Raw genomic sequence first — 72,089 nt, 5'->3', positions numbered from 1 at the left:
AGGAGGAGACGGGGACGACAGAGAATGAGATGGCTGGATGGCATCACCGACTCGATGGACATGAGTTTGAGTGAACTCCGGGAGTTGGTGATGGACAGGGAGGCCTGGCGTGCTGTGGTTCATGGGGTCGCAAAGAGTCGGACACGACTGAGCGACTGAACTGAACTGACAGCACAAGACAGGAAAATAATAGAGAGGTATTCCAGTCCTTGATGCGAGCGGCATCACTAACATAATATTCTTGGATCATCAAAAAGACATAAATCTATCCTTCTGTGTAGGATGTGTACCTAAATGTAAATTGCTGTGTTTATCATGCTTTGGAAATGGCTTTGATTCGTGAGTCAGAGATGAAGGAACAGATACTTGTACTGAAGTCTTGGATAGTGCAATGATAGGTGCTGCAGCATTTTCCAAATACCAGAATATCCCTCCATTCACTTTTTCACTCATTTCTTCCTTTTCACAGACTTTGAGCTCACTTTCCTTTTTCTCACTTCACTATTGTTGAAACATATCTTTCTGTTCCTTTTGCTTGTTGAAGTATTCTCAGTCATCAGCCAACAAATAGTAGGTGTTCAATAAATATTTATTGAGTAAAGAAATATTCATGACTGATGTTACTAATAATTACTAGGGATGCAATTAAGGGCTAAGGGTCGGACACGACTGAGCGACTTCACTTTCACTTTTCACTTTCACACATTGGAGAAGGAAATGGCAACCCACTCCAGTGTTCTTGCCTGGAGAATCCCAGGGATCGGGGAGCCTGGTGGGCTTCCGTCTATGGGGTCACACAGAGTTGGACACGACTGAAGTGACTTAGCAGCAGCAATTAAGTATTGAAAGGGTGAGTTAGATCTTCTAGAAAAATAGAAGAGAGAGTCAACCTCACACAGATTTCATAATGAAGAAAGGGTTATATTTGAAAAATATTTATTCATAAACTCATTAATCCGTTCCTTTTATTTCCATTTCTTTTCCTTCTTCCCTTGCTCTCTCCTTTCTTTCTTTGCTCTCTTTACTCCTTTTTTGTATCATTATTAGTGAAATAGGTCATGTGAAACTTTAGTTTATTCCAATACAAAATTCTTTCTTCCATTAAAATTCCAAGTAAGTTGTTTCTCATAAAGTGGTTGACACCAGATATTTTGAAAGATTAAAATTGTGTTTAACTAGAGTCCCCTGCAAAGAGGCAGGGAATTATCCTGATTTTAGAAAAATTGATACAATAAATAGCTGTTTAGATATCAACTGTTATTCTCATTCAATTCATCTTCCATAACTGTAAGCCAACAAAGGTGTTAAAAGTCCATATGGTATTTCAGCAAACCCATGCCCTTAGGAAGCACAGTGCTTGCCAACCCCAAACTGGTGAACAGATTTTAAAAAGTCTTTTTTGATTTCTATTTTTTCATCTCTGTTCAGAAATAATCTTTACCAAAAAAAAAAAAACAAACCAAAAACAAACAAGTGCCATTCTTATACCAAACGTGTCCTGCTTTAAAGCATTCTACTAATTTATCTTTAGAAATTACAGAATTAATGAGTACTGTTTAATAGAACTGTCATTAGTTCTATCACTAATTCTACCAATAGAGATTCACCATGAGTATATGATCTCACAAGAAAAATAATAGGAGTTAGTAACTTGGAGCTCAATTGGTACACTGTGTCTTTTAACTGTTTTTCCCTATAACTAATGCATTAGTAAATTGAATCAGAAAGAGATTGTTGGCAGTGAACAATGAGGATTCTAATGTTTCATAAATTCTACCTGTTTGCACATCCGAGGGACTAAATCTAAAGTTAGAAGAATATCTAATTTTTTCATTATACCAGAATTGCATAAAACTGGCAACATACTATGTGATTTTTAAATTAACTAATAACACGTGTATAAATAATCCAGAACATAGAGAAGAAAGTATCCTGGGCACAAAGAGGATGAGAAAACTTCAGAAAATAATTCATTTTAGTAGTTAGAACAAAAACTCAGAAAACTACCTCACCAATGTAATAAATACATGATAACTATGAAAGGTAAAAAAAATTATAAAAATAGAAGAAAACCTGAAATAAAGAAGATGATATGACCAGATGGAGAGGGTGAGAAAGTAAAATTTTGTGATAAACTAATACTGGAAAGGTATTACACTAAAAATTGGAAAACATTTCCATCCATGTGCCAAGGAAAAAGGATTTGTAAATAGCAGTCACAATGCAGATCTGAATGTAAGAATAATGCATGAAGTTAATAGAAAAAATTCAGAACTTGTTCATTACTTTGTGTTAGGTACACATTTTTTAAACAGAACACAAATATTGCTAAGCATTAAAACTAATCTATATTCATATATACATTCATTTTTTGTCACTTTTCTGTACAGCAGAGATGGGCACAACATTGTAAATCAACTACCCTTCATTAAAAAACTGATCTAAATTAAAATTATTTCAAGCGTTAAAAGGATAACTAGAAAATCTGTTAAAGGATAACTGGTGAATATATTTATGGTATTATTATCTTATCAAATTTAATATTGATTATCAAAAATAATATATTATCAAATATTATCTATCACATATATCATCAAAGGGATCATTTTGATTTAAAAAGATTTCTTTCAAATCAACAAGAAAACAAGCAAATTGATAGAAAAGACAAAAGCCTGAAGTAAGTTTTTGACAACAGATGATATTCAGATAGTCAATAAACATGTCATTCCTATAGGATACATAAGCTGACATAGCTAATTCACACTGGCAGAAATCAGAATACTGTTATAAATGGGGCAATATCATAAGGGAGCTCTGAGGGGCTGGCAATGCTCTGTTTCTTGATCTGAGTGCTGGTTATAAGGGTGTTGGTTATGAAAAAATTTACCAGGCTGTACCCTTACATTACATTTTCTTATATGAATATAATACTCCAACAAAAACTAAAATGATACATGACGACTTCCTACTAATTATAAGATAACAATGAACTAAAACTGAAATTTCAGGTGCTTTCATTCTAATCTTCCTTTTCTGCTCCTGAAATATATAAGTAAGAACACATTTGTGAAACAAGCATGACATCCGACCATGGGTAAGCCTTCTATTATGAGACCATAGATGAGAAATGTGTTATTGGTTTTTTTCATCTCTTCAGGATACAAATGTGACTTTTGACCTTTGACGGGTAGTATCAGGACTCCTCTGGTGGCTCAGAGGTAAAGAATCTGCCTGCAATGCAGAAGACACAGGCGTCTCAGGTTCGATCCCTGGGTTGGGAAGATCCCCTGGAGAGGGCATAACAACCCACTCCAGTATTCTTGCCTGGAGAATCCCATGGACAGAGGAGCCTGGCAAGCTACAGTCTACTGGGACAGAAAGAGTCCATAGCGTCGCTTCATGACTGAAGTGAATTAATACCCATGCACTCATGTATTAGCAAGGTACTAACTCGAAGAATTGATGCTTTGAACTGTGGTGTTGGAGAAGACTCTTGAGAGTCCCTTGTACTGCAAGGAGATCCAACCAGTCCATTCTAAAGGAGATCAATCCTGGGTGTTCATTGGAAGGACTGATGCTAAAGCTGAAACTGCAATACTTTGGCCACCTCATGTGAAGAGTTGACTCACTGGAAAAGACTCTGATGCTGGGAAAGGTTGGGGGCAGGAGGAGAAGGGGACGATGGAGAATGAGATGGCTGGATGGCATCACCAACTCTGTGGGCATGAGTTTGAGTGTACTCCGGGAGTTGGTGATGGACAGGTAGGCCTGGCGTGCTGTGATTCATGGGGTCACGGAGAGTCGGACATGACTGAGAGACTGAACTGAACTGAACTGAACTCCTTGGAGTTTCACCTTTAGCATCAGTCCTTCCAATGAACACCCAGGATAGATCTCCTGTAGAATGGACTGGTTGGATCTCCTTGCAGTACAAGGGACTCTCAAGAGTCTTCTCCAGCACCACAGTTCAAAAGCAACAATTCTTTGGCACTCAGCTTTCTTCACAGTCCAACTCTCACATCCATACATGACCACGGGAAAAACCATAGCCTTTACTAGACGGACATTGGTTGACAAAGGAATGTCTCTGCTTTTTAATATTCTGGGAGGGAATGGGGGTGGGAGGAGACAGGGACGACAGAGAATGAGATGGCTGGATGGCATCACTGACTCGATGGACATGAGTTTGAGTGAACTCCGGGAGTTGGTGGTGGACAGGGAGGCCTGGTGTGCTGTGATTCATGGGGTTGCAAAGAGTCGGACATGACTGAGCGACTGAACTGAACTGAACTGAACCCATTGACATTTGGCATTATTAGGAAAAGTAGAAAAGTTTAGTGAATAGGAAACGGTGATAAATAGCTCAAGATGCTTACATCTTATTGATTAGAACAGAGTTCAAGCTGATCTCAAGCTATGAAAGTCTGGGGAAGGTATGCATTTTTGTCTAGAAACATTGCTGAAAAGCAGAACATAGAGATTCTAGTAAGGATGAAGTATATCTACTTGTAGGCAATGAACAGTACCTGCCATAGCCTTCCACTTAAACATTAAGGTGAAAGTGAAAGTCGCTCAGTCCTGTCCGACTCTTTGAGACCCTACTGGCTATACAGTCTATGGAATTCTCTGGGTCAGAATACTGAAGTGGGTAGCCTTTCCCTTCTCCAGGAGATCTTCCCAACCCAGGTTTCGAACTCAGGTCTCCCGCATTGCTGGAGGATTCTTTACCAGGTGAGCCACAAGGGAAGCCCAAAAACACTGGAGTCTATCCTTTCACCAGCAGATCTTCCTGACCCAGGAAATGAACTGGGGTCTCCTTCATTGCAGGTGGATTCTTTGCCAACTGAGCTATCAGGGAAGCATTAAAGGGCTCTTGAAACACTGTGGCATTCTACGCAGTCAATGAGATTTATTAGCCAACATCTTTATCGTTAACATTATCTAAGAATCTAGTGCATGGTTCTGGTTTGCTGTAAAAACAGATAAGGAATTCATCTTATCTTTGGATTTCAAAGGCTGGTGAAATGGAAGAGAGAGGGGAACATTTATAAAGGAGCTTTGGAATGATTATCTTTACACTCCATGTTAGTTAAGGAAGCAATAGCCTCTGTGAAAATTCCTTCCACGTGGGCTTAACTGAAAACTGACCATTTATAATACCTTTCTCTCTCTTGTAGTTGCTCCTTATTCTCTCTCATCTAAAACACTTCCAATTTAGTGACGGGAACAGCATTCTCTTCACAACCACACCTGTGCAAAACTAGACTCTTGTCTTTGCTCTCAATCTCAAACAGAGCCTTCAATCATGGACAGTCCAGGAAAAGGAGATTTCCATTCAGAACTGTAGTTATGAGAAGAGTGAATTTGACTACTTCCCATGGTATCAGCAATACCCTGGTAAAGGCCCTGCATTCTTGATAGCTATACATTTGGTTGTGAATAAAAAGGAAGATTAACAGTTTTCCTCAGTATGAGTGCCCAACAGGTCTCATTGTACATCACAGCTTCCCAGCCTGGAGACTCAGCCACCTACTTCTGTGCAGTAAGTGCATGGTGCTCCCCAGGCACCTGCAGCCTGTACTCAGATCTGTAGCAGAGGCTCCAGACACACCCCGTTGTGTAGATTAAATACACATGCACACACACAATTTGTTTGTGCATAAGAAGGCTTAATATACTTAAGAAAATTGAAATTATACAGAATTTATTCTTTGATCAGTAGTGGAATTGACTTAGAAAATCAATAGCAAAAATATATCTTTTCAGTTCAGTTCAGTTCAGTTCAGTCGCTCAGTCGTGTCCGACTCTTTGCGACCCCATGAATCACAGCACGCCAGGCCTCCCTGTCCATCACCAACTCCCGGAGTTCACAAAAACTCATGTCCACAGAGTCAGTGATGCCATCCAGCCATCTCATTCTCTGTCGTCCCCTTCTCCTCCCGCCCCCAGCATTTCCCACCATCAGAGTCTTTTCCAGTGAGTCAACTCGTCGCATGAGGTGGCCAAAGTATTGCAGTTTCAGCTTTAGCATCAGTCCTTCCAATGAACACCCAGGATTGATCTCCTTTAGAATGGACTGGTTGGATCTCCTTGCAGTCCAAGGGACTCTCAAGAGTCTTCTCCAACACCACAGTTCAAAAGCATCAATTCTCTGGCGATCAGCTTTCTTAATAGTCCAACTCTCACATCCATACATGACCATGGGAAAAACCATTGCCTTGACTAGACGGACCTTGGTTGGCAAAGTAATGTCTCTGCTTTTTAATATACTATCAAGGTTGGTCATAACTTTCCTTCCAAGGAGTAAGCGTCTTTTAATTTCATGGCTGCAATCAGCATCTGCAGTGATTTTGGAGCCCAAAAAAATAAAGTCTGACACTGTTTCCACTGTTTTCCCATCTATTTCCCATGAAGTGATGGGACCAGATACCATGATCTTTGTTTTCTGAATGTTGAGCTTCAAGCCAACGTTTTCACTCTCCTCTTTCACTTTCATCAAGAGGCTTTTTAGTTCCTCTTCACTTTCTGCCATAAGGGTAGTGTCATCTGCATATCTGAGTTTATTGATATTTCTCCCTGTTAGAAACTCCCAAATATTTGGAATTTAGGCATTAAGTTTTAAAGTAACCCATAGGTTAAAGAAATAATTACTTGGCTGTTAGAAAATATTTTGAAAGAAAATATAGTGAGAACATATAAATATTATGAGATATAGGTAATATCTCATAATAGATTCTGGTAAAGAATCCACCTACAATACGGGAGACCTGGGTTTAATCCCTGGGTTGGGAAGATCCCTTGGAGAAGGGAAAGACTACCGACTCCAGTACTCTGGTCTCAAGAATTCCATGAACTGTATAGGCCATGGGGTCTCAAAGAGTAGGACATGACTGAGCTACTTCCACTTTCACTTTCACAGGTAATATTTTACATAGGAGGAGTTCATCTTTTTAAATACTTATATTTCTAAAGAAAAAGGCTGCAAAACAATTATCTAAGCTTTCAACAAAAAAGACAGAAAAAGAAGAACAAATTACAACTGATATACACTGAATCAAGAAAATAATAAAAATGTCAAATTGGTAAAATAGAAGGAAAAGGATAGAAATACCCATGAGATACAAAGTTAAAGTTTGCTAAAACAATTAATAAACTATATATTCCTAGATAGAATTATCATGGTGAAAAAAGAGAAAACACAAATTAAAAATATAAAGAATGAAAAAGTAAAATATAGTACAGATGCTACAATTTTAAAAAGATAGAGTCCCTCCACTGTCTACCTGTGGGGAAGGCAATGGCCACCCACTCCAGTATTCCTGCCTGGAAAATCCAGTGGATGAAGGAGCCTGGTAGGCTGCAGTCCATGGGGTCGCTAAGAGTTGGACACGACTGAGCAACTTCACTTTCACTTTTTATCTTCATGCATTGGAGCAGGAAATGGCAACCCACTCCAGTGTTCGTGCCTGGAGAATCCCAGGCAGGGGGAGCCTGGTGGGCTGCCGTCTATGGGCTCGCACAGAGTCGGATACCACTGAAGTGACTTAGCAGCAGCAGCAGCTGTCTACCTGAAACTATCACAACATTGTGAATTAGCTATACTCCAATACAAGATAAAAAGTTCAATAAAAATGACTGAAAAGAGAAAATAAAAAATTATTAACAAGATAATGCTACTGACTCATCCAAAGTGGGGATGTGGAAAGTGGAGAAATTTGATTTTTTGGCAAGGATGCGATGACAATTCAATGGAGTAATGATAGTCTTATGAACAAATGATTTAGGGACAAATGGATATTCCTAGGCAAATAACTGAATCTTGGCCTAAATCTCACACCTTATACAAAAATTTGAGGAGAATCTCAAAATGGACTGTATATCCAAGTATAAAATCTAAAACTCTAAATCTTTTTTTAAAAAATTCTTTAGGACCAAGAGTTAGACAAAATGATTTTCGTTATGACGTTAAAGCACAATCAATAAAAAATAAAATATTTCATCAAAAGTAAAAAATGCTTACTCTATGAAAGATACTATTAAGAGAATGAAAAAGACAAACCACAGAATGGCAGGAAGTATTTTCACAATGTATTTTCATCAAAGGATGGTATTCAGAAAACAATGAACTGTCTAAACTCAGTAGGAAGAAAACAAGTAGTCCAATTGGAAAATGGTTCATCCAAACATATCATGGAAGAGCTATGTGTTAGGGAAATAAGCATATAAACAGAAGTTCAACATCATTAACCATCCAGGAAATGCAAATTAAAGCCACAGTGAGATACCATTCCACATCTTTCTTAATGGCTAAAATGAAAAATGCTGATGATAATCAAATTCTGGCAATGATGTAGAGAAGCTGGACCACTCATACACTGCTGGTGGATAAATGGTACAGTCATTCTGGAAGACAGTTCAGCAGTTCCACATAAACTTAAATATTCACTCACCTTACAGCTCAGCAATCACACTCTTATGGATATTTATACTCGAGAAATGGAAAACATGTTCACACAAATATAGGTACAGAGATATTCATGGCAGCTATATTTGTGATGGCCAAAAACTGGAAACCAGCCAAATGTTCTTCATTGTGTGAATAGATAAATATGCTGTGGGACACCCATACAGTAAACTATTACTTATAGATCTTTCTCAACTTGAAATAGTGTTAAGTCTCAATAAACCATTTTAGGTTGAAAATGTAAGTGGAAAAAGCATATAATATACTTAACCTACCGTGCATCAGAGTTTTGCCTGGTTTAACCTCAAAGGTGTACTGAAAGCGCAACACGGAATAGTGGTATGGGTGCAGAATGTTTCTAAGTGTATCAGTTGTTTACCCCCATGATCCCAGGGTTGACAGAGAGCTTAGCTCAGTGTTGTTGCCCAGCATGACTATAGAATGTCATACAGCATGTTGCTAACACGGGAAAAAGTAAAAATTCAAAATACAAAGTATGGTTTCTAGTGAATGAATATATGTTTCTCACTACCATAAGGTGAAAAATCCTAAGCTGATTCATCACAAGTTGGTGACTATCTGTAGTGATTAAAAGAAACTTACTATTGATTCATGCGATAGTCTAGATGGATCTCGATGTTGAGTGAAAAAAGTATCTCAGGAGACTACTTGGTACATGCTTACACACCATATTATAACAAATGAGTACATAATGTATGAATTTACTTATACAGCATTCTCAAAAGGACAAAATATACAGAGAAAAGATCAGTAGTTCCTAGAGGCTATCACGAGTTGCCGCAATGGAAACAGTGTGAAAGTGGTTTTCTCTAGGGAGATGGAACAATTCTGCATCATGATTTTAGTGGTGGTACAAAAACCTATACCTGTGATAAAATTTCATAGAGATATGCATAATGAAACTGATATATCAGATTATCATCTATATTTTAGTAATACTTTATCAATATCAATTTTCTGGTGTATATATAATATCTATAATTATTATATACAGATACATGTGCTACAATACAATACCACGCTGCTGCCCAGTTGCTGTGGACATTTGTGATCTCTTCTACTTAAACACAAGTAGGTTTGGTAATGTAAACCAGGGCATCAGCTGTCTGTCAGCACTCAGAGGTGAAATGAGACAGAGGAGAAGATGTCTCAACTAAACGTGCCCTCTCCTCCATGCATCAGTCATTAACAACACCACTCAAGCAACTTAAAAGCAAGGAGTTGGCACTGTTTTAGAGACATTGTCTGTACTTTCTTTTCTAGTATTCATTTATCTTTGGTTCTTTTATATTAATTTTTCCATTAAAATGATAAAACCAACTGGAAAATTCACAGCTACATTCAAATGAACAGGTAACAGTTTGTAAATCTCAGCCATCACCTTCTGTGCTGTAGACATATACTGTGTGCTTGCAGTGTGTAGATACCAAGTTTTATTGGAGTGCATTATAGTATTACGGCACAGAAAGATCTGGCATGCTTATCTTTGTTTAACAAAAAGAAAAATTAACAAGCAACTAACTAGTGATACTGAACACTTTGGGCCAGTGGTATGAAAAAAATGACATGAGGACAATTCTAAGAAACATGATCTAATAAGTACAATTCTACTTGTGGAAGGAATGGGACTGAATATCCTGATCCCCCTTAAAGTCTGATAAATAAGACAGTATCAAGTTTCAAAAGAATAATTATTTTATTCTTGTTATAAATTCATACAAACATAAAAAACAGAATAGACTCTGAATGTTAGAAGGACAGATATTTGATCATTTGTTGTCAAAGTAATTTTAAGTATTGGAAAAACTTAATAGAGCCCTAAAACTTAGAACAAAATATGTTAAAAATTTTGCATAAGATTGCCTTTCACCAAAAGGGCCAAAAGTCTGTGAGTTTTAAGAGTATTTAGATTTTGGATGGAGAAATCTAAGTATAGGCTAAATGAATGACTAGTAAGTAAGTAGATTACAAGAAGGGTTCATTGCTTATACTAAATGTTATTTTAGGTCTGTTCAAAGAGTCAGACACTACTGAGCAACTGAACTGAACTGAACTGAACTGATGTTGTTACAAACAGCATTGTTTTGTTCTTTTTCATGACTGAGTGATTTCATTGTGGGTTTTCCCTGGTGGCTCTGGGGTAAAGAATCCACCTGTCAGGCAGGACACAGGGGTTCAATTCCTGGCTCAGGAAGATCCCTGGAGAAGGAAATGGCACCCCACTCCAGTGTTCTTGCCTGGGAAATCCCATGGAAAGAGGAGCCTTGCAGGATACAGACCACGGATCCCAAAGAGTTGGACACAACTTAGTGACTAAAGAAAAAACACATCATTGTACATAAATAACACATTTTTTATCCATTCCTCTGTCAATGCACATTTCATTTTGCTGTAACACATCACTGTCAATCAACTAAACTCCAATAAAAATTTTTTAAAAAGCCCATTTAAAATGGGATGGCAAAATTATTATGCGGAATAATCAAAAGTGAGTATCACCTTGTTTGTTTTTCAGTTCCACTCAGTTCAAACCTTTAAAATAATTGCTTTTGCAAAGAAAACTGGAATCAAGATTGCCGGGAGAAATATCAATAACCTCAGGTATGCAGATGACACCAACCTTATGGCAGAAAGTGAAGAGGAACTAAAAAGCCTCTTGATGAAAGTGAAAGAGGAGAGTGAAAAAGTTGACTTGAAGCTCAACATTCAGAAAACAAAGATCATGGCATCTGGTCCCATCACTTCATGGGAAATAGATGGGAAAACAGTGGAAACAGTGTCAGACTTTATTTTTTTGGGCTCCAAAATCACTGCAGATGCTGATTGCAGCCATGACATTAAAAGACGCTTACTCCTTGGAAGGAAAGTTATGACCAACCTAGACAGCATATTACAAAGCAGAGACATTACTATGCCAACAAAGGTCCATCTAGTCAAGGCTATGGTGTTTCCAGTGGTCATGTATGGATGTGAAAGTTGGACTATAAAGAAAGCTGATCGCCGAAGAATTGATGCTTTTGAACTGTGTTGATGGAGAAGGCTCTTGAGAGTCCCTTGGACTGCAGGGAGATCCAACCAGTCCATCCTAAAGGAGATCAATCCTGGGTGTTCATTGGAAGGACTGATGCTAAAGCTGAAACTCCAATACTTTGGCCACCTCATGCGAAGAGTTGACTCACTGAAAAAGACTCTGATGCTGGGAGGGATTGGGGGCGGGAGGAGAAGGGGACGACAGAGAACGAGATGGCTGGATGGCATCACTGTGTTGATGAACATGAGTTTGAGTGAACTCCGGGAGTTGGTGATGGACAGGGAGGCCTGGCGTGCTGTGATTCATGGGGTCTCAAAGAGTCGGACACGACTGAGCGGCTGAACTGAGACTTTTTTTTCCCATCTGTGTGCAGACCATGACACCTATGAACATGACAAACCCCACTTTCTCTTTGAAGGAGTCACACAGGAACCGGATATTATGTATAAGTGCTGCCAGGCACTCAAAGACACTGAACCCTCAGCTTGAGGCAGAACTAGGCACGTTTATGTAGGGGAATCCATGCTTCATGCTGCTCTCCAGCCTGCCCTGTGTGTTCCTGGCCTTCATCTTCTCTGGTAGGTATTCTAAAAGAGAAGCAAGCATCTTACGATTTCAGTTTGTATTTTTTTTAGTATAATTCCTGTACTATTTTATTCACTGCTTCATCCCTGTTTTCTGATTTTCCCCAAAGGATCCAGTGTAGCCCAGAAAGTTATTAAGACCAGCCAGACATTTCCAGTCAAGCTGGGGAGATAGTCACCCTGAACTGTCACTATGAGACACGTCGGAGCAGTTACATTTTTTGGTATAAACAGCTTTGCAGTGAAGAGATAATTTACCTTATTCTTCAGGATTCTTCTACCCAGAATACAATGGATGTCCACTACTCTGTAAATTTTCAGAGATCACATAAATCCCTCAGCCTCACCATTTCAGACTTACAGTTGGAAGACTCTGCAAAGTACTTCTGCGCTCTCTGGGAACTCACAGTGCTTGAAGTAGTAAAAAAGCTGAACAAAATTCCCAGAGTGTAATAAGAGAGAGCCCTGCTGCTGTGCAACCCAGGCTGAAATACACACCTGCAGACCCCAGACAAGAAATGGTAGTCCTGAGGTTGCTTCATCTGTAGTCTGGATCAGAAAATTTAATTCTAAACAAAAGCTCCTTCTATGTCATTTGGAAGCAGGTGTCCAGAGTAACTTTCTACTGATACATTCTCTTCTTAAATTTTTGACTTTAAATCAGCCACACAGAACATGTCTTAGTAAAGTTGTCTAAATTTGAAAACTTGCCCCATAACAATGCAGAATGGCAGTTTCACCTAGAGAGGCTCACATCACAAATCTGGGTCTAGAAATTGTCACGAAGATCATCTGCTTAGTCCTTTCCCCTCAGACTTCGTGTCGGGGTCCAACTGGAGGAGAACCGCCAGTGATGCAGAGAGGTGAGTTACAAGGACTGGAACACGGGCCAGGGCTAGAGCTGCTGGGAGAGTCCATACTCGCTGTATATTCGTACGCGGTGTTGAGTTCAGTCCACCGTAAGTCAGCTAGAGTAACATTTGTGAAGGGAAGTTGGGTGTGGACGTAAGCATGGAGGAACTGTGACATGTATGGAAGTGTATGAGGACAACAGAACCCACAAGACACACTAAAACTTGTCTGTCTCTCAGCTCCTTCAGTGGGTGGCCTTCAGGAGAAGTGGATGTCATTTTCCATCATGCTACATGCATACCTGGCCTAATGCAAAGAGAACATGAGGAAGAGATCTGGTTGGAAGTAGAGGAGTTGTGAGTCAACAATAAGTTGAACTATCAGAGCAGCATTAACAGTATGTATTGCCACAGTCCCTGGAGCCCTGCATCATCCTGTGGAACATAGAAACATGGCTACCTCATCACAAGTACCTTCCAAATCTTGAACAAATCTCTGTCATGGCCAACCCTAACGCAGAACAATAGACGAAGCAAATCCTGGGAAATAAATTTTCAGATTGTTAAGTTGACACAGTACACACCTACCATAGCAGCTTAACTGGTTAACTTCCCTCCCTGTTAACTAGGCATTCACAATACCTCTTTGAATAACATAGCTTTCTAATAAAGACAAGAGGAAAACTATGCTTCCTCTTAATATGATGCAATTATTCTTCATTCAACCAAAACAAGCTGTCTCCTTCAAACAGAATACCAAGTTCATTTATCCATTTAAGGGTGATGTTCTTTCCTCTTCTATCTGAATCACACTCTCCCATTGAATCCTTAATCTTAACTACTGAGATACAATGAGATTAAGCTTAATTTGTTGTGGCACATTTTATGTTACTACAGGCAGGCAAACAGGAGAGGGAAGTTAAAAATGGTTAATGTATACATAAATTATTCATATAAAATGAAAATAATTTTATAACTATTATAGCTTTTGTTACTGCAAATGACCACACGATTGTAGCTGTTATTTATAACGACCTCATCCATTACCCATTCCATAACCTCTTTATCATACCAAGAATCTCCACTCACCGTTGTACTTGACTTCCTATAAAGCAAGCTCCTTTTTGAGGAGCAATGCTTTGTGGAAAGTCATAAAGATGAATAAGGTATTCTGCAAGTTCACCACTGTGGTTTTGGCAGAAGTTTGCAAGCACTGAAGACAAATCCAAGGGTCTATTTTAGTGGAAAAAAGTCTTGCTGATACTCAGGGGAAACTGATATGATGTATTCTGGAAAACATCGTTAAGAATGATGCCAGACTTTTCATCACAAGCAGTAGCCATCACAAAAGGAAAGCATTTCTAAACTTTCTAAAGAAAAAAAGCATATAAAACTTGCTAGGGAGATTCTTATGAGCATGAATGCATATTAAAAAAATTTTTTTTCATTGTTGTTTAAAATCACTGTTAAGAGAGTGGAAAGTCAATGCCAGAGTGGAAGGCAATATATGCAAAACACATTTCTGAAAAAGGAATCAAACACAGACTATATTACAACTCATCAATCAATAAGAAGACAAAATAGTTAATAAGAACAGCAGTATCTTAGAGATCTAAATCAGAAATATTGCATCCAATAGTAGCTAGTAAACATGCAAGATGTCCTTGATTTTATTATTTTTAGGGAAACCAAAATCAAACCTCACCTGTTCCATCTGTGTCCTTTCGGCACCCTGAGTGTGTCAATGTGTCAGTGTAGCTAGTTGTATATGATACAAAAGGATGGGAAAAATAATGACTGTTTCCAAAAAAATAAGAGATTAAGTAAACGTCCTAGCAGCTTCCATCCCTGAGTTGATGTGGCGGGGTTGGGGGAGGGTGGCAGGGAAGCAGGTCACAAATCTGGACACTGAAGGAAAGGCAGGTTTTAGCAGACTATAGAAAGTTGATATTTACTGAACTTACTATATGTCTTAACTGTAGAATGCATTTCCAATTCATTATCTAATCAAAATATCAAAACCCTATGAGATAGGTTTTATCGTTCCAATGCTTGTAATCTTTGGGAAATGAGACATCACTTTCCTAACTGTGAAAAATGTCTCAAACCTTTATTGTCAGAGTGTACCATTTAGAGGGCTCCTTGGAGATTTGGATATGAGGATGTACTTGACCCAGAACAGAATGAATGGATGTCTCAATGATGGTGACATTATGGGTTTAAACTGGAACCTAAAGAGATCTAAGAAGAATGGTTCTATCAAGATCTACAAGACCTTCTAGAATTAACACCAAAAAGAGATGTCCTTTTCATCATAGGGGACTAGAATGCAAACTCAGGAAGGAATGCAAACTTACTCCAAGCTAGTTTGAACTTGGAGTACAAAATGAAGAAGGGCAAAGGCTAAAACAGTTTTGCCAAGAAAACACACTGGTCATAGCAAATGCCCTTTTCCAGCAACACGAGAGACCACTCTACACTTGAATATCACCAGATGGTTAATACAGAAATAAGATCGGTTATATTCTTTGCAGCCAAAGATGGAGAAACTCTACAGAGTCAGCAGAAACAAGATCTGGAGCTGACTGTGGTCAGATCACGGGCTCCTTATTTTAAAATTCAGGTTTAAATGGAAGAAAGGCTGAAAAACCACTAGGCCATTCAGGTACAACCTAAGTCAAATCCCTTAATTTAAACAATTTAAATAGTTATTTAACATAACATTTTCATTAAATTCAATACATTCATTGGCTCATTCAGCAAACAGATAATTCTTGAGTGCCTGGTCTGTACCAACCTCTCTTATAAACATTTTTTTTTTATTTTTTAAAATTTATTTTAATTGGAGGCTAATTACTTTACATTATTGTATTGATTTTGCCATACATCGATATGAATCTGCCCCGGGTGTACACATGTTCCCCATCTTGAACCCCCCTCCCACCTCCCTCCCCATGCCATCCCTCTGGTTCATCCCAGTACACCAGCCCCGAGCATCCTGTACCATGCATCGAACCTGGACTGGAGATTCATTTCACATATTATAATATACATGTTTTAATGCCATTCTCCCAAATCATCCCACCCTCGCCCTCTCCCACAGAGTCCAAATGACTGTTCTATACATCTGTGTCTCTTTTGCTGTCTCGTATACAGGGTTATCGTTATCATCTTTCTAAATTCCATATATATGTGTTAGTATACTGTATTGGTGTTTTTCTTTCTGGCTTATTTCACTCTGTATAATAGGCTCTAGTTTCATCCACCTCACTAGAACTGATTCAAATGTATCCTTTTTAATGGCTGAGTAAAAAATTGCGTGCTGTGATTCATGGGGTCGCAAAGAGTCGGACATGACTGAGCGACTGAACTGAATTGAACTGAATTGAATGGAGTGTTTAGGACCAAGAAAATATAGATGAGCAAAGAGGTATTACAAGTAAGATGTGTGTGCGGTGTGGTAAGCTGCTTCAGTCATGTCTGTCCCTGTGAACACATGGATGTAGCCCAGCAGGCTCCCTTGTCCAAGGGATTATCCTGGCATGAAAATTGGAGTGGGTTGCCATGCCCTTCTCCAGGGGATCTTCCCAACCCAGGGACTGAAACTGTGTCTCTTAAGTCTCCTGCATTGCCAAGTGAGTTCTTTACCACTAGGATCACCTGAAGTGAAAGTGAAAGTTGCTCAGTCATGTCTGACTCTTTGTGACCCCATGGGCTGTAGTCCATGGAATTCTCCAAGGGAGAATACTGGAGTGGGTAGCCTTTCCCTTCTCCAGGGGATCTTCCCAACCTAGGGATCAAAACCACGTCTTCCTCATTGGAGGGGGATTCTTTACCAGCTGAGCCACCAGAGAAGCCCAAGAATACTGTAATGGGTAGCCTATCCTTTCTCCAGTGATCTTCCTGACCTAGGAATCAAACCGGGGTCTCCTGCATTGCAGGTGGATTCTTTACCAACTGAGCTATCTGGAAGTCACCTGGGAAGCATTTTTTTTTTGTCGCTCAGTCGTGTCTGACTCTTTGTGACCCCATGAACTGTAGCCCACCAGGCTTCTCCATCCATGGAATTTTCTAGGCAAGAGTACTGGAGTGGGTTGCGATTTCCTTCTCCAGGGGATCTTCCCGACCCAGGGATTGAACCCGGGGTCTCCCGCATTGGGGGCAGACGCTTTACCATCTGAGCCAACAGGGCTGGGAAGTCTATTCATCTTCAAATCTGGGGAGCTTTACAAATAGTAGCTTGCTGACTCTGGTCTGGATTTATCTCTGCAGTTCTTTTATTCAGTCACAAGAGGGGGCTGCTTCATGTGAAAACTGTTACTGGGAGAACGGAAGGGAAATTCGTTTCCCATTGTTGTGCAAGAAAAAAAAGGAAAAATGACACGCTTTCACCTTCTTTAGACAACTTGAGCTTTATTATCCCTTGTTGAATGTGTGTGGTCAAGGATTCAGGGGATCTTAACCCATAAACCTAAGCCCTTTCCATGTACCTCCCTAAAACTGCTTTCCCATTTCCCTGCTCTGATTATCCCTTCCATTTCCTATTTCTTACACTCTTTTCCCCCTCCTCAGACTTTTTCTACCCCTTATACCCACCTCCACTCCCCCCCACTTTGTTTGCTTTTTTTTCTATTCCTTTGCCTTAGCATTCTTGCTGCACAACACCCACAAGTATCGGCAGAGGGAATATGAGGATTGAAGAACACTGTTCAAGGAGGATGGGCTGAACACCATCTGTGTCTATCAGCTGGTATATTAAGACGGACGCATGGAAGATGTCTGCTTATGTGGGAATGCACGCATGATTTCAAGAACCCTCACAAAAGCTGCGAGGTCCAGGATGTGTAGCTTTTCGTCTCAATGTTATTAATTTTTCCTGTCTCCCAGAGTACCTCACTGCCTACTTTTGATTCTCCCATACATTTTCTGGAATGTGGATGGAAATTTTCATGATTTTCATCACAACACAGAGCTCAGTACATTTTTCTTGGATTAATCCATGCATTCCACAGGTTTCATGGAGCATCAGCCAGTTTCTTAAGAAACAAATGAAAGACCAATGTTTGTGCATAGACACATCATTGTGATCGGTGTTCCTTTTCTTGAGCCAGACATTAAACTTCATAGAGGATTTCACTGTGAGCTGGGGACGTTTCACCATTTTGGGGGGACATGACTAAAACCGGGGAGGAAGACATAGATAAGGAGCTGTTTGATCATTGGCTGAGAAGGTCCTGGCAACAACACAGCAGTCTCTGCATTGGTTGCAAGTTTTTACTGACAGCTGTTGCCTCTGTTCTCTGGAACCTCCTCAAGTCAAGGATCAGACACAAGTCTGAGTTCTGAGCCCATGGTCCTAGCTTGTCCCTGAAGTATGAGGCTGGTGACTGGAGTAACTGTGTTCCTGACCTTGGGTAAGTGTTGTGTGTCTGCAAGGGATGACTTTGAGGGCAAAGGGCCACAAAGAGTCACTTACTCTCTATTCCTCTCCCTGTGCTTTATTCAGCATTATAGTGATGGAACTGAGAAATGATCTGTGGGTTTGCTAAGAAGGCCAGTCTTCTACACTACAGTTTAAATCATAGCCACGATACCAGAAGAGTCCTTAGTAGTAAGCAGGTTGTAAGAATTCTCTGGGCTTATTAAGCCAAGGACCCATGGAACAAAGCCTATGGAATCTCTGATTCTTGCCACATATCTTTGGTCTCTATAATTTTGTTGTTGTCCAGTTGCTAAGTTGTATCCAACTTTTTACGACCAAATGGACGTCAGTATGCCAGGCTTCTCTGTCCTTTACTCTCTCCTGGAGTATGCTCAAATTCATGTCCATTGAGACGGTGATGCTGTTTAACCATCTCATCCTCTGATGCCCCCTTCTCCTTTTGCCTTCAATCTTTCCCAGAATCAGGGTATTTTCCAATGAATCAGCTCTTCTCAGCAAGTGGACAAAGTATTGGAGTTTCAATCTCAGCACCAATCCTTCCAATGATATTCACATTTTATTTCCTTTAGGATTGACTGGTTTGATCTCCTTGTAATCCAATAATGAACACCAATAATATTTTTGCAGGACATAAATAGAAACACTGGAATAGGCACCAGGGCCAGACAGTTGTAGGAGGGTTATGCCTTTGATCCGTAGAATTACACTGAAATGTGCTCTAGAGCTAATTTAATTTCTTAACCCATAGGGACTGTGATTGATGCTAAGACCACCCAGCGCAGCTCCATGGATTGTGCTGAAGGAGAAGATGTAAACCTGCCTTGTAACCACTCTAGCATCAGTGGAGATGAATATATACATTGGTATCGGCAAAATCCCAACCAGAGTCCAGAGTATGTCATCCATGGCTTTCGAGACACAGTGAGCAACAGCATGGCCTCTCTGACCATAGCTTCAGACAGAAAGTCCAGCACCTTGGTCCTGCCCCAGGTCACCCTGAGAGACACCGCTGTGTACTACTGCATCGTGAGAGGGGCACACTGGGACAGACGGGGCTGCACCTGTGCAGTATCTCTGGTGGGAAGAAGGGGGGACACAGTGGGGGAGAAGTCATGAGAGCAAATCTAGAGTCATCTGGAAGGAGAGTCAGAGAGCAGTAAGAGATGAGGAAAATGAGGGGAAGGCGAAGGGGAGAAGATGCATAAAGAAAAGAAGAGAAGGAGGACAAGGAAGAAGTGCTTCATTGACTGATGTAGCTGAGAAGAATTATGGGGCTACTAAGAATCCTAGAAATAAATTGAGAAGCATTAGCAATTTTTCATGGTTCTTTCTGTGTCAATAAAATGTTGATTCCAGTGTGTTAGTCTCAACCTAAAATTGAGAAAAATACAAATAGTTCTTGTTCCAAAGGTTTCTTTCATGTGAACTCAGGGCAAGTCTAGACTCTGAAATTTTATAGTTGTTCCACTTAGCATAAATAAGTTACTTTTTCTAAGAAAAATCCCAAATGTTTTTTGTTGCTAGTTTCAAACATGCATATTTGTCAGGAAGAAGCTGTTTTAGAAAGGAACAAAAATTAAGTGAATATTAATTTAGTTTTAATCTATCTGGAAGTTTTACCTCTATATGGTTTTTTCATGGTTTTTTATATTCTTTAAACAACACCTGGGCTGGAAGAAGCACAAGCTGGAATCAAGATTGCCGGGAGAAATATCAATAACCTCAGATATGCATATGGCACTACCCTATGGCAGAAAGTGAAGAGGAACTCAAAGGCCTCTTGATGAAAGTGAAAGAGGAGAGTGAAAAGGCCAGCTTGAAGCTCAACATTCAGAAAACGAAGATCATAGCATCTGGTCCCATCACTTCATGGGAAATAGATGGGGAAACAGTGGAAACAGTGTCAGACTTTATTTTTTTGGGCTCCAAAATCACTGCAGGTGCTGATTACAGCCAGGAAATTAAAAGACGCTTACTCCTTGGAAGGAAAGTTATGACCAATCTAGACAGCATATTGAAAAGCAGAGACATTACTTTGCCAACCAAGGTCCGTCTAGTCAAGGCTATGGTTTTTCCCGTGGTCATGTATGGATGTGAGAGTTGGACTGTGAAGAAAGCTGATCACCGAAGAATGGATGCTTTTGAACTGTGGTGCTGGAGAAGACTCTTGAGAGTCCCTTGGACTGCAGGGAGATCCAACCAGTCCATTCTAAAGGAGATCAATCCTGGGTGTTCATTGGAAGGACTGATGCTAAAGCTGAAACTCCAATACTTTGGCCACCTCATGCGATGAGTAAACTCACTGGAAAGACTCTGATGCTGGGAGGGATTGGGGGTGGGAGAAGACGGGGACGACAGAGAATGAGATGGCTGGATGGCATCACCGACTCTGTGGACATGAGTTTGAGTGAACTCCAGGAGTTGGTGATGGACAGGGAGGCCTGGCGTGCTGTGATTCATGGGGTCGCAAAGAGTCGGATACGACTGAGCGACTGAACTGAACTGAAACAACACCCAGAACCATCTCATCATAAAAGACTCAGGCAGAACAAAAGTAAAAGCCCCTAGCTGTATCATCTTCATTCCAGCCTAGTTTCCACCTTCCTCTGAGAAAACCAAATCTGATAACACTAGCATGCCAGTCTGTTTATTTCAATTATCTATATATTTGCATATAATTTTATGCAATTACATACACATTTACACATACATGCACATGCGTATGGACACAATTTGACAGGCAAGTTGGATTTATTTGAATTTTTTCCAACTTCCCTTTTAACTTTCAGTTAATAATTGTGCTGGAGATCATCCTACAGTAAAAAATCAGTTTGTGCATGCTCAGTGGTATCTGACTCTTTGCAGATTCCTCTGTCCAAGGGATTTTTCAGGCAAGAATACTGGAGTGGGTTGCCATTTTCTCCAATATGGATCTTCCTGACCCAGGGATCAAACCTGGTCTTTTCTGCATTGCAGGCAGATTCTTTACCACTGTGCCACCTGGGAAGCGGTCCAATTAGTTCTTTATAATCCCATGTAGTACTCTGAAACATTCTAATTGCCTTTCTATCAATAAATATTTGTTTCTATTATTGTGCTATCATAAAGAGTGTTGCCTTTATATATCTTTGTAATTCACTTTTGTGTCTACAGGGACATCTCTATTATAATGTAATTTCTGAAACTAGAATGGCTATTTACAAAACAAAGTGAGTTTAAAAATTTTTTAAACAGTGACAGCTTGCCATGTGGTATAAACAATGTGGTATAAACAATTATACTTCAGCTAACAGGAGGAAGGTGCAGTTTGCATCCTCTAAAAATGGAGAGATACCAGTATTTTTAATTTTAACAATCTGAATATACTTTATCGATAGTCATTTTATTGGTCCCTAGGACTTCTCTTGGAGAAGGCAATGGCAAGCCACTCCAGTACTCTTGCCTGGAAAATCCCATGGATGGAGGAGCCTGGTGGGCTGCAGTCCATGGGGTCTCTGGGGGTCGGACACGACTGAGCGACTTCACTTTCACTTTTCACTTTCACACATTGGAGAAGGAGATGGCGGCCCACTCCAGTGTTCTTGCCTGGAGAATCCCAGGGACGGGGGAGCCTGGTGGGCTTCCGTCTATGGGGTCACACAGAGTCGGACACGACTGAAGTGACTTAGCAGCAGCAGCAGGACTTCTCTGGTAGCTCAGCTGGCAAAGCTAAGCTTTAAAGAGATTTTAAAAGTTGCCTATATTCAATCTTAATATATGTTATCCCAACAGTTGAATTTATTTTTAAATCTGAGAATGTTAAGGTCCAAAATCTCAGCCTGTGTAGTTCAATCTGGCCTTACTGGAAATAATAGTAAGAAGAAAGCCCCCCAATAATGAATCAACTGGAAAGTCAATGGAATGAGTCACAATACCAATCACAGAAGGTGACTTATTTTAGGACAAATTTCAAGTATTAGAATAGAAAGTATATGTTATGACTCGAGAAAAACAATAATCCCTAATCCTGTAAAGAGATATCATAGCCCCCTAAATATTCAAATGGTAGTAGAAATATTTATTACCGATTGTAGCAAGATTTTGAAGCATCTTTTTTTTTTGTTTTTTTTTTTTGATCTTTATTTTTTTTTTTTTTATTTTACAGTATTATATTGGTTGGTTTTGCCATACATTGACATGAATTCGCCCCAGGTGCATCTTTAGCTCTTTATTAGCCTCACATTTTCCCCAAGAGAAAAGATAAGTAGAGGAAATTAGAGCACAAGACAGAGAAAGTAAGAGAGAGCCATTCCGGTCCTTGATGTGAGTGGCATCACTAACATAATATTCTTTGATAATCAAAAAGACTGAGAAATCTCTCCTGCTGCATAGGATGCGTACCTAAATGTTAATTGCTTTGTTTATCATGCTTTGGAAATTGCTTTGATTCGTGAGTTAGAGATGAAGGGGTAGATACTTGTACTCAATCTTGGAAAGTGCAACGAGAGGTACTGTACCACATTCCAAAGATCGGCATATCCCTCCAGTCACTTTTTCACCCATTGCCTTCTCTTCATGGCCTTTGAGCTCACTTTCTTCATCCTCACTTCACTTTTCCTGAAACATATCTTTTCGTTCCTTTTTTTTATTGAAATATTCACAGTAATCAGCCCAGTACCCAACAAATAGTAGGTGTTCATTAAATATTTATTGAGTAAAGAAATATTCATGACTGATATTACTAGTAATTGCTAGAGATGCAATAAAATATCAAAAGGGTGAGTTGGATCTTCTATGAAAATAATACAGAGAGTCAAAGAACGTCACATAAATATCATAATGAAGACAGGGATGTATTTGAAAATATTTATTCGTAAACTCATTAATCCTTTCCTTCTATTTCCCTTTCTTTTCCTTCTTCCCACACTCCTTTCCTTCCCTCCTCTCCTTACTCTTTTTTCCCTATCATTTTAGTGAAATATGTCCCCAAGTATTTTGCTAAGCTCTTCCTGTGAATCTTCAGTTTATTCTTATACAAAATCCTTTTCCCATTAAAATTCTTAATACTTTGTGTTTGTCATAAGGTAGTTGGCACCAGATATTTTGAAAAATTAGAATTGCATTTAACTATATTCCCCTACAAAGAGGTGGGAATTCTCTTAATTTTAGAAAAATGCGTACAGAAAAAGTCATTTAAATATCAACTTGTACTCTCAATCAATCCATTTTCCATAACTATAAGCCAACAAAGGTGTTAAAGGTCCATATGATATTTCAGCAATGCTATGTCCATAGGAGAGACAGTGCTTGCTAGAAAGCCTTTTCTTATTCCTGCTTTTTTATCCCCATTCAGAAATAATCCCTACCAATTAAAAAAATTCATGTGCTGTCTTTGTACCAAATATGTCTTGCTTTAAAACATTCTACTGAAATCATCTTTACAAATTACAGATTTAATGAGTACTTTTTAACAGAACTGTAGTTAGTTCTACCACTAGTTTGTGCTAAGTCACTTCAGTCATGTCCGACTCTTAGCAACCCTATGGACTGTAGCTCACCAGGCTCCTCTGTCCATGGGATTCTCTAGGCAAGAATACTGGAGTGGGTTGTTGTGCCCTCCTCCAGGGGATCTTCCTGACCCAGTGATTGAATCCACATCTCTTATGTATCCTGCATTGGCAGAAAGGTTCTTTACCATAGCGCCATCTGGGAACCCTCTATCAGTAGAGATTTACCATTAGATGATCTTACAAGAAAAATAGTAGGAGTTAATAACTTGGAGCTCCACTGGCACATTGTGTATTTTAACTTTATTTCCCTACAACTAATATATTAATAAGTTGAATCATGAAGAGATTGTTAGCAGAGCATACTGAGGATTCTAATGTTTCACAAATTCTACCTGTTTGCACATCTGAGGGACTGAATCTAAAGTTAGAAGAATATCTAACTCATTCGTTACACCAGAATTGCATAAAATGGGCAACATACTAAGTGATTTTCAAATTAACTAATAACAAGTATATACACAATACAGCACATAGAAAAGAAAACATCCTGGGCACACAGAGGAGGAGAAAACTTCTGAAAATAATTCATTTTAGTAATTAGAACAAAAGTTTAGAAAACTGCATCATCCATGTAATAAATACGTGATAACTGTAAAACAAGAAAAAATCTAAAAGTAGAGGAAAAACTTAAATAAAGGAGAATGATATGAACTGATAGAAAGGGTGGCAAAGTAAAATTCTGTGATAAAATTAACACTGGAAAGATATGGCACTAAGAGTTGAAAAACTTTTGCATATATGTGCTAATGAGATAGTAATGAGATCAAACCAGTCAAAACCAAAGGAAATCAACCCTGAGTATTTATTGCAAGGACTGATTCTGAAGCTGATGCTCTAATACATTGGCCATCTGATGTGAAGAGCCAACTCATTAGAAAAGACCCTGATGCTGGTAAGATTGAGGGTAGGAGGAGAATGGGTGACAGAGGATGAGATGGTTAGATGGCATCATTGACTCAATGGACATGAGTGAACGAACTCCGAAAGATAGTGAAAGACAGAGAGCCTTCAGTATCTCTGCGACCCCATGGACTAGCGTGGTGCAGTCCACGGGGCCGCAGAGTCAGACTGACTGAGTGACTGAACAGCAACAAATGTTCACACAAAAATTACATGAATATCCATGACAGCTATATTGGTGATGGCAGAAGCTGGAACTCTGCCAAATGTTCTTCATTGTATGAATAGCTAATTATGCCATGGTACACCCATACAATAAAATATAATTTATAGATATATTTCAACGTGCAACAAAGTCTCAATAAACCATTTTGAGTTGAAAATACCAATAAGTGGAAGATGCATTTAATATACTTAACCTACTGTGAGTCAGAGCTTCGCCTGGCCTACCTTAAAGGCATTATATTGAAAGGGAAAAACATAGTGGCTGTGTGGGCACAGAATGGTTGTAAATGTATCAATTGTTTACCCCCTGTTCCTGGGTCTGCCTGGGAGCTCAGCTCACTGTTGCTACCAAGAACCATCAGAGGATGTCATACAGCATGTTGCTAGCATGGGGAAAGATCAAAATTCAAAGTATCATTTCTAGTGAAGGCATACATAGCTTTCCTCACACCAGAAAGTAAAAAATCCTAAATTGATTCATCTTAAGTTAGAGACAGTCTGTTGTGATTAAAAGAAACAGATTATCAATGATTGTCAACTTGTTTGTTCTATGATACCCCTCAGCTCAAATTTTTACGAATAACTACTTTTGTGAAGCCCTCTTTAAGGCTCAGTCTAACTTAATCACCAGTGAAAGAAAAATAGACAAAGTAAAGGTTTGTGGTGAATTAGACTATTTTTCCCATCTGTGCACAGACCACATTACCTTGAACATGACAAACCCCACTTCCCACTGTGGGGAGTCACACAGGAACAAGGCACTGTGTAAATGTGCTGCCAGGCACAGAGACACTGAACTCTCAGCTGAGGCAGAACTCAGCACATTTGTGCAGGGAATCCACGCCTCATGCCGCTCTCCAGTCTGCTTTGGGTGTTCTTGGCCTTCACCTTCTCTGGTAGGGATGCTTCTAAACATGGGTTCGAGTGTTCAGGGTGAAAGGACTGCACACAGGCCTGTGGTGCTTCACAGGGACTTGGGGAGGAAAGGAGGATTGGGGAAAAGCAAGCATCTTATGATTTTAGTTTGGTTTTTATTTTGGAGTCCTAAATGAGTCTAATTCCTACACTATTTTATTCACTGCTTCATCTCTGTTTTCTGATTTTTTTTCCCACAGAATCTGGTGTGGCCCAGAAAGTTACTCAAGACCAGCTAGACACATCCAGCAAAGCTGGGGAGGCAGTCACCTTGAACTGTGGCTATAAACAAGCTGGAGTATTTATACATTTTTTGGTACAAGGTGCTTGCCAGTGGAGAGATGACTTTCTTTACTGGTCAGGGTTCTTACAGCCTGAATGCAAGGGATGGCTGCTACTACATAAATTTTCAGAAATCACGTAAAGCCATCAGCCTCACCATTTCAGACTTACAGCTGGAAGACTCTGCAAAGTACTTCTGCACTCTCTGGGAACTCAAAGTGATTGATGTAATAGGAAAAGCTGAACAAAAACCCCAGAGCTTAATAAGAGAGAACCCCCCTGCTATGGGACCCCAGCTGAAATATATACCAGCAGACCCCAGACAACAAATGGTAGTCCTGTGGTTGCTTCATCTGTGGTCTGGATCAGAAGATTTAATACTAAAAGAAAGCTCCTTGCATGTCATTTGGAAGCAGGTGCCTAGAGTAACTTTCTACTGATACATTCTCCTCCTAAATTTTTGACTTTAAATCAAACACACAAAACATGTATGCTGCTGCTGCTGCTGAGTCACTTCAGTCGTGTCCGACTCTGTGCGACCCCATAGACGGCAGCCCACCAGGCTCCCCCGTCCCTGGGATTCTCCAGGCAAGAACACTGGAGTGGGTTGCCATTTCCTTCTCCAATGTGTGAAAGTGAAAAGTGAAAGTGAAGTCGCTCAGTCGTGTCCGACCCTTAGCGACCCCACGGACTGCAGCCTACCAGGCTCCTCCATCCATGGGATTTTCTAGGCAAGAGTACTGGAGTGGCTTGCCATTGCCTTCTCCAAAACATGTATAAAGTTGTCTAAATTTGGAAACTTGCCCCATAATAATGCAGAATGGCAGTTTCACCCAAAGATCCTCACATCACAAATCTGGATCTAGAAATTGTCATGAAAATCATCTGCTTAGTCCTTTCCCCTCAGACTTCGTGTCGGGGCCCAATCGGAAGAGAACCGCCAGTGATGCAGAGAGAGAGATGAGTTATAAGGATTGGAACATGGGCAAGGGCTAGAACTGCTGGGAGAGTCCATACACACTGGTATATTTGTATTCGGTGTTGAGGTGAATCCACTGTAAGTCAGCTAGAGTAACATTTGTGAAGGAAAGTTGGGTGTGGACGTAAGCATGGAGGAACTGTGACATGTATGGAAGTGTATGAGGACAACAGAACCCACAAGACACACTAAAACTTGTCTGTCTCTCAGCTCCTTCAGTGGGTGGCCTTCAGGAGAAGTGGATGTCATTTTCCATCATGCTACATGTATACTTGGTCTAATACAAAGAGAACATGAGGAAGAGATCTGGCGGGAGTTCAAGGGGTTCTGAGTCTACAAGAAGTTGAAGTATCAGAGCAGCAGCAACATTATGAGTTGCCATAGTCCCAGGGACCCTGCATGAACCGGCAGGACATGAAAATATGGCTACTTCATCACAACTACCTTCCAAACCTTACACAAATTTGTTTCGTGGCCAACCCTAACCCAGAACAATAGAAGGAAGCGAATTCTGGGAAATAGATTTCCAAATAGTTAAGCTAAGACAGTACTAAGCTACCATAATAGTTTAATTAGTTAACTTCCCTCCTTCTTAACTAGGCATTCATCAGTACCTCTTTGAACAACACAACTTTTAATAAGGACTACAGGGAAACTGTGTTTCCTTTTAATATGATGCAATTATCCTTTATTCAATCAAAACAAGCTCTCTCATTCAAAGAGAATACCAAGTTCATTTACCCATTTATGGGTGATGGTCTTTCCTTTCTAGCTGAATCACACTCTCCAATTGAATCCTGTATCTTAACTACTGAGATAAAATGTAAGATAGATTATCTTGTAGTAGCACGTTTTCTATTACCACAGGCAGGCAAACAGGAGAGGGAAGGTAAAAAATAGCTAACGTGTACATAAATATATTCATGTAAAATGAAAATAACTTTATAACTATTATAGTTTCTGTTATTGCAAATGACCACATGATTGTAAATGGCATTTATAACTAACTCGTCCATTATCCGGACTTCCCTGATAGCTCAGTTGCTAAAAAACCCACCTACAGTGCAGGAAAGCCCAGTTTGATTCTTGGGTTGGGAAGAGCCGCTGGAGAAGGGAGAGGCTACCCACTCCAGTATTCTCGAGTTTCCCTTGTGGCTCAGATGGTAAAGAATCTACTTGCAATGTGAGAGACCTGGGTTCAATCCCTGGGTTGGGAAGATCCCCTGGAGAAAGGAACGGCTACGCACTCCAGAATTCTGCCCTGAAGAATTACATGGATCCATTCCATATTCTCCTTGGTCACAGCAGGAACCTCCACTCACTGTTGTACTTGACTTCCTATAAAACAAGCTCCTTATTCAAGAGCAATGCTATGTGGAAAGTCGTAAAGATGAATTAGGAAATCTGCAAGTCCACCACTGTGGTTTTGGCAGAAGTTTGCAGAGCTTTGAAGACAAATCAAAGGGTCTATTTTAGTGGAAAAAAATCTTGCTAATACTGAGGGAAATTGATATGTTGTATTCTGGAAAACATCATTAAGAATGGTACCTGACTTCTCATTATAGGCCATAGCAGTCACAAAAAGGTAACCATTTCTAAATTTTCTAAAGAAAACAAGTAAGTTTCAAGGGAACTTCTTATGAGCATGAAAGTATATTTTTAAATTGCTTTTGTTTGTTAGAAATCACTGCTAAGAAAGTGGAAAGTCAATGCCCACTGGAAGGCTATATATGCAATACACAGTCCTGAGTAAGCACTCAAATGCAGGATATATTAAAAGCTCATAAATCAATAAGAAGAGAAAATAATTAATAAGTATGGCAAAATCTTAGAGATCCAAATCAGAGATATTATATCCAACAGCTAGTAAACATGCAACATGTCCCTGATTTCACTATTTTTTAGGGAAACCAAAATCAAACCATCTGTGTCCTTTTAGCACCCTGAGTGTATCAATGTAGCAAGCTGGATATGATGCCAGAAGGATAAGGAAAAGTAGTGACTGTCTCCAAGAAAGCAAGTGATTAAGCAAACGTCCTAGAATTCATCACTGAACTGATGTGCGTGGGGGGTGGGGGTGAAGCAGGTCACAGACCCAGACAATGAAGGAAAGGCAGGAGTTAGTAAAATAAACAAAGCTGATATTTATTGAACTTACTATATATCAGGGACTGTAGGATGCATTTCTGATCCGTTGTCTAAGTATAAAAACCCTGCTGCTACTGCTAAGTCACTTCAGTCGTGTCCGACTCTGTGTGACCCCGTCGACGGAAGCCCACCAGGCTCCCCCGACCCTGGGATTCTCCAGGCAAGAACACTGGAGTGGGTTGCCATTTCCTTCTCCAATGTGTGAAAGTGAAAAGTGAAAGTGAAGTCACTCAGTCGTGTCCAACCCTTAGCGACCCCACGGACTGCAGCCTACCAGGCTCCTCCGTCTATGGGATTTTCTAAGCAATAGTACTGGAGTGGCTTGCCATTGCCTTCTCCGATAAAAACCCTAAGAGACAAGTTTTAGGAATTTAGAAAGATAGTATTTCAATTTTTTTCATTTCAATCTTTGAAAAATGAGACATAACTTTCCTGTGAGAAGTGTCTCAAACTTTTATTGTCTTCCAGAGTGTACCGTTTACAGGACTCCTTAAGAGAAAGATTTGGGTAAGGAGAAGGACTTGGATCTAAGACAGGTGGCTGGATGTCTCAGTGATGGTGACATTATAAGTCTAAACTGGAACCTAAAGGCAACTAGGAAAGAAGATGCCAAATCTAAGCACAAATTGCCCCAGGATCAGTAGATGAGAAAATCTTCCACTAGCCGGTTAATAATGCTAAATGTTTTAGCAAGTTTGTTAGTTGTAGTGTGCCTGAAAAAACAAGAGGCTAAAGGAAAAGATGAGATATTACTCCTTAAACACTCCAAGCATATTGTATATCAAGACCTATGCCCCTTGCTTTTGACCTCTCTGCTGTGATGCTATCCCTCAAAATATTTACATAACTCAAATGTCACACCTTTGTGAATGCTTTATCTTAATCTTACTATTTGCATTCCCAGAGAATCAGGCTCCAGCACACTGCGTGTATCAAGAATGAAAGTTGAAGCACTGCCCCATGGTGTCTTGCTAAATATTTTGTGACGCTTACCCTGGGCTCCTTGCCGCCCTCTAGTGATCATGGATTAAATTGGGGGGAAGCCCGGTCGTGTGTGTATTATGCGCCTAGAGAAGCCCATGGACTGAGGAGCCTGGCTGGCTACAGTCCAAAGGGTTTCAAAGACTGAGCGACTAAGCATGTACGCATGCATGCTAGTCACAATAGGGGCTGCCATTGTTGAACCAAAGTCAGTAAACGTCTCAATCCAGAAATCATAGGAGAGAGAAGATTCGGGAGAACTGGCCGGTTTTTAATCTTTGCTTACCATGGGGTCGCGGAGAGTCAGACACGACTGAGCGACTGAACTGAACTGAACCAGATGTGAAAATGATTGACTTCAAATGACAAATTTTGGGTTGGCTAAAAAGTATCTTCATGTTTTCTTGTAACATCTTGCATGTGATGATTTTGACTGGCAAGTAATAGGCTACCTTGGAAAGGAAGCTCAGAATTATTGCACAAAGGGTTGTTTTCTTTTTTCCTTCTTTTTCTGGTAAGTGAAATAATTTCTACTGCTCTGTCCTTTCTTGTAATATAGTATAGAAATATTCTGAGAATGGGAGCAAGACTCAATAATAGGGAAAAAACTAAGCAATCATAGCAAACAATGCTTGGTATACTCATTCCAACAACCACATCTAATCTCTCAATATAACATCCTAATGAACTGATTTTCCCTGAACAGTAAGAACATGATAGACCATGGAAACTTATGAAAATACAGGAAATCTACCATTTAAACTGCCAATTACACCTCAAAAAATATTAAGCTCTACCTTGTGGATAGACTCCTTTGCAATTTGAGAGTTTGGCTCCCAAATTCTCAATGTTTTGTGCATTGCTTGCAACTGACTGAGTGCCTGTGCTAGGGAAATTGTTGTGTGAAGTGATTTCCAGGTGTGTTCTCAGTCAGTTCTTATCCTAACCCTTCAAGGTTGGCTCCACGCTACTTTAGGGAGGCAGTGTAACAGTGCTTGAGATGGAAGACTTGGACTGTTTCTAGACCTATCACTCATTAGTGAGTGATCTTGGGAGTATCCCTTAATTATTTTTATGCTTCAGTTTCCTCATATCTGCAATGTGGATATTGATAGACTCTACCATGCAGGGTTCTTAGGAGAAGTGAATGAGATGATGAATGCCAGTGTGAGCCCAGTGCCCACCAGAAGGATACTGACTATTCACAGAAATGAAAATTGAACATGAGAGAGGTTCAGTACCTTGCCTGGTGTTGCAGAGTAAGTGTCAGAGTGGAGCCCTCCCTCCATACCTTACTTAGAGAAGATGCCTTCCTCATCCCAAGAGTAACTCTCTATCCTAATACAGTATTGTATTGTCTTTAAAGTGCTTATTCAATGCAGTAGGTGCTGTGCTGGTTTTATTCTTGCTCAGGGAGCTAAGATGCTATATCCCTTGTCCCCAAAAAACAAAAACATAAAAAAACCCAGAAGCAATATTATAACAAATTCAATAAAGGTGTTAAAAATGATTGATATCAAGAAAATTCTTTTAAAACAAGAAAGAAAATAAACAAGTAAACTTCTATTATTTTTAAAATATATTACTCTAGCATTTAAAACATTTACAGAATATCACAAATCTAGGGGCATGACAGATTTCAAACACCATAGGCTCCGTACCAGATAGATAAGTGTTCTAATTCTTACTATGCCACTTACCTGATATTTCACCTTGAGTCAATCACCCAAACTCTTTGAGCTTCAATTTTTGTTATTTGTAAATTAGCAATAATAGTAACTCTATTGTGTGACTTTCTTATTAGAATAATGTACATGAAGCAAAACAAAATTCAGCTCATTAAGTTGGTGAACATTTCTATTCTATTAAATTCTGTAAGTTAAAAAAATTTTGTTTAAAATACGTATCAAGATTCTTAACCAAAGTGGGATTCATGTCACATATAACCATCCCACTCTCTCAAGTTAAATAGTAGCAGTCCATGATTAAACAGCCCACTTCTGAAAGGTTGTCAGTTCTCTTTGTGTAGTGAGCTCATCTCAATGTTTGTGAAGTTGGTCTCAAGAAAGAGGAGTTTGATCCCTCATTTTGAACCACAAGCAACTGATCTAGGGCAGAAATGGTTGGTGTGTTTCTAGCACATGTATGTGGTCTTGTCTCTGATTGGTTGGGCAACCAGGTACAGAAACCTATTTTCTGAAGCAGAAAGTTTCACAGATCTAGGCTGCAGAACGTTCCTCTACTGAGGATACTTGAGCAGGATAAATGGAGAGGAACACTTCGCCAGCCTCATGGCTGATCCTGTGGCTTCATCTTGGCCGTAAGTCCCGGGGCTGCTGAAGACATTCTGAACAGTCTGGGTGGTGATGGGGAAGGAGGGGGATGCAGTCAGGCACCTCAGGATTCTAATATTTGGGAATGTGTGAAGGCAATGAATACTGTAGAGAAATCAGTTTCTATGTGTGACCTTGTCTTTCTGAACAGGAGTGAGCAGCCTCTTGACTGTGGAACAGCGTCCTGCCTTGCTGTGGGTTCAGGAAGGAGAGAGCACCAATTTCACCTGCAGCTTCCCTTCCAGCTCTTTCTATGCTTTACACTGGTACAGATGGGAACCTGCAAAGGGCCCCAAGAACCTGTTTGTAATAAGTGTAAATGGGGATGAAAAGAAGCAAGGACGCGTGAGAGTCACTCTGAATACTAAGGAGGGCTACAGCTCCATGTACATCAGAGGATCCCAGCCTGAAGACTCAGCCACCTACCTCTGTGCCTCCACACAGTGCCACTAAGCCCCCTGCAGCCCATACCCAAACCCGTGCCTGCTGCTCCTCTGGGACCAGCATTGAGGAAGAGCAACTGTCAGGAGGAAAAGGGAAATTCAATGAATGGCAGTGTTTTTGGTAATCAGGGGGAAATGCAGACATAGATAAACAGGCATTCCAGCCACTGTAGCTCCCTCAACTAACTGGACTGTTCCTAAACATTACTAATCTCCACTACCACCAGTGTACTGGCCATGTCATTGAGACCAATTCCTAGCCTCCTCTTTTCCCATGATCCCAAGTGAACTAGATAGTACTCAAACCTATCTAAAAGAATGTGGTTATGCCTGGGTACTGTTCACCCTCACTGTTGCTGCATCCTAAGAGCTAGTCTTTATGGTATTTCCTTATGTGCGTGAATGTAATATGGGGATATGCTATCTCACACATCTGGCATGGAAGTCTGCATGTTTTATACCAGACCAGTCAGTTCTGTCTCATTTAACTCATTGGAGATTTTGGTTTGCTTTACTTCAAACTTCCCACTACATGGACATCTGTATGTCATTTCTTTACTATGTGGATGTTTGCATTTTTAAAAATAGGTTTGATATCTGGAAGAAGCATTGATAGGGGAAATATGCTACTAAACTTGGTCTCTCCCCTAGTTTATATTTTAATTGTGATAATGAATCAGTAACTGAACTCCAGGATCTGAGTTTCTTACTTAGTAATTTCCAGGTATAAGAAGCTGATAAATTATCTGGTCCTGTGCTCATTTTGCAGATTTCCAAATAACCCACCAGTTTAATATCATATTGGGCTTCTCTGATGGCTCAGATGGTAAAGAATCTGCCCACAATGTCAGGAAGATACCCTGGAGAAGGGAATGGCTACCCATTTCAGTATTCTTGCCTGGATAATTCCATGGGCAGAGGAACCTGGTCGGCTATTGTCCGTGGGGTCACAAAGAGTTGGACATGACTGAGTGACTAGTAGGTAACTTTGGCCACTAGTTTCCACATGAGCTTATAGAATAAACACGTTTCAAATGGCAAACTGGTGCCAGAGGGCTAATGAAGCACATAGACCTTAATGATCATCAGGGTCACGTCAGTTCACTTCTCAGGTGGCACCACATCCACCTCCTCATCTCTATGCCCCTTGCAACTCCCCTAATCCAGGCATTTAGCACCTCTCACTTGGATAACTGCAAGGGCCTCTTCACTCCCTTCCTGCCTTTACTCTCAACTCTTTGAATCTGACTTCTACATGACTACAGAGTTATTTTATGTATATATTATATATATGTCTGTATGTATCGGAGAAGAAAATGACAACCCACTTCAATATTCTTGCCTGGGAAATCCCATGGACAGAGGAGCCTGGCGTGCTGCTTTCATGGGGTCACATAGAATTGGACACAACTTAGCAACTGAACAACAATAACATTTATCTGTATATATATATACATATAATTAGTTTGCTTCCTGCTCATCTTTGGATAATGAGGAACCATTAGAAATTGTGAAGATCAAATTTTATATTAAGAATTCAAGGCAATGTACAATTTTTTCCCTGAGTTACTTCTAGTTTTCTCCTTCACCCTTTTCTGCCACACACTCTAGATGTACATCAGCCACTCTAAAATAAAACCATTTATGCTGGTATTAAGCTCTTTCCTTAATCTGAACCTTTGCAGATGCTGTCCTCTTTGGTCAGAACGGTTTTACCCAAGTACTTGTGTAAAACACATTTATATACTCAACCTTTACAGCCCAGTTCAAGCAACACTACTTCTTATGTGAAATCTCAGAGGATAATATTGCTAACATAATTATAAATATTCTTGGATCTGTCACCTCTTAAGATGTTTTGACAGGAGTATTTGCTACTGAGGGCCATCTTATGTTTATATTCATTCAAACTGTTTCCTACAAGGCATGAAGAGATTCCTTTTAGTCCACAAAACAAAGCAGGGTCAGGTTCCCTTCTTTTCATTTAGCAAATAACTCCTTTACAGCACGAGTCCCAGAGATAGGCTATAGCAAATACGATGGTGTGAGTCAGGAAAGGGCAACCTTCTCCAGTGGGTGACTATTCTGTCTTGGTTTGCATCCTTCTGTGTAAACTGCGGCAGGGCTCCTGATCTGCATGAAGACCAGGGAACTTTTAAAGCATCCACAGTGCTGCTCCAGACCCATTGCTCTTTTAGGGTGGAGGTGGAGCCTTCACCAACATAGTATTGCTAGATTTGTCTTCATTTGGGGGTCCAAATCCAACACGCCTGAAAAGGAAAAGTTAGCCCAATTATGTGCATTTCAAAGAACTTTGTTAACTCATGGAATTTTCCTTTTCCATTACATCCTAAACCTGCTTCTCTTTCTGTTTCTATATATAAAGTAATTCAGATTCAGATTTACTTTTGACTTTAAAGAAGTTTTGAGATTTCTACTGTTTGTGTAATTACATGGCAACACTTCAAAGACATTAAGGATTGTATAGTGAGTCGGAAGGTGGGCCCCGAAAAATACATTCACATCCTAATCCACAGAAACTGTGAATGTGAACTTAAATTTAACAAAGAACCTTTTCAAATGTAATTAAGCAAAGGATATAAAAATCCAATCATACAGGATTGTCTTGGTGGGGCCTCAATTCAGTGACAAATGTCCTTTTAAGAGACACACAGGTGAGAATTGTGTCCTTCCTCACCAGGAATTCCTTGTGACTTCCTGATGTCCTTGAGTCTTCTTGATGGAGGAGGAGGTTGGAGGTATACAGTCACAAGCAAAGGACCACATGGAACCACCAGAAGTCAGAAGAGGCAAGGAAGGAGTCTCTCCTAGAACATCTGGAAGGAGTATGTTCCTGCTGACACCCTGTTGTCAGACTTCTGCCCTCCAGTTTGAAGGGAACTGATTCTTGTTTTTTGGAACCATCGAATTTGTGATGATTTGTTATGGGAGAACTAGGGCTACTAGGACTCACACAGTTTTCCAAGGGTAACATTTCTAAATAGCTACAAGCAACTCCTGATTGTTTGCATTCATGGAAGGGCACTTTTAAATTGCTCTTTGGGACATTTGCATTCAAATTCTCACATATGCAAACATACATATTTATTTATCATTCAACAAATGTTTGAGTAACCACTATTTACCAGGTATTATTGGATCAGCAATTTTTGATCCAGTCACAGAGGGGCAGCATCTGCAAACACAGACACTTCATGGGGAAGATGGGTAGGTAATAAGGTAGTAAGTCTGATTGGCTGTCTGAAATTGTAGCCACTCCCTTCTATTTTCTTTCCAAAAGGCAGTATAGACTACATTTCTATAGGTCTGGAAGAAGCTGATACAAGGGAAACCCTTTTGGGAGCAGGCAGATTCAGCAACTCTTTCTGAGGAGGAAGAAAAGGGAGATGCTACTGTTAGCACCAGGGTTGATCTTATGGATGCAAATATCACGTGAGTTTGGGGTTTCCCTGATTGATCCCAGAAAATTCAGCACATAGGAATCTTATCTGCAGGCAGCTGTAGGAATGGGATTTTCTGACTGAGAGAAGGATGTTGAGAAAAGCATAAGAACTAAAATGTGGGAGATAGAGGGAGCTGGGGAGGGAGACATGGAAAGAAGGAGAAAACACACAAGAAGAAGGAGAGAGACCACGACAGCTGAGAGAATAAACATCTAATCAGACTTTCTCTGTTACTTCTCACTGCTTTTCTGAACAGAAATGAATGGACAACAGATAAAGCATTTCCCTGAATTCTTGCTTCTGCAAGAAGGCGAGAACTTCACCACATACTGCAATTCCTCAAGCACATTTTACAGTTTACAGTGGTATAAGCAGAGCCCTGGGGGAAGTCCTGTCTTCTTGATGTTATTAGCTAAGATTGGAGAAGTGAGGACCCAGCAGAGACTGACAGGTCGGCTTGGAGAGACCAGAAAGCACAGCTCCCTGCACCTGGCTGCTGCCCAGCTCTCAGATGTAGGAACCTACTTCTGTGCTGGGCACAGTGCTCTGGAAGCACCTGCTATCTGTCCCCAAACCTCACTGTGGGCTCCAGTGGTCGCTCCTCCTCATCTCTGCTCAGAGCAGGGGCCAGAGAAAGTTGAAGTTGTGATGTCTATGAAGAAATTGAAGCTTTAATTAAAAAAAAAAATCCCCAGACTCAATGTCACTGAAGAGTTCTGTCAAACATTGAATTATACACAATTTCTTGCAGAAAATAGAAAGAAAATAATTCTTCACTCATTTTATGAGGCTAATATTACCCTGATACCCAAATCAGACAAAGACCATAAAGAACCAAAAACTACAGGGAAATATCTTTTATCTTGAAGATAGACACAAATTTCTGAAAATATTTTAGCAAGTACAATTCATTGATATATAAAATGAATAATATACTGAGCACAAATGTAATTTCTTTCAAGGGTGCAAGACACTTTAATATTGAAAATCAATGGATGGAATTCACCATATTAACAGGGTAGAAATGAAAACTCATTTCATCATATTAATCTAGTCAGAAAAAAAGGATTTGCAAAAACTCACTAGTCAGTTATGGTGAAAACTCTGAGAATCACAAGAATTGTGAGGAATCTCCTCAAAAGCTAAAGGTATTCTTACTAGTAAAAGACTATGATTTTCTCTAATAAAGAGAAGAAAGCCAGAGTGTCCATTCTTGTCTCTCTTTCGGTACAGTGCTAGATGTTGGAGCCAGTGCAATAAAGAAAGTGGATGACCAATCTAACAGAGTTGAAAGAAAAAATAAAACTGCCACTATTTGCTGGTAACATGATTATCTATGTAGAAAATCCAAAGGATATACCCCTAAAATTATATTAGGGAAATCCAAATTAAAATTACAAAGAGAAACCGCTTCACATCTATCATAAGGGCTAAAATGAAAATTACTGACAATACCAAGTTCTGGCAATGAAGCAGAGAAATTGGATCATTCATGCATTGCTGGTGGGTGAATGGCCCAGTCATTCTAGAAAACAATCCAAGAGTTTCACATAAATTTAAATATTCACTTACTGAACAACCCAGCAATCACACTCCTGGGTATTTATGCTTGAGAAAGGAAAACTTTATGTTCACACAAAAATATGTACATTAGTACTGGAAATTAACCAGTGATCTTCACTGAATGAACAGATAAATATCCTGTAGTACATTTACACAATGAAATATTATTTATACATCTTACTCAACTTCAATAAGATTATTTTGCAATAAATCATTTTAAGTTGAAACAATAGTGAGTCAAAAGTTCATTTAATTTGGGAAGGAAATCTAAAAAACTGTGGAGATAAATGTATACATGTATAACTGATTTTCTTTGCTGTACTGCAGAAACTAACATTGTAAAGAAACTATACTTCAATAAAAATAAATTAAAATTTAAAAATGATAACCCATCTAATATATTTAACCTAGCTTCCCTTGGAAGTGAAAGTCGCTCAGTCATGTCCGACTCTTTGTGACCCTATGGACTGTCTATGGAATTCTCCAGGCCAGCCTACTGGAATGGGTAGCCTTTCTCTTCTCCAGGGCATCTTCCCAATCCAGGGATCGAACACAGGTCTCCGCATTGCAGGTGGATTCTTAATCAGCTGAGCCACAAGGGAAACCCAAGAATACTGGCGTGGGTAGCATATCCCTTCTCCAGAGGAATTTCTTAACCCAGGAATCAAACAAGGGTCTCCTGCTTTGCAGCAAATTGTTTACCAACTCAGCTATCAGGGAAGCAGTAGCTTCCCTTAAATGTGGCCAATACTTACATTAGCCTACATTTGGGAAAAAATTGTCTATTTTACACTAAAATGATGAAAATCCTATGAATGTGTTAAGTACTGTACTGAAAGTGAAAATCAGAATGGTTATATGGGTATTAAATGGCTGTAAATGTGTTTGTTGGTTGTTTACACTTATGATTTTGAGGCTGGCCAGGAGCTCAGCTCACTGCTGCTGCCCAGAATCACCAGGAAATATCATACTGCATGTTGCTAGCCCGGGAAAAGATAAAATTTCAATATTCCAAATATGGTTTCTACTGAATGCATACCACTTTCTCGCTACTGTAAAGTCAAAAGTCCTAAATTGAATTATCCTTAATAAAGTTGGGGACAGTCTGTAGTGATTAAAAGTAAAAGATGATTGATATATGCAATAGTCTAGATAGATCTCAGGATGTTATGATGAGTAAAAAAGAAAAATCTCAGAGGTTACATGGTATATGATTACACTTACTAGATATTATGATTGTATACATAGTGTGATTCAACTTATACAACAGTCTCAACAGGACAAAATACAAAGATGAAAGGAGATCAGTAGTGACCTGGATTGTAAAGAATTATAGGCCTCGGGAGGGTGTGCAAAGAGAGTTTCTTTCGAGAGATGGAACAATTCTATGTCATGATTTTTATGGTGGTAACAAGAACCTATACAAGTGATAAAGTTTCACAGAGCCATGCATCAAAACCAAAGAGGGCATACAAAACGGAGGTATCAGATCACGATCTATATTTTAATAAAATTTTAACAGTATCAATTTCCTTGTATGTATATGTAATTATTATATTAGCATATTTTAGAATATCAAGCTGCTCCCCAGGTTGTTGTGGGCCTTTGTGGTCTCTTCTGTCTAGTTACAAATAATTGGAAACCAAGGCATCTGTAGTTTTCAAGGGTTGCAGGGGTGGGAATGGTTGTCAAAACAAGTTCTTTAGGGTGATGGAATGGTTCTGTATATGTTCAAGCAGGTTTTAGAAAAGGCAGAGGCACCAGAGATCAAATTGTCAACATCTGCTGGATCATGGAGAAAGCAAGAGAGTTCCAGAAAAACATCTATTTCTGCTTCATTGACTATGCCAAAGCCTTTGACTGTGTGGATCACAATAAACTGTGAAACATTCTGAAAGAGATGGGAATACCAGACCACCTGACCTGCCTCTTGAGAAACCTGTATGCAGGTCAGGAAGCAACCATTAGAACTGCGCATGGAATGACAGACTGATTCCAAATAGGAAAAGGAGTACGTCAAGGTTGTATATTGTCACCCTGCTTATTTAACTTATATGCAGAGTACATTATGAGGAACGCTGGGCTGGAAGAAGCACAAGCTGGAATCAAGATTGCTGGGAGAAATATCAATAACCTCAGATATGCAGATGACACCACCCTTATGGCAGAAAGTGAAGAGGAACTCAAAAGTCTCTTGATGAAAGTGAAAGAGGAGAGTGAAAAAGTTGGCTTGAAGCTCAACATTCAGAAAACAAAGATCATGGCATCTGGTCCCATCACTTCATGGGAAACAGATGGGGACACAGTGGAAACAGTGTCAGACTTTATTTTTCTGGGCTCCAAATTTGCAGCCATGAAATTAAAGGCGCTTACTCCTTGGAAGGAAAGTTATGACCAACCTAGATAGCATATTAAAAAGCAGAGACATTACTTTGCCAACCAAGGTCTGTCTAGTCAAGGCTATGGTCTTACCTGTGGTCATGTATGGATGTGAGAGTTGGACTGTGAAGAAAGCTGATCACTGAAGAATTGATGCTTTTGAACTGTGGTGCTGGAGAAGAGTTTTGAGAGTCCTTTGGACTGCAAGGAGATCCAACCAGTCCATTCTAAAGGAGATCAATCTTGGGTGTTCATTGGAAGGACTGATGCTAATGCTAGAACTCCAATAGTTTGGCCACCTCATGGGAAGAGTTGACTCATTGGAAAAGACTCTGATGCTGGGAGGGGGCAGGAGGAGAAGGGGACGACAGAGAATGAGATGGCTGGATGGCATCACCGACTCGATGGACATGAGTTTGAGTGAACTCCAGGAGTTGGTGATGGACAGGGAGGCCTGGCGTGCTGCGATTCATGGGATCTCAAAGAGTTGGACACGACTGAGCGACTGAACTGAACTGAACTGAATTATAATTTATAAATGTGATCAATTTCACAACTATGCATAAAAAAGTGGATATAAACATTTAATAAATATAATATACTGATACGTATAATATATGCATTGTCTTGTGGTTCCCCAGACTGCTCTGGGCATTTGTGGTCTCCCCTGCTTCCTTGTAAATAATTAGAAACCAGGACATCAACTGCCTGTCACTCAGAGTTCATATGGGACAGAAGAATAGATTGTTCAATCACTCACTAATGCTTTCTTTTGACCTTAAATTCTAAGAACTGGCACTGTTTTGGAGACTGTGTCTATACTTCCTTTTCTACTTGTTGTTTGCTTTTGGTTCTTTTAAATTAATTTATCTATTAAAATGATGAAACCAAGTGGAAGATTGAGAGATACATACTTCATAATAATGTACAGTATACAAAACTTCAATCATCAAGTTCTGTGGTATTGACATATACTAAGTATTTTTGGGCTCCAAAATCACTGCAGATGCTGACTGCAGCCATGAAATTAAAAGATGCTTACTCCTTGGAAGGAAAGTTATGACCAACCTAGATAGCATATTAAAAAGCAGAGACATTACTTTGCCAACCAGGGTCCATCTAGTCAAGGCTATGGTTTTTCCCGTGGTCATGTATGGATGTGAGAATTGGACTGTGAAGAAAGCTGATCACTGAAGAATTGATGCTTTTTAACAGTGGTGCTGGAGAAGACTCTTGAGAGTCCCTTGGACTTCAAGGAGCTCCAACCAGTCCATTCTAGAGGAAATCAATCCTGGGTGTTCATTGGAAGGACTGATGCTAAAGCTGAAACTCCAATACTTTGGCCACCTCATGTGAAGAGTTGACTCACTGGAAAAGACTCTGATGCTGGGAGGGACTGGGGGTGGTAGGAGACGGGGACGACAGAGAATGAGATGGCTGGATGGCATCACCAACTCGATGGACATGAGTTTGAGTGAACTCCAGGAGTTGGTGATGGACAGGCAGGCCTGGCGTGCTGTGATTCATGGGGTCACAAAGAGTCGGACACGACTGAGCGACTGAACTGGACTGAACTGAAAGTATTTGAACAGGACTGGAAAAGCTCAGTATTCATTCCATCCCCAAGAAGGGCAATGCCAAAGATTGCTCAAATTATTATGCAATTGTGCTCATTTCACATGCAAGTAAGATTATGCTTAAAATCCTTCAGCTAGCCTTCAGCAGTACATGAACCAAGAAACTCCAGCTATACAAACTGGGTTTCAAAGGGGCAGAGGAACCAGAGTCAAATTGCCAACATTCATGGGATCATGGAGAAAACAAAGGAATTCCAGATAAGCATCTACTACTGTTTCATTGACTACAGTAAAAACTTTGTGTGGATAACAACAAATCGGAAAATTCTTAAGGAGATGAAAATACCAGCCCACCTTACTTGTTTCCTGAAAAACCTGTATGTAGGTCAAGAAGCAACAGTTAGAACTGGACATGGAACAACCGACTGGTTCCAAATTGGGAAAGGAGTATGTCAAGGTTATATTGGCAGTCCTCTTATTTAACTTATATGCAGAGTATAACATGTGAAATGCTGGGCTGGATGAATCACAAACTGGAATCAAGATTGTTGGGGGAAATATAAAAAACCTCAGATATGCATAAGATACCACTCTAATGGGAGAAAATGAAGAGGAACTGAAAGGGCTTTTGGATGAGTGTGAAAGAGGAGAGTGAAAAAGCTGCCTTGAAACTCAACATTCAAAAATCTAAGATCATGGCATCTGGTCCCATCACTTCACGGCAAATAGAAGGGGAAAAAGTAGACTTGGACTCCAAAATCCCTATGGACAGTGGCTGCAGCCATGAAATGGAAAGATGCTTGCTCCTTGGAAGAAAAGATATGACAAACTTGCACGTGGGCTAAGTTGCTTCAGTCGTGTCCGGCTCTGCATCCCTATGAACCATAGCCCTCCAGGCTCCTCTGTCCATGAAATTTTTCAGGCAAGAATATTGGAGTGGGTTGCCATACCCTCCTCCAGGCAATCTTCTTGACCTAGGGATCAAACCCACATCTCTTATGTCTCCTGCATTTGCAGGTGGGTTTTTAAACTCTTGTGCTCCCTGGGAAGCTTAAGATGGCATATTAAAAAACAGACACATCACTTTGCTGACAAAGGTCTGTATAGTCAAAGCTATGGTTTTTCCAATTGTCATGTGTGGTGTGAGAATTGGACCATAAATAAGGGTGAATACGAAGAATTGATGCTTTTGAATTGTGGTGCTGGAGAAAGCTCTTGAGAGTCCCTTGGACTGCAAGGAGGACAAACCAGTCAGTCCTAATATAAATCAACTGTGAATATTCACTGGAAGGACTGATGCTGAAGCTGAAGCTCCAATACTTTGGCCAACTGATGTGAAGAGCCAATTCATTGGAAAAACTCTGATGCTGGGAAAGATTGAAGGCAAAAGGAGAAAGGTACAGCAGAGGATGAGGTGGTTAGATAGCGTCATTGACTCAATGGACATGAATTAGAGCAACTTTGGGAGATATTGACGTACAGTGTAGCCTGGTGTTCTGCAGTCCATGGGGTCACAAAGTTTGGACACAAGTTAGTGACTGAACAATAACAAAAAGGTGTTTAAAACCTGTAGATGCCAAGTTATGTAGGAGAACATTATAGCATTATGTCACAGAAAGATCTGGCATACTTATTTTGAATTTATTTTACTAAGAAAAAAATAATGAGCCACTAACAAGTGAGACTGAACCCTTTGGACCAATGAAATATAAAATGTGACATCAGGACAATTCCAGGACACATGGTCTAATAAATGCAATTCTACTTGTTGAGGGAACGGGACTGAATATCCTGATCTTCCTCAAAGTCTAATAAATAAGACTCAATTTCAAATTTCAAAAGAATATTTTATTCCTGTATAATTTCTTTCAAAATTTAAAACTGAATAGACTCTGAAAGTCAGATGGACTGATTTTTTTGTGTGTGTCATTTCATGGTGAAGTAATTTTATTTATTGAAAAACCTAAATAGAGTCACAAAACTCAATACAAAGACAGAGATATATTAATGATTTTGAATAAAATTTCCATTCACCAAGAAACCTAAGATCTGCAAGGTTTTTAAAAGAGTCATTACATTCTGGGTGGAGAAAAGTAAGTATAGGCTAAATGAATGACCTGTTAGTAGATTACAGAAAGTTTCATGCTGCTGCTGCTGCTAAGTCACTTCAGTCGTGTCCGACTCTGTGCGACCCCATAGATGGCAGCCCACCAGGCTCCCCGTCCCTGGGATTCTCCAGGCAAGAACACTGGAGTGGGTTGCCAGTTCTTTCTCCAATGCATGAAAGTAAAAAGTGAAAGTGAAGTCGCTCAGTCGTGTCCGACTCTTTGTGACCCCATGGACTGCAGCCTACCAGGCTCCTCCACCCATGGGATTTTCCAGGCAAGAGTACTGGAGTGGGGTGGCATCGCCTTCTTCAGTTAGTAGATTACAGAAAGTTTCATAGGCTATAGTAAATTATATTTTAAACAGGATGGCAAAACTATTTTGCTGAATAATTATCAATGTATGTCAACTTGTCTAATATTCAGTTCTCCTCCACTCAAATTTTAATACTGATTGCTTTTTTCATGTCTTCTTTCAGAATCTGCCTAATTTAATGACCAGGGAAAGACAAGCAGACAAAGTAAAGGTTTGTGGTGAGACAGACTTTTTCCCATGTGTGCACAGACCGTGTGGTCTATGAACACGACAAACCCCACTTCCCGTTGTGGGGAGTCACACAGGTACCGGGTAGTATGTATATGTGCTGCCAGGCACTCAAAGACACTGAACTCTCAGCTTGAGGCAGAACTCAGCACATTTGTGCAGGGGAATCCATGCCTCATGCCGCTCTCCAGTCTGCTCTGGGTGTTCCTGGCCTTCACCTTCTCTGGTAGGGATGCTTGCAAACATCGGTGTGAGTGTTCAGGGTGAAAGGACTGCACACAGGCATGTGGCACTTCACAGGGACTTGCAGAAGAAAGGAAACATGGAGACAAGGAAGAATCTTATGATTTCAATTTTTTGTCTTTGGATCCTAAATAACTCCTACACTATTTTATACATTGCTTCATCTTTGTTTTCTGATTTTTTTCCCCACAGGATCTGTTATGGCCCAGAAAGTTACTCAAGACCAGTCAGATGTATCCAGCCAAGTGGGGCAGTCAGTCACCTTGAACTGTCGGTATGAAACAAGTTGGAGCTTGTACTACCTTTATTGGTACAAGCAACTTCCCAGTGGACAGATGACTTATGTCATTCATCAGGGTTCAGAAGTCACAAATGCAAGGAAAGACCGCTACTCTGTAAACTTTAAGAAAGCAGATAAATCCATCAGCCTCACCATTTCAGCCTTACAACTGGAAGACTCTGCAAAGTACTTCTGTGCTCTCTGTGAACTCACAGTGCTTGAAGTAATAGGAAAAGCTGTACAAAAACCCCGGAGCTTAGTAAGAGAGAGCCCCTCTGCTGCAAGACCCCAGCTGAAATGCATACCCGCAGACCCCAGAAAGAAATGATAGTCCTGTGGTTATTTAAGTTGTGGTCTGGATCAGAAGATTTAGTTCTAGTTAAAGGCACCTTCTACGTTATTTGGAAACAGGTGTCCAGATTAACTTTCTTTTTTTTATTTTTTTTAATTGGAGGCTAAATATTTTACAATATTATATTGGTTGGTTTTGCCATACATTGACATGAATCCGCCCGGGGTGTACATGAGTTCCCCTTCCTGAACCCCCTTCCCACCTCCCTCCTTCCCTTATCCTCCCTCTGGGTCATCCCCGTGCACCAGCACCGATCATGCTGTATCATGTGTTGAACCTGGACTGGTGATTCGTTTCACATATGATAATATACATATTTCAATGCCATTCTCCAAAATCATCCCACCCTTGCTCTCTCCCACAGAGTACAAAAGACTGTTCTATACATCTGTGTCTCTCTTGCTGTCTCGTATACAGGGTTATCATTACCGTCTTTCTAAATTCCATATATATATATATATATATATGTTAGTATACGTTAGTTACTTCACTCTGTATAATAGGCTCCAGTTTCATCCACCTCATTAGAACTGATTCAAATGCATTCTTTTTAATGGCTGAGTAATACTCCATTGTGTATATGTACCAAAGCTTTCTTATCCATTAGTCTGCAGATGGACATCTAGGTTGCTTCCATGTCCTGGCTATTATAAACAGTGCTGCGATGAACATTGGAGTACATGTTTCTCTTTCAATTCTGGTTTCCTCGGTGTGTATGCCCAGGAGTGCTCTTGCTGGATCATATGGCATTTCTATTTCCAGTTTTTAAGGAATCTCCACACTGTTCTCCATACTGGCTGTACTAGTTTGCATTCCCACCAACAGTGTAAGAGGGTTCCCTTCTCTCCACACCCTCTCCAGCATTTATTGCATGTAGACTTTTGGATAGCAGCCATTCTGACTGGCGTGAAATGGTATCTCATTGTGGTTTTGATTTGCATTTCTCTGATTATGAGTGATGTTGAGCATTTTTTCATGTGTTTGTTAGCCATCTGTATGTCTTCTTTGGAGAAATGTCTGTTTAGTTCTTTGGCCCATTTTTTGATTGGGTCGTTTATTTTTCTGGAATTGAGCTGCAGGAGCTACTTGTATATTTTGGAGATTAATTCTTTGTCAGTTGTTTCATTTGCTATTATTTTCTCCCGTTCTGAAGGCTGTCTTTTCACCTTGCTTAGAGTTTCCTTTGCTGTGCAGAAGCTTTTAATTTTGATTAGGTCCCATTTGTTTACTTATTTTTTTATTTCCAATATTCTGGGAGGTGGGTCATGGAGTATCCTGCTGTGATTTATGTCAGAGAGTGTTTTGCCTATGTTCTCCTTTAGGAACTTTATAGTTTCTGGTCTTACATTTAGATCTTTAATCCATTTTGAGTTTATTTTTGTGTATGGTGTTAAGAAGTGTTCTAGTTTCATTCTTTTGCAAGTGGCTGACCAGTTTTCCCAGCACCACTTGTTAAAGAGACCATCTTTTCTCCATTTTATATTCTTGCCTCCTTTGTCAAAGATAATGTGTCCATAAGTAAGTGGATTTATCTCTGGGCTTTTTATTTTGTTCCATTGATCTGTATTTCTGACTTTATGCCTGTACCATACTGTTTTGATGACCGTGGCTTTGTAGTAGAGCCTGAAGTCCGGCAGGTTGATTCCCCCAGTTCCATTCTTCTTCCTCAAGATTGCTTTGGCTAGTCGAGGTTTTTTGAATTTCCATACAAATTGTGAAATTATTTGTTCTAGCTCTGTGAAAAATATCGTTGGTAGCTTGATAGGGATTGCATTGAATGTATAAATTACTTTGGGTAGTATACTTATTTTCACAATATTTATTCTTCCAATCCAAGAACACGGTGTATTTCTCCATCTATTAGTGTCCTCTTTTTACTTTCACCAGTGTTTTATAGTTTTCAATGTACAGGTCTTTTGTTTCTTTAAATAGATATATTCCTAAGTATTTTATTCTTTTCATTGCAACAGTGAATGGAATAGTTTCCTTAATTTCTCTTTCTATTTTCTTTTTTTTAAAAATTTTTTATTTATTAAATTTTCTCATTATTAGTGTATAGGAATGCAAGGGATTTCTGTGTGTTGATTTTATATCCTACAATTTTACTGTATTCATTGATTAGCTCTGGTAGTTTTCTGGTAGAGTCTTTAGGGTTTTCTGTGTAGAGGATCATGTCATCAGTGAACAGTGAAAGTTTTACTTCTTCTTTTCCAATTTGTATTCCTTTTATGTCTTTTTCTGCTCTGATTGCTGTGGCCAAAACTTCCAGAACTGTTGAATAGTAGTGGTGAGAGTGGGCACCCTTGTCTTGTTCCTGACTTTAGGGGAAATGCTTTCAGTTTTTCACCATTGAGGATAATGTTTGCTGTGGGTTTGTCATATATAGATTTTATTATGTTGAGGTATGTTCCTTCTACTCAGATTCAGTTCAGTTCAGTTCAGTTGCTCAGTCGTGTCCGACTCTTTGCTACCCCATGAATCACAGTACGCCAGGCCTCCCTGTCCATCACCAACTCCCGGAGTTCACTCAAACTCATGTCCATCGAGTCGGTGATGCCATCCAGCCATCTCATTCTCTGTCGTCCCCGTCTCCTCCCACCCCCAATTCCTCCAAGCATCAGAGTCTTTTCCAGTGAGTCAACTCATCACATGAGGTGGCCAAAGTATTGGAGTTTCAGCTTTAGCATCAGTCCTTCCAATGAACACCCAAGATTGATCTCTTTTAGAATGGACTTGTTGGATCTCCTTGCACTCCAAGGGACTCAGATTAACTTTCTACTAATATATTCTCCTCTTGAAATTTTGACTTTAGATAAACTGCACAGAACATGTGTAAAGTTGTCTAAATTTGGAAAACTTGCCCCATAAAACTTTAAACTGGCAGTTTTACTCCATCACAAACCTGGGTCTAGTTGTGTGGAGTCAGCATCAAAACCATGTCCTTAGTCATTTCCTCTTAGACTTTGTGTCAGGGCACAATCAGAAAAGCAGAACGTAGAATAAGAGATTAGTTCTAGGGATTAGAACTCAGGCAATGAATAGAGCTGGTGGACGAGTCTGTACAAAGCTGTTATCTTCATATCTGGTGTTGAGCCTGGATTCACTTTAAGTCAGCTTAGAGTAACATTGATGCTTTTGAACTGTGGTGTTGGAGAAGACTCTTGAGAGTCCCTTGGACTGCAAGGAGATTCAACCAGTCCATCCTAAAGGAAATCAGTCCTGAATATTCATTGGAAGGACTGATGCTGAAGCTGAAATTCCAATACTTTGGCCACATGGTGTGAAGAACTGACTCATTGGAAAAGACCCTGAACCTGGGAAAGATTGAAGGTGGAAGGAGAAGGGGACGAAAGAGGATGAGATGGTTGGATGGCATCACTGACTCAATGGACATGAGTTTGAGTGAACTCCAAGAGTTGGTGATGGACAGGGAAGCCTGGCATACTGCAGTCCATGGGGTTGCAAAGAGTCTGACACAACTGAGCAACTGAACTGAGCAAAACTGAGCTGAGGGTAACATTTGTAAAGGAAAGTCTGATGAAGACAAAAGCATGGACAAACTGTGACACATAAAGTCATACTTGAACTATGAAAGTCATACTTGAACTATGAGGACAACTGGACCCCACAAAGACTTGTCTGTCCCTCACCTCCTTCAGTCTCACAATAGTGGGTGACTTTGAAGAGAAGTGGCTGTCATTTGCTATCATGCTACATGTATATTTGGCCCAAAACAAAGAAGATGAGGAGAACATCTAACGGGAAGTGGAGGAGTTGTGAGTCAACAATAAGATGAGCTAGTTCATCAGCAGCAATGTGTAGAAAAAGCATTTGCCAAAATCCAATAGTCAACCATGGTGAAAACTCTAAGAAATACAGGAATAATGTGTTTATATTAATAAACTTCAACAGCTCTTAGCATGTTTACTGGTAAAAGACTATACTTTTCCCTAAGTAAGGGAACAAAAGGAGAATATCCACTTTAATCACTCTCCTTCAGTACAGTGCCGGATGTTGTAGCCAGTGCAGTAAAGCAAATAAATATATAAACAATCTTAAGCCAGAAAGGTGGTCAGATTACCACTATTTTCTATCTATGTAGAAAATCCCAAAGAACATACCCTCCAAAACTCCTACAACTATTAAGTAGGTTCAGAAGGTCTCAGGATATATAACGTAAACACACAAAATAAAATACATTTTAATATACTATCAGTAAACATGTGGATACTTAAATTAAAAATATAATACTGTTTACAATGGCCCAAGAAAGACCCTAAATACTTAGGCATAAATCTAAGAAAATATGTACAGAAATTATACACAGAAAGCTACAAAACACTGGTACTTCCAAAAAATAAAAATAGCCAGTTATTCTAGCTATTATCCTAGAAAGACCAACTTTCCCCCAGTGGAGCTGCATAGGCACCTTTAGAGAAAATAAATTGATGGTACATGTATTATGACCTCGATTTGGACTTGATTCTGTTTATTGACTTCTTCATTTTATCCTCATACCAACAGACCATTCTATCTTAATTACTGAGGCTTCATACACGTTTTGAAATCTGGAAATGAAAGTCATGTTTTCTTTGTCTTATTTAAGTCTTATTCTAGGTCTTTGCACTTTCACGTAAGTTATAGAATAGCTTCTACCACAAGAGATTGAGGTGATTCGATTGGGGTTGTGTTGAGATGTTCAAGTTGGATTTAGCAAAGGCAGAGGAACCAGAGATCAAATTGTCAACATTCACTTGATCATCAAAAAAGCAAGAGAGTTCCAGAAAACCATCTATTTCTGCTTTATTGACTATGCCAAAGCCGTTGACTGTGTGAATCACAATAAACTTTGGAAGATTCTCAAAGAGTTGGGAATACCAGACCACCTGACCTGCCTCTTGAGAAACCTGTATGCAGGTCAGGAAGCAACAGTTAGAACTGGACATGGAACAACAGACTGGTTCTAAATAGGAAAAGGAGTATGTCAAGGCTGTATATTGTCACCCTGCTTACTTAACTTATATGCAGAGTACATCATGAGAAACACTGGGCTGGAGGAAGCACAAGCTGGAATCAAGATTGCTGGGAGAAATATCAATAACCTCAGATATGCAGATGAAACCACCCTTATGGCAGAAAGGGAAGAAGAACTAAACAGCCTCTTGATGAAAGTGAAAGAGGAGAGTGAAAAAGTTGGTTTAAAGTTCAACATTCAGAAAACTGCTGCTGCTGCGTCACTTCAGTTGTGTCCGACTCTGTGTGACCCCATAGACAGAAGCCCACCAGGGTCCCCCGTCCCTGGGATTCTCCAGGCAAGAACACTGGAGTGGGTTGCCATTTCCTTCTCCAATTCAGAGAACTAAGATACCATTATTTCATGGCCAATAGATGGGGAAACAGTGGAAACAGTGCCTGGCTTTATTTTTCTGGGCTCCAAAATCACTGCAGATGCTGATTGCAGCCATGAAATTAAAAGACGCTTGCTCCTTGGAAGGAAAGTTATGACCAACCTAGATAGCATATTAAAAAGCAGATACATTACCTTGTCAACAAAGGTCCGTCTAGTCAAGGCTGTGGTTTTTCCAGTGGTCATATATGTGAGAGTTGGACTGTGAAGAAAGCTGAGCACCAAAGAATTGATGCTTTTGAACTGTGGTGTTGAAGAAGACTCTTGAGAGTCCCTTTGACTGCAAGGAGTTCCAACCAGTCCATCCTAAAGGTCAGTCCTGAGTGTTCATTGGAAGGACTGATGCTGAATACTTGATGTATTGATGGCCAATACTTTGGCTACCTCATGCGAAGAGTTGACTCATTGGAACAGACTCCAATGCTGAGAGGGATTGGGGGCAGGAGGAGAAGGGGATGACAGAGGATGAACTGGCTGGATGGAATCACCGACTCAATGGACATGAGTTTGGGTAAACTCCGGGAGTTGGTGATGGACAGGGAGGCCTGGTGTGCTGCAATTCATGGGGTCACAAAAAGTCGGATACGACTGAGTGACTGAACTGAACTGAATTAAACTGTGTTGAATTTATGAATTCATTTAGGACAATTGACATCTTAACATATGGAGTCTTTAGATCCATAACCTCTTTGTTTATGTCCTCTCTAATTTTTTTCATTAATTTAGGTCCTATCTAATTTCTTTCATTAATGTTAAGATTTTTGTAGAGGACTTGCATTGTTGCTGTTGTTTAGTCTCTGTCATGTCCAACTGTTTCGCGACCCCATGGACTTTAGTCCACCAAGCTCCTCTGTCCATGGGATTTCCCAGGGAAGAATTCTGGAGTGGGTTGCCCCTCCATTCTTCAGGGGATCTTCCCAATGCAGGGGTATTTTCTACATGTACAAACATATGTTGTGTAAATAAAAATAGTCCACCTGGTTGGCAGGTGGACTGTTTACCACTGAGCCACCTGGAAAGCAAGGCTACTTATAACAATTTTATCTGTTATTTCATATAGCTTTTTTACCTTAATTGACCTAAATGCGCAGCATCAAATCCAGAGCCAGGACTAATTGGGTTAAGAAAAATGTGAATACAGGGAATTAATTATGCCCTGAAATAGCCAGAACAGAGCTAGATACCTGTCAATATGAGAACAGATTTAGTTCAACAGCCAAATAGACGGTACCAAACTCTTGTTTGGGGTTTGGAAAACACTATTTCATGGAGCAGCCTTAGGAAATGGTCCTTGCTGACATTAATGTCTGTAGGTGGTAAGGACTGGTCACCACTTAGTACCAGGCCATGATTTATGTTAGTTACCCCAGACCTCAGAAGTGAGGACATTTCTCATCTCCCTAAAATGCTATGTGATTTTTGTCTCTCAAATCAAAATTATTCTAGAGTTATTGGAGAGGAATCAAGAAGAGGTCTTGCATACCTTATATTATATTAGTTCCCAAGCATTTAATAAATGACATTTTAATTGCATTTTCTAATGCTTGCTAGAATCTAGAAATAAAATTGATTTTTGTGTTTGGTAACTGTATCAATGCACCAATAGGTTCTAGTTCTTACAGTTTGTTTAGAGGTACTTTGTATTTTCTACATGTACAAACTTATGATCTGTAAATTAAAATAGTTTTGCTTCTCCTTTTCAAGCTTAATATATCTTATTTCCTTCCCTGTTTGATCCCAGGCCCTCCATTAAGACAGTGAATAGAAGTAATGAATAGAAGTACCTGTGTTGTTTGTGATCCTATAGGGAATAATATTGACTTTGATATTTTCAGTGATACCCTTTATTAGATTTGGGAATTTCTCTTTTATTTTTGGATTATTGGGAGTATTCATTATGTGGAGATGTTAGCCTTTCATCAAATTCTCTTGATTTTTTTTAAAGTAAATTAATTACATTATTTTGGTTTTCATCAAGCAAAGGAAGATAACCTCACCTCATATGGTCAAGATATAATCTTCTAAAATCAAAGATTCTAAAAACAGCCAATAGGCTAAAAAACTTATTTTTAGATTCTCCATATTTTGGTTTTCAGTATTATTTTAAATGACACTTTGAAGTGTTTAATACAGTAGTCTAAAAAATAAAGTCAAAAAATCAAGAAACAAAAGCGTTTGTTTTTTTCCTGACTTTTGCTAATATAATAAAATAATATATTCCTACCAAGCTTAAATGAATTCATTTTTAGTTGTTCCTATATTTTCAGTAGTAGTGTGTGTTATCCACCACAGAACAGACTATCAAAGAATAGTTATGAAAATCTGTTAAATGAATGAAGCGTGATTACCATGATATTTATTTCCATATCATCAGTTTAATTTCCCTCCATCCTAGACTTGGGATGTTTGTTATCTGTTCTTGAATTTTGTCCACAAATATAACCCTCTATTTATCCTGTTGGAGTCTTTTGTTTAACTTGACTTCCATAGAAATGAAAGAGTCACTCAGCATAACTTTTTTCACTAAGTTCATGAATAACAACTCATCTACTTATTCAGAAAACAGATAACTCTTGAGTACTTTATCCTACCAACCACTCTTTATAAACATTGAGTAACCTTTAAAAATGGGAAGATAAAAGACAGAAGGAAAACTACAAAGAAGCCAAAAACTGAGGATCATAATGGGGGTGTTGCAAAGAAAGGAGCCAGAAATAATGAAAACAATTTGCAGAGTGGTAAGAGTCTGATGCTAGGAGGGATTGGGGGTGGGAGGAGAAGGGGACGACAGAGAATGAGATGGCTGGATGGCATCACCGACTCGATGGACATGAGTTTGAGTGAACTCCGGGAGTTGGTGATGGACAGGGAGGCCTGGCGTGCTGTGATTCATGGGGTCGCGGAGAGTCGGACACGACTGAGCGACTGAACTGAACTGACTGAACTGATAGAACTAAGAAAGCATACATGAATACAGAGGTCATACAACTAAGATGTGTGTATCTCAGTCGTGTCCAACTCTTGGGACACCATGGACTGTAGCCCACCAACTCTTCTGTGCATGGATTTACCCAGGCAAGAATACTGGAGTGGGTTCAGTTCAGTTCAATTCAGTCACTCAGTCATGTCCGACTCCTTGAAACACCATGAACCACAGCACGCCAGGCCTCCCTGTCCATCACCAACAACTGGAGTTCACCGACACCCATGTCCATTGTGTCGGTGATGGCATCTAACCATCTCATCCTCTGTTGTCCCTTTCTCCTCCTGTCCTCAATCTTTCCCAATAACAGGGTCTTTTCCAATGACTCAGCTCTTCGCATCAGGTGACCAAAATATTGGAGTATCAGCTTCAACATCAGTCCTACCAATGAACACCCAGAACTGACCTCCTTCAGGATGGACTGCTTGGATCTCCTTGCAGTCCAAAGGACTCTCAAGAGCCTTCTCCAACAACACAGTTCAAAAGCATCAATTCTTCGGCGCTCAGCTTTCTTCACAGTCCAACTCTCACATCCATACATGACCACTGGAAAAACCATAGCTTTGACTAGATGGACCTTTGTCGGCAAAGTAATGTCTCTGCTTTTTAATATGCTGTCTAGGTTGGTCATAACTTTCCTTCGAAGGAGTAAGCATCTTTTAATTTCATGTCTACAATCAGCATCTGCAGTGATTTTGGAGCCCAGAAAAATAAAGCCAGCCACTGTTTCTACTGTTTCCCCATCTATTTGCCATGAAATCATGGGACCAAATGCCATGATCTCAGTTTTCTGAACGTTGAGCTTCAAGCCAACTTTTTCACACTTTCATGTTCATCAAGAGGCTTTTTAATTCTTCTTCACTTTCTGCCATAAGGGTGCTGTCATTTGCATCTCTGAGGTTATTGATATTTCTCCCGGCAATCCTGATTCCAGCTTGTGCTTCCTCCAGCCCAGTGTTTCTCATGATGTACTCTGAACTCTGCATATAAGTTAAATAAACAGTGTGACAATATACAGCTGTGATGTACTCCTTTTTCTATTTGGAACCAGTCTGTTGTTCCATGTCCAGTTCTAACTGTTGCTTCCTGACCTGCATACAAGTTTTTCAAGAGGCAGGTCAAGTGGTCTGCTATTCCCGTCTCTTTCAGAATTTTCCAAAGTTTATTGTGATCCACACAGTCAAAGGCTTTGGCATAGTCAATAAAGCAGAAATAGATGTTTTCTGGAACTCTCTTGCTTTTTTGATGACCTAAATCAAATCCCTTATTACTATACAGTGGAAGTGAGAAATAGATTTATGGACTAGATCTGATAGAGTGCCTGATGAACTATGGGCGGAGGTTCGTGACATTGTACAGGAGACAGGGATCAAGACTATCCCCAAGAAAAAGAAATGCAAAAAAGGAAAATGGCTGTCTGAGGAGACCTTACAAATAGCTGTGAAAAGAAGAGAAGTGAAAGGCAAAGGAGAAAAGGAAAGATATACCCATTTGAATGCAGAGTTCCAAAGAATAGCAAGGAGAGAGAAGAAAACCTTCATCAGTGATCAATGCAAAGAAATAGAGGAAAACAATCAAATGGGAAAGACTAGAGATCTCTTCAAGAAAATTGGAGATACCAAGGGAACATTTCATGCAAAGATGGGCTCGATAAAGGACAGATATGGTATGGGCCTAAAAGAAGCAGAAGATATTAAGAAGAGGTGGCAAGAATACACAGAAGAACTGTACAAAAGAGGTCTTCACCACCCAGATAATCATGATGGTGTGATCACTGACACTCACCTAGAACTGGACATCCTGGAATGTAAAGTCAAGTGGGCCTTAGGAAGCATCACTACGAACAAAGCTAGTGGAGGTGATGGAACTCCAGTTGAGCTATTTCAAATCCTAAGAGATGATGCTGTGAAAGTGCCGCACTCAATATGCCAGCAAATTTGGAAAACTCAGCAGTGGCCACAGGAGTGGAAAAGGTCAGTTTTCATTCTATCCCAAAGAAAAGCAATGCCAAAGAATGCTCAAACTAACACACAGTTGCACTCATCTCACACACTAGTAAAGTAATGCTCAAAATTATCCAATCCAAGCTTCAGCAATACATGAACTGTGAACTTCCAGATGTTCAAGCTGGATTTAGAAAAGGCAGAGGACCCAGAGATCAAATTGCCATCTGCTGGATCATCGAACAAACTGGAGTGGGTAGCCATTTCCTTTTCAGGAGGCTATTCCTGATCCAGGGATCGGATCCCCATTGCCTATACTGCAGATGGATTCTTTACCGACTGAGCCATCAGGGATATTCACCTTTCAATCTGAGGAACATTTCAAAAGTTGACATCCAGTGGGAGTTCAGCTCTGCAGTTCATTTATTCAGTAACTAGAGGGTGCTGCGTCATTTGGAAACAGCGATCCTTTCTGGCTATAAAGGAAAGGAAGTTTATGTTTTCCATCGTTGTTCCACAGAAAAGTGAAAAATAAAAAGAGAGACAAAATTTCATCATCTTTAGACAACTTGATTTTATAAGCCTTTGTTGAGTGCCTGTGGTCAAGGATTCAGGGAATCATAGATTATAGCCTAAACCTTTTCCACATACCTCCCTAAATATTGCTTTCCCATTTCCCACCCCTGGTTAACTCTTCCCTTCCCTATTCCTTACACTCTTTTCACATCTCTTTTTCTGCCAGGATCATCCACCTCCACCCTTCTCCACCCCAGATGGTTTGCTTTCCCTTCTGTCTTTTATCTGTGTCTGCATCCTTGGAGCAGAGCATCTACAAACATGGGCGCGGAGGGCATAAGGATTAAGGACCATAGTTCACGGAGGATGAGGAGAACACCATCGTGTCATCAGTTGCTATATCAAAAACAGATGTATTGAGAAATGTCTGCCTAGATGGAGACAAATGCATGATTCCAAGGACATTTTCAGGACGCTGAGCTCCAATGTCCGAGCTCAAGACGTTTAGCTTTCTGTTCCAATGTTAATAATATTTCCTGTCCCTAAGACAATCACAGCCTACTTTGAAATCTCACATACATTTGCTAGAATGTGGATGGTAATTTTAATCTGAATTTTACAATTCAGAGCTCAGTACAGTTTTCTGGGGTTAAACAATGTTTTCCACAAGCTTCATGGAACATCAGAAAATTTCTTTGAAGAAGAAATGATAGAACACAGGTTCTGGATAGACACATCATTGTGATTGGTGTTCCTTTTCCAGAACCAGACTTTAAACTTCACAGAGGATGGCAGCACACACCTTGTGAGTTGGGGATGTCTCTCCTTTGCAGGATGTGACTAAAACAGGGGAGGAGAACCTAGACAAGGAGCTGCTTGATCACTGGCTGACAGATCCTTGCAACAGCGCGCCGCAACAGATACCTGCACTGGTTGTAAGTCTGTACTAGCAGCAGTTGTTTCTGTTCTCTGGAAACAAGTCCGGGAGCAGACACAAGTCTGAACTCTGAGCCCACAAGCCTGGTATGTCCTTGAAGTATGAGACTGGTGATTGGAGTAACTGTTTTTCTGATCTTGGGTAAGTGTTCTGTGTCTACAAGGGTTGACTTTGAGGCCAAGGGACCATAAAGCGTCATTTGCTCTCTACTCGTCTTCCTGTGTTTTATTCAGCATTATAGCAATGGAATTGAGAACAGATCTATGCATTTGCTAGTGAGCACAAACTACTACATGACAGGTTAATCCATAGCCATGATCCAGAAGAGACCTTAACAGTAGCAGATTGGAAGAAATCTCTGGGGTTATTGAGCCAAGGACCCATGGGATAAAGCCTATAGAGTTCTCAGATTCTTGCCATGTGTATTTGGTCCCTATATAATAAGCACCAATAATATTTCTCAGGACATAGATAAAAACACTGGAGTAGGGGGTAGGTCCAGACAGTTTGGGTAGTGTTGTGCCCTTGATCCACAGAATAACACTGATTTATTGTCAAGGGATAATTTTATTTTCTTGACCCTTTAGGGACTGTGATTAATGCTAAGACTACCCAGCCCAGTTCCATGGATTGTGCTGAAGAAGGAGATGTAAACCTGCCTTGTAACCACTCTACCATCAGTGGAGATGAATATATACATTGGTATCGGCAAAATCCCAATCAGAGTCCACAGTATATCATTCATGGTTTACGAGACACAGTGAACTACAGCATGGCCTCTCTGAACATAGCTTCAGACAGAAAGTCCAGCACTTTGGTCCTGCCCCAGGTCACCCTGAGAGACACTGCTGTGTACTACTGCATCGTGAGAGAGGCACACTGGGACAGATGGGGCTGCACCTGTGCAGTATCTCTCTGGTGAGAAGAAGGGGGGACAGAGCGGGGGAGCAGTCACGAGAGCAAATCTAGAGTCAACTAGAAGGAGAGTCAGAGAGTAAGAGATGAGGAAAATGAAGGGAAGGGAAATGGAAGAAGATGGATAAAAACAGAAGAAAAAGAGGACAAAGAATAAGCACCTAGTTTACTGATGAATCTGAGAAGAAATTTAAGGCATGTCAGAATCATAATTTTAACATAGCAATAAAGTAAGAGGTGTTAATAATCTTTATGACTCTTTTTCATGTCAATAAAATGTTGGCTTTAGTGTGCTAGTCCCAACGTAAGAAGTGGGAAACATACAAATAATTCTTCTTGTACCAAAGGCGTCTTTCATTTGGATCCAAGGGCGAGTCTAGACTCTGATGTGTTATAGTTGTTCCACTTACCAGAAACAAACTGCTCTCTCTGAGAAAGATCTGAAATGTTATTGTTGCTAGTCTAGAACATTCATATTTCCCACGAAGAAGTTTTTGGAAAGAAACAAAAATTAAATGAATAATAATTTTTCACTTTCTAGGCAGGTCTGGAAACCCTGCATTTATAAGGAGTTTTCATCAATTTGATAATCCCTAAGCGGAATCAAGATTGCCGGGAGAAATATCAATAACCACAGATATGCAGATGACACCACCCTTATGGCAGAAAGTGAAGAGGAACTAAAAAGCCTCTTGATGAATGTGAAAGAGGAGAGTAAAAAAGTTGGCTTGAAGCTCAACATTCAGAAAACTAAGATCATGGCATTTGGTCCCATCACTTCATGGGAAATTGATGGAGAAACAGTGGAAACGGTGTCAGACTATTTTTGGGGGCTCCAAAATCACTACAGATGCTGATTGCAGCCATGAAAGTAAAAGACGCTTACTCCTTGGAAGGAAAGTTGTGACCAACCTAGATAGCATATTAAAAAGCAGAGACATTACTTTACCAACAAAGGTAGGTCTAGACAAGACTATGGTTTTTCCCGTGGTCATGTATGGATGTGAGAGTTGGACTGTGAAGAAGGCTGATCACCGAATAATTGATACTTTTGAACTGTGGTGCTGGAGAAGACTCTTGAGAGTCTCTTGGACTGCAAGGAGATCCAACCAGTCTATTCTAAAGGAGATCAGTCCTGGGTGTTTATTGGAAGGACTGATGCTAAAGCTGAAACTCGAATACTTTGGCCACCTCATGTGAAGAGTTGACTCACTGGAAAAGACTCTGATGCTGGGAGGGATTGGGGGCAGGAGAAGAAGGGGACGACAGAGAATGAGATGGCTGGATGGCATCACCGACTCAATGGACATGAGTTTGAGTGAACTCCAGGAGTTGGTGATGGACAGGGAGGCCTGGTGTGCTGTGATTCATGGGGTCGCAAAGAGTCGGAATGACTGAGTGACTGAACTGAACTGAAGCAGCACATGGGGGTTCCCCGGTGGCTCAGCAGTAAAGAATCCACCTGCAATGCAGGAGCTTCAAGAGACCCGAGTTCAAGCCTTAGTTCAGGAAGATCCCTTGGAGGATGGCATGGCAACCCATTCCAGTATTCTTCCCGGGAGAATCCCATGCACAGAGGAGCCTGGCAGACTACATTCTTTAGAGTTGTTAAGAATCGCATGACTGATGCGACTTAGCATGCAAGCAGCACATGGGGCTTACCCTGGTGGGTCAGTGGTAAAGAATCTGCCTGCCAATGCAAGGGACACAGGTTCAGTCCCTGGTTGGAGAACTAAGATCCCACACGCCTTGGAGCAACTAAGCCTACATGCTGCTACTACTGAACCATCCTTGAACTGTCCATCTGAACGTCAGTGTCTACAGGTCACTTTACTTTCACTGCAGTGAAATTATACAGGTCCTCATCTTCCATCCCTTTTACCCCCAAATCTACTGACAGAGAATCAATATTATTCACAGAGTCTCAGATAAGAGCACAAACTAAAATTATCTTCATATGGTTTCAAAAGCACTTATTTTTCTCTAAAATAGCCTACTAAAATTAAAAAGCAGAATACAAAACTAGTAATCAACAGTTTAAAAATGTATTTACAATAGAAATTTAAAAAATAATTTATTCACTTTCACTTTATGACCCAGAGGGAGGATAAGGGGAGGAGGGAGGTGGGAGGGGGGTTCGGGAGGGGAAACTCATGTACACCCGGGGCAGATTCATGTCAATGTATGGCAAAACCAACCAATATAATATTGTAAAATAATTAGCCTCCAATAAAAATAAAAAAAATAAAAAAAATAAAACTATTACAATTCAATTTTCGATGTCCAGCTGGTGGTTAAGATAACTAATATTGCTCTCAATGCCTGCTGAATCTAAAATAAATATATATAACTTTTAAAGTCATCAGTACCATTTTTATAGAATCCATATATATGCATTAATATACATTTTTTTTCTCTTTCTGACTTACATCACTCTGTTTAACAAGCTCTAGGCTCATCCACCTCACTAGAACTGTCTCAACTGTGTCTTTTTATGGCTGAGAAATATTCTTTCGTATATAAGTATGACTTCTTTATCTGTTCATCTGCTGATGGACCCTATTTGCAGGGCAAAAATAGAGACAAAGACATAGAGAACAGACTTTGGACACAGTAGCGGAAGAAGAGAGTGGGAAAAATTGAGAGAGTAGCATTGAAACATATGCTTTACCATATGCAAAAGAGATAGCTAGTGGGAAGTTGTTGTATGATGCAGGGAGCTCAACATGGAGCTCTGTGACAACCTAGAGGAATGGGGGGAAGGCTCAAAGGGAGGGGTCGTATGTATATTTCTGGCTGATTTGCATCATTGTATGGCAAAAGCCAACACAACATTATAAAGCAATTATCCTCCAATTAGAAATAAACTCATTTTAAAAAATAAATTAAAAAAATAATACTGTTTAATACAGCAAAGTGTTCCAGCCAACAGAAGCAACTTCTGATCATGCTGATTCAGAATCACAAGTAAGTGCATAAGAGAAGCTAAAGCTGCATCCTCAGCACTTCTGGGAAACAGTATTTCATTAAGGAAAAATCTGCTGCATCCATACCATGTGAGAGAAAGTTGGGGATATATAATTAATTTTTGCTTTCTTTTCCCTAGAATTCTCCCAAATTCCTAATCAGGGTCTGCCTTCTCCTAAATGTTCTCAGAAAATGTCCCTCAAATCATAAAATAATGATCTTTCTATTTCCTACTCTACGCCTGGCCAGCACATTCTGAGTTGGCTGCGGTGGGAGGGTGGGGCGTCCTGTCAGTGTCAGCGGAGCAGGATTTGTTGGGTGAGCTGATTGGCTGCGGGAGCAGGAACGACTTACGACACCCCCTCCCTCAGGGTTTTGTTAAGTGTCTTACAGTGAAAATGTCCCAATAAGAAGAGGCAGCATCATGAAGGGGCTAGCAGGCACTGTGCTGGGGCTCTTGTTTGCCCAGGTTTGCTGTGAGTTGGGGCTGCCCCATGGGGAATCTGAAGGAACGAGGCGCTGCTCTATGTTGAGGGAGGGAGAGGAGTGAGAAGTCCTGCAGACTTTTTATCCTTCTCTTCATCTATGGGGATGGGGGGGGCACTTTCAGGGTTTAGTAGGAGTTACAGGGACCCTCACCAGTGACTGTTTCTCTTTCCTGATCAGGTGTGCGAGGGGTGAATGTGGAGCAGAGTCCCCCAGCCCTGAGTCTCCAGGAGGGAGCCAGCTACACGCTTCAGTGTAATTTTTCCACTTCCCCACAGAGTGTGAACTGGTATCTTCAGAACTCTGGGGGCCGCCTCATACAGCTGTTTTACATTCCTTCAGGGACAAAGCAGGATGGAAGATTAAATGCCACCACAGTCCCTACAGAACGCCGCAGCTCTCTGCACATTTCCTCTTCACAGACCACAGACTCAGGCACTTACTTCTGTGCTGTGCAGCACAGTGCTCCCCAGGCACCTGCAGCCTCTACACAAACCCTCCACGGGGCTCAGCCCCTCCTCCAGCCACAGTCACACAGTGAGGCCACCACAGGGCATTTGCAGTGCTTAATGTTACTCACCTACATCAGTACAGTTTTAACCACAGACACTTTTTGACCCTACAGATTATGGACTTTGGTCTTTATCTTTCCTTCTCAACGTGTATCTCCTTCTGCACTAGAAACTTCTAACTGGGAACTAGCAGAGTAGTTGATAAGAGGATAGAATTAAAATAAATACTTAACCACAGCTTCCCAGTGGTAAAGAATTAGCCAACCAATGGAAGAGATGCAGAAGACATGGGCTTCATCCCTGGGTTGGTGAGATCCTCTGGAGGAGGAAATGGTAACCCAACCCACTCCAGTATTCTCGGGAAACACTGGGAAATCTCAGGGACAGAGGAGCCTGGCAGGCTCCAGTCCATAGGTTCTCAAAGAGTTGGACTGACTGAGTGACTAAGTACACATGCTGAACCAAAAAATGTTAAAAAGTGAAAGGAATTAAGTGAAATCACTCCAATAAAGATATTATCCAGTTTGTGAGAGGGTGGGGCCTACTGAAAGAATTAAAGCAGGTATGAAGTTAGAGTTCTAGCTGGCTGAGAAGAGCAGAAGAGGAACTTGAGTTGTCACTGATCTCTGATGCCAGAAATAATGGACGAGATACTGGGAGTGTCATTTTTTATTCTGTGGCTTCAACTAGGCTGTGACTTGTGGAGGAAAAAATCTAGGATATCTCATCAATTAGGTGGACTGAGAAAACTGGATTACAAACAAGTTCATGCAGACAGCAACTCTAAGAAAGAAAGAGGTGTCTGTGGAACTAATGACTTTTTATCTCTTTAAGTAGGGGTGAGTGGGCAACAGAAGGAAAAAATGACCAAGAGCAGGTAAAACAGAGCCCTCAGTCTTTGACAGTCCAGGAAGGAGAGATTTCAATTCTGAAATGTAGATATGAGAAAAGTGCATTTGACTACTTCCCGTGGTACTGGCAATATCCTGGTAAAGGCCCTGCATTCTTGATAGCCGTAACTTCAGTTATGAATGAAATGGAAGAGGGAAGTTTCACAGTTTCCCTCAGTAAGAGTGCCAAGCAGCTCTCATTGCACATTGCAACTTCCCAGCCAGGAGACTCAGCCACCTACATCTGTGCAGCAAGTGCCGGGTGCTCCCCAGGCACCTGCAGCCGAGCTGCAGCCACACCCTGCTGGGTTGATGAAATACACATGCACACACACACAGTCTGTTTGGTCATAAAAATCTTAATATATTTAAGAAAACTGAAATTATATAGAATTTATTCTTCAACCAAAATGGAGATGATACCGAATATCTAGTACAAAGAGATGTCTGTAGAAACTCTCAAATATTTGGAATATATGCACTAACTTAAAAATAACCATAGGTTAAAGAAACAATTACTATGATTTTAGAAAATATTTTGAAAGTAAATATTGTGAGAGCACATTAAATAAATATGTATGAGATGCAGCTAAAATAATACATAAAAGGAAATTTATCTTTTTTAAAATGCTTATTTAACTAAAGAAAAAAGGTTGAAAAACTGTCATCTAGACTTTCAGGGAAAGATGATAGAAAAGTGAATTAAACCCAACATAAACTGAAAGAAGTAAATAATAAAGCGTTGGATTGGTGAAGTACAAAGAAAGCTATAGGGATAGCCATGAAATACAAAGTTAATTTTGTTAAAATGGTCAATAAGATTGAAATATTTCTAGGTAGAATTATCAAGGGAAAAAAGAAAAAAACACAAATTATAAATATAAGTAACTGAAAAGAAAATTATTCTACAAGTTCTATAATGTTAGAAGGGTAATAAAAAATATAATTAACAAGTTTATGTCACTGAGTAAGTGTATAGAAGTAGATTTACACGAGTAGGGAAGATTTATTTTTTTGACAAAGTGCAAAGACAATTCAATGGAGGCAACACAGTCTTAGGAGCAAATGATGTTGGGACAATTGGATATTCCTGGGGAATAATTGAAATTTGGCCTAAATATCACACAAAAATTTGGGTACAGCCTCAAAATGAACCATACATCCAAGTGTAAAATGCAAAATTACCAAATCTTTTAGGAAAAACATAAGAGAATATCTTCGTGACCTAGGGTTAGACAAAAAGAATTTTGACGTGACACCAAAAGCACAATCCATAAACAAACTTAGATTTCATCAAAATTAAAAATGTTTGCCCTGTGAAAGACACTGTTAAGAGAAGGAAAAAGATAAACCACAGAATGACAGGAAATATTTGCAAAATACATTTTCATCAAAAGATTGTGTTCAGAATACAATGAACTCTCTAGACTCAGCAGGAAGAAAACAATCCAGTTGAAAACTGGACAATAGATTTACACAGACACTTCACCAGAGAGCTATGTGGTAAGGAATAAGCATATAAAAAGATGGTCAGGCTAAATCAATATCGCTCTTAGTAAATGTCACATTGCACTGGAAAATATGTTGGTTATTTTCAAATATCTTTTGATACTGATTTCTAACATAATTCCACGGTGATTAGAAAACAGACTGTGGGATTTCAGTATCTTTAGACCATGAAATTTTGCACCTTGTTTTATGTCCCTGGATATGTACCAATGTCTCCTAGTTTATAGTCGATGGGACCTTGAATAGAATTTGCATTCTACTATTGTGTGAAAATTGCATAAGTCTTAATTATGTTGATTCATAGTGCTTTTCAGGTCTACTTACCCTCCTACTTTTCTGTATATTCATTCTATTAATTTTTGAGAGTTTGCTATTGAAACTCCAACCAAAAATTCTAATTTATTTCCTTAAAAAATAGTTGTAATATACAGTGGAACTGTATTTTGTGCTATGTTTTCTAAGTCTAATGTATACTTTCATTATTTAAAAAAGAAAAAGAAAAAAAGATGGTCGACATTATTAGTCATTAGGGAAATGCAAATTAAGGCACAAAGAGATACTACACATCTATCATAAAGACTAAAACTAAAAATACTGACAATATCAAGTTCTGGCAAAGATGCAGAGAAATTGGAGCACTCATATATTGCTGGTGGGTGAATGGTCCAGTCATTCTGGAAAAAAGTTCAGCAGTTCCACATAAATTTAAATATTCACTTACCTTATACCCTGCAATCACACTCCTGAGTATTTATGTTTGAGAAACGAAAAACTTATATTTACACAAAAATCTGTACATGAATATTCATAGCAGCTGTATTTGTGATGACCAAAAGCTGGAAACCAATCAAATATTCTTCATTGGGTGAATAGATAAATAAATCCACTGTAATACATCTGTACAAAGACATATTATTTATAGATTTTTTTCAATTTATAATAGAGTTGTGTCTCAATACACCATTTTCAGTTGAAAAATAACAAAAATGCATTTAATATACCTAACCCAGCCTACATTAAAGTGCTCAACACTTACTTTAGCCTAGTTACATTTTTTTTTTACTTTAGCCTACTTACTTTTTCTTTAAGTGGGAGAAATCATCTAATGCAAAGTCTATTTTATGCTAAAATGTTGAAAATCTCATGTAATTTATTGAGTACTGTACTGAAAGTGGAAAATAAAATAGTTGTATGATTACAGACTGAAGGTAAGTGTGTCAGTTTTTTACCCTCATGATTTCAGGGCTGGCCAGGAGCTCAGCTTACTGCTGCTGCCCAGATCACCAAAGAATATATAGCAAATGTTGCTTGCATGGGAAAAGATCAAATTTAAAAATTCAAAGTGTGGTTTCTACGGAATGTGCATCACTTTCTTACCACTGTAAAGTCAAAAATCCAAAGTCAAGACATCATAAGTTGTTGACAGTCTGTAGTGGTTAAAAGAAACAGACTATTGATACATGCAATAGGTTAGATGGGGCTTCCGAGGTGGCTCAGTGCTAAGAATCTGCCTGCAATGCAGGAGACGGGGGTTTGATCCCCTGGATGGGGAAGATCCCGTGGAGAAGGAAATGGCAACCCACTCCAGTATTCTTGCCTGGAGAATCCTATGGACAGAGGAGCCTGGAACTCTACAGTTAGTGAGGTTGCAAAAGAGTGGGACATGTCTTAGCAACTAAAAAACAATAGCCTAGATGGCTCTCAGGATGTTATGCTGAATGAAGAAATAGTCAATCTCAGAGACTACATGGTGTATGATTACACTTATTGGATTGTTATGATTGTATACATGCTGTGATTTTACTTATGCAACATTCTCAAAGAACAAAATTAGAGATGAAAGAGATCAGTAGTCGGGCTTATAAAGAACTGCAGGGATGGGGAGAGTACGCAGAGGGGATTTCTTTAAGAGACAAAGCAATTTTGTGTCATGATTTTAGTGGTGGCACAAGAACCAATACATGTGATAAAATTTCATGGACTAATGCATCAAAACCAAAGAATGCATATAAAAACTGATGATGAGGTTATGGTATTTTGATAAAATTTTATCAAAATCAATTTCTTGATATATGTAATTGTTATATTAGTATATACCTATATTTTATAATATCATGCTGCTTTGCAAGCTTCTTTGGTCATTCATGATCTCCTCTGCTTCAGTTCAGTTCAGTTCAGTTCAGTCGCTCAGTCGTGTCCGACTCTCCGCGACCCCATGAATCACAGCACGCCAGGCCTCCCTGTCCATCACCAACTCCCGGAGTTCACTCAAACCCATGTCGACAGAGTTGGTGATGCCATCCAGCCATCTCATTCTCGGTCGTCCCCTTCTCCTCCTGCCCCCAACCCTTCCCAGCATCAGAGTCTTTTCCAGTGAGTCACCTCGTCGCATGAGGTGGCCAAAGTATTGCAGTTTCAGATTTAGCATCAGTCCTTCCAATGAACACCCAGGATCGATCTCCCTTAGAATGGACTGGTTGGATCTCCTTGCGGTACAAGGGACTCCCAAGAGTCGTCTCCAACACCACAGTTCAAAAGCATCAATTATTTGGCGATCAGCTTTCTTCACAGTCCAACTCTCACATCCATACATGACCACGGAAAAAACCATAACCTTGACTAGATGTACCTTTGTTGGCAAAGTAATGTCTCTGCTTTTTAATATATTATCAAGGTTGATCATAACTTTCCTTCCAAGGAGTAAGCGTCTTTTAATTTCATGGCTGCAATCAGCATCTGCAGTGATTTTGGAGCCCAAAAAAATAAAGTCTGACACTGTTTCTACTGTTTCCCCATCTATTTCCCATGAAGTGATGGGACCAGATGCCATGATCTTTGTTTTCTGAATGTTGAGTTTCAAGCCAACCTTTTCACTCTCCTCTTTCACTTTCATCAAGAGGCTTTTGAGTTCCTCTTCACTTTCTGCCATAAGGGTGGTGTCATCTGCATATCTGAGGTTATTGATATTTCTCCCAGCAATCTTGATTCCAGCTTGTGCTTCTTCCAGCCCAGCGTTCCTCATGATGTACTCTGCATAGAAGTTAAATAAGCAAGGTGACAATATACAGCCTTGACGCAGTCCTTTTCCTATTTGGAACCAGTCTGTTGTTCCATGTAAAGTTCTGACTGTTGCTTCCTGACCTGCATACAGGTTTCTCAAGAGGCAGGTCAGGTGGGCTGGGATTCCCATCTCTTTCCTAACGTTCCACAGTTTATTGTGATCCACACAGTCAAAGGCTTTGGCATAGTCAATGAAGCAGAAATAGATGTTTTTCTGAAACTCTCTTGCTTTCTCCATGATCCAGCGGATGTTGGCAATTTGATCTCTGGTGCCTCTGCCTTTTCTAAAACCTGTTTGAACATCTGGGAGTTCACGGTTTACATACTGCTGAAGCCTGGCTTGGAGAATTTTGAGCATGACTTTACTAGCGTGTGAGATGAGTGCAATTGTGCAGTAGTTTGAGCATTCTTTGGCATTGCCTTTCTTTGGGATTGGAATGAAGACTGACCTTTTCCAGTCCTCTGCTTAGTTACAAATAATTTTAACGAATGCCCAGCATTCAGCACTCAGAAGTGAAATGAGACAGAAGAGTGGATGTCTCAGATAAATACAAACTATCCTCCCTGCTTCACTCATTCATGAGTTATTTTGACCTTAAATTCCATGAACTGGCACTGTTTTAGACCTTGTCTGTATTTCTTTTCTACTTATCTATTTGCCTTTGGTTCTTTTATATTAATTCATCTACTACAGCAAGGAAACCAAATGGAAGATTGACAGCTACATTCCACATGAACATGAAACAGTGCAGAGAACTTCAGTCACCAACTTCTCTGGTGTTGACAGGTACTAAGTGTCTGCTGCTGCTGCTAAGTCGCTTCAGTCGTGACCAGCTCTGTGCGACCCCATAGATGGCAGCCCACCAGACTCCTCTGTCCCTGGGATTCTCCAGGCAAGAACACTGGAGTGGGTTGCCATTTCCTTCTCCAATGCATGAAAGTGAAAAGTGAAAGTGAAGTCGCCCAATAGTGTCCGACTCTTAGCGACCCCATGGACTGCAGCCCACCAGACTCCTCTGTCCATGGGATTTTTCCAGGCAAGAGTACTGGAGTGGGGTGCCATTGCCTTCTCCACTAAGTGTCTACAGTCTGTCAATATTAAGTTTTGTAGGAGTGTATTATAGCATTACACCAGAGAAAGATCTGTCATGTTTATCTTAACTTTATTTTATAAAGAGAAATAATAATGAGCAACTGACAAGTGAGACTGAACACTTTGGACCAATGAGACAGAAAATGTGACACGAGAATGACTCTAGGACAGATGATCTAATAAGTACAATTCTACATTTAGAGGTAACAGGATTGAATAGCTTGATTGCCCTCAAAGTTTAATGCATAAGACTCAATATAAAATTTAAAAAGAATAATATTTTATTCCAATTATAATTTCATTTAAATATACACCACTGAATATACTCTGAAATTCAGATGGGCTGATTTTTTTAATTCATTTTATGTTGAAGTGATTTTATTTATTGAAAAATCTAAGTGGAGCCCTGGAACACAGTGAAAAAAAAAAAAAAGAGGTACATTAATTGTTTCGTATAAGATTGCTATTCACCCAGAAGTCCTAAGATCTGTGAATGTTTCAAAATAGTCACTAGATTTTGGACAGAGAAAAGTAAGTATAGGCTAAATGAATGACAAATCAGTAGATTACAAGAATATTTCTTAGGCTATACATAATTATATCTTAAAGAGGATTACAAAATTATTTTACTGAATCAATGTATGTCAACTTTGGTTTCACAGGTGAATTCTACTAAAAATTTAGAAAAGGGCTAACACCTATCCTACTCAAACTCTTCCAGAAATTTGAAGAGGAAGGTAAACTTCCAAACTCATTCTATAAGGCCACCATCACCCTAATACCAAAACCAGACAAAGATGCCACAATAAAAGAAAACTACAGGCCAATATCACTGATGAACATAGATGCAAAAATCCTTAACAAAATTCTAGCAAATAGAATTCAACAACACAGTGAAAAGATCATACATCATGACCAAGTGGGCTTTAACCCAGGGATGCAAGGATTCTTTAATATCCACAAATCAATCAATGTGATACACCACATTAACAAATTGAAAGATAAAAACCATAAGATTATTTCAATAGATGCAGAAAAGACCTTTGACAAAATTCAACAGTCATTATGATAAAAACGCTCCAGAAAGCAGGAATAGAGGGAACATAACTCAACATAATAAAAACCATGTATGACAAACCCACAGCAAACATTATCCTCAATAGTGAAAAACTGAAAGCATTTCCGCTAAAGTCAGGAACAAGACAAGGGTGCCCACTCTCACCACTACTATTCAACATAGATTTTGAAGTTTAGGCCACAGCAATCAGAGAAGAAAAAGAAATAAAAGGAATCCAAATAGGAAAAGAAGAAGTAAAACTCTCACTGTTTGCAGATGACAGGATCCTCTACATAGAAAACCCTAAAAACTCCACCAGAAAATTACTAGAGGTAATCAATGAATAAAGTTGCAGGATATAAAATTAACTCACAGAAATCTCTTGCATTCCTATACACTAACAATGAGAAAACAGAAAGAGAAACTAAGGAAACAATTCCGTTCACCATTGCAATGAAAAGAATAAAATACTTAGGAATAAGCCTTCCTAAAGAAACAAAAGACCTATATATAGAAAAACTATAAAACACTGTTGAAAGAAATCAAAGATGACTCAAATAGATGGAGAAATATACCGTGTTCATGGATCGGAAAAATCAATATAGTGAAAACGAGTATACTATCCAAAGCAATCTATAGATTCAATGCAATCCCTATCAAGCTACCAATGGTATTTTTCAGAACACTAGAACAAGTCATTTCACAATTTGTATGGAAATACAAAAAACCTTGAATAGCCAAAGCAATCTTGAGAAAGAAGAATGAACTGGAGGAATCAACCTGCCTGACTTCAGTCTCTACTACAAAGCTACAGTCATCAAGATAGTATGGTACTGGCACAAAGACAGAAATATAGATCAATGGAACAAAATAGAAAGCACAGAGATAAATTCATGCACCTATGGGCAACTTATCTTTGACAAAGGAGGCAAGAATATACAATGGAGAAAAGACAACCTCTTCAACAAGTGGTGCTGGGAAAACTGGTCAGCCACTTGTAAAAGAAAGAAACTAGAACACTTTCTAGTTTCTAGAATACACACAAAAATAAACTCAAAATGGATTAAAGATCTAAATGTAAGACCAGAAACTACAAAACATATAGAGGGAAACATAGGCAAAACACACTCCGACATAAATCACAACAGGATCCTCTACGACCCACCTCCCAGAGTAATGGAAATAAAGGCAAAAATAAACAAATGAGACTTAATTAAAAGTAAAAGCTTTTGCACAATGAAGGAAACTATAAGCAAGGTGAAAAGACAGCCTTCAGAATGAGAGAAAATAATAGCAAATGAAGTAACTGACAAAGAATTAATCTCAAAAATATACAAGCCACTCCTGCAGCTCAATTCCAGAAAAATAAATGACCTAATAAAAAAAAAAATGGGCCGAAGAACTAAACAGACATTTCTCCAAAGAAGACATACAGATGGCTAACAAACACATGAAAATATGCTCAATATCACTCATAATCAGAGAAATGGAAATCAAAACCACAATGAGGTACCATCTCATGCCAGTCAGAATGGCTGCTATCCAAACGTCTACTAGCAATAAATGCTCTCGAGGGTGTGGAGAAAAGGGAACCCTCTTACACTGTTGGTGGGAATGCAAACTAGTACAGCCACTATGGAGAACAGTGTGGAGATTCCTTAAAAAACTGGAAAGAGAACTGCCTTATGACCCAGCAATCCCACTCTTGGGCATACACACCGAGGAAACCAGAATTGAAAGAGACACATGTAGTCCAATGTTCATCACAGTACTGTTTACAATAGCCAGGACACGGAAGCAACCTAGATGTCCATCAGCAGACGAATAGATAAGAAAGCTGTGGTACTTATAAACAATGGAATATTACCCAGCTATTAAAAAGAATACAACTGAGTCAGTTCTAATGAGGTGGATGAAACTGGAGCCTATTATACAGAGTGAAGTAAGCCAGAAAGAAAAACACCAATATAGTATACTAATGCATATATGTGGAATTTAGAAAAATGGTAACAATGACCCTATATGCGGGACGGCTAAAGAAACACAGATGTGTAGAACAATGTTTTGGACTCTGCAGGAGAAGGCAAGGGTGGAATGATTTGAGAGAATAGCATTGAAACATGTATACATATACACATGTATATATGTATATTGAAAC

General features: G+C 39.8%; 3 gene segments (V, D, J or C); all 3 read left to right on the top strand.

The window, feature by feature from the left end:
• The first annotated feature begins 18,200 nt into the window (after positions 1 to 18,200).
• On the top strand, positions 18,201 to 19,580 carry LOC129563464 (T cell receptor alpha variable 26-1-like). The segment is given in 2 exon segments: positions 18,201 to 18,365; positions 19,143 to 19,580. Coding segments are annotated over 2 exon segments (408 nt in total).
• Positions 19,581 to 32,491: 12,911 nt separating this feature from the next.
• Positions 32,492 to 34,739, top strand: LOC129563462 (T cell receptor alpha variable 24-like). The segment is given in 2 exon segments: positions 32,492 to 32,693; positions 32,858 to 34,739. Coding segments are annotated over 2 exon segments (357 nt in total).
• A 26,953-nt stretch (positions 34,740 to 61,692) lies between these two features.
• On the top strand, positions 61,693 to 62,553 carry LOC129563458 (T cell receptor alpha variable 22-like). The segment is given in 2 exon segments: positions 61,693 to 61,800; positions 61,991 to 62,553. Coding segments are annotated over 2 exon segments (489 nt in total).
• The last annotated feature ends 9,536 nt before the right edge of the window (positions 62,554 to 72,089 follow it).

Source organism: Moschus berezovskii, chromosome 9 (assembly GCF_049115385.1).
Source record: "Moschus berezovskii isolate FMDL1 chromosome 9, NW_MosBer_1.0, whole genome shotgun sequence".
Taxonomy (NCBI): Eukaryota; Metazoa; Chordata; class Mammalia; order Artiodactyla; family Moschidae; genus Moschus; species Moschus berezovskii.
This window is presented reverse-complemented; position numbering and strand designations above follow the sequence as displayed.